The sequence below is a fragment of the Tasmannia lanceolata genome, unplaced genomic scaffold, assembly GCF_043159265.1.
Source record: "Tasmannia lanceolata isolate RefF3 unplaced genomic scaffold, GAP_Taslan_0.1 ptg000020l, whole genome shotgun sequence".
Classification (NCBI taxonomy): Eukaryota; Viridiplantae; Streptophyta; class Magnoliopsida; order Canellales; family Winteraceae; genus Tasmannia; species Tasmannia lanceolata.
In genome coordinates this window covers 15247309-15308256 of record NW_027518697.1, presented here as the reverse complement: position 1 = coordinate 15308256, position 60948 = coordinate 15247309, and the positions used below count along the sequence as shown (strand labels likewise).

At 44.8% G+C, this 60948-nt stretch overlaps 1 protein-coding gene across 1 annotated transcript; it reads left to right on the top strand.

Annotated features, from left to right (window-relative positions):
• The first annotated feature begins 4717 nt into the window (after nt 1–4717).
• LOC143855045 (expansin-like A2) lies at nt 4718–8188 on the top strand. Its single transcript, XM_077365214.1, has 5 exons — nt 4718–5087; nt 5537–5646; nt 6563–6741; nt 7403–7535; nt 7812–8188. The coding sequence occupies exons 1-5, from the start codon at nt 4976–4978 to the stop codon at nt 8055–8057; spliced, it is 780 nt and encodes a 259-aa protein (XP_077221329.1). The 5' UTR covers nt 4718–4975; the 3' UTR covers nt 8058–8188.
• Nucleotides 8189–60948: the final 52760 nt, after the last annotated feature.

Genomic DNA, 60948 nt, shown 5'->3' with positions numbered 1-60948 from the left:
AACTAAAAACCTGGATTCTAAAATCCGCGTATCCAAACGGCCCCTAAAGCAATCACCAGTCCAAGCATTTTCCAATTTAGAATATAGAGATGTTGGTGATTTTATTTCTACAATTGGATGAGTTTAAAACATCCATCTACATGCATTTTATTCAGGAAGAGTCCTCTCAAAGCATCATGAATCATAAAATTGAAAATAATATGCGGACACCAAGGATGGCGCGGGTCCAGGAAGACCACTACCGTGTGCACCTGTTTGTGGGCTAGATTGGGCAGATGATTTGTCCTACATACAAGGCGTGCAGGGATTCGTTGTCCCGTCCCATGTCCTCCTTAAACATCCTGCTGGCACTCCACTGAAGATTTAGCACTTCTCACAGCACGTATACACTTGCACTTATATTATTTCTTTATCCATTGTAGCATATGCATTTTCTGAACTATCAAAGGGTCCCAGTTGGCTTTTCCATTTCTTACCACCATGTCAAGAGGTTGGCAAACAGTGAAACAAATAGACTAGTCATATCAAGAGTGTCAAGGAAATCTTATAACTGTTCGATTTTCTCACTCTTGACTACTCGCTATTAGTGTTTGTGTGTGTGGGCTGTATAGAAAACGATTGTAATGCAGAGAAGATTTGGAAATCGGTGTCCACAACCTTGGCCACTCTCTTAAGTCATGTTTTGATGGTAACAAACAAAGTATGATGTTTGGTATACTAATGTTCGAATGCCTTGAAAGAATATTCTTCTAGTAGTCGGTCTCCACAAAAAATATTATTGTTTATGGTTTTGATTAGGGTTTTTTTATATGTTACAAAGATATGAATGTCTCATGAATGGACATAAATGAATGAAAATGCGATGGGTATGATGGGTATTTTCTTACATCAGCGTCCTCCATTTGGATCTAGGACACCCCACCTGATTTTGAGGCTATGTCTCAGTCACAATGTGACGAAATAATTTCGAACCATAGGATATAGATCCAATGGACACAATCAGATCCAGGTGTCGTGTCCATTAATGTTTGAATCCTTTGGATCTATCAGACCGACCGAGTCAATTAGCACACATGTTGAAAATCATTTCTACCAATTTTCCTAACCATTTGATCAGAAGACTTGAAAATGGACAGTTAAGGATTCATATGTTTGTTGAAGTATAAAAGATAAATAACGTCTTTCTCCAACAGCTTAAGCTATTGGAGAAGTTGGTTAGTTAGCATGGTATCAGAGCCAAAGGTCTCGAGTTCAAACCTCCCGGATAGCAAAAATCCACATGCTATGGTCAGCCCAAAGTGGGACCACATGTGCCACGTGTTTGCCAAGTGGGCCACACGTGCGGGGGAGTGTTGAAGTATAAAAGATAAATAACGCCTTTCTCCAACAGCTTAAGCTATTGGAGAAGTTGGTTAGTTAACAATGTTCAGATCTTCTGATTGAATATTTTGGAATCTATAATCAAGTCATGTCACCTCCACAGAAGGGGCCTCATGAATGAAGGGTTGAGATCATATTTATCAATACAGCCTTGCTAGCTTTGGCTTCTCAGGCTCTTCTCATAGTAAGAACTTCTTATAGGATCATTCCCCATTTAACCTATTTTTTTACAAACATTTTAATCTAAACTTCATTAATTTCTTAACCAAACTTTTTATTCTTGGTTTATATTTTATATTACTTCGAAGCAGGAGAGGGAATCTGAAATTAAAATACAAGATCTTTCTTCGTCAGCTTAGCACAATTGTGACTAGAAGGCACGTCATCATATTATCCAAAAACATTTATTAGTGCTGCTAAGAAGACACTAGGAGCCAGCGCCCCTTCCCATTATGTCACTTACCAAAACCACTTTAGTGACCATTTTTTTCCACTAGAGGACTACCCCAAGATTACCCACAAAACTTTGTTCTATTCTTGAGGGATTATGTAGGCAATGTCGCACCAAAGCCCTTTCGTGGCTCCTCTTTTTACCGAGAGAAGCCAGCTCATAGCTGAATTTGTCTTATTCATTTAATTCATATGAGGTGACATTTCTCTACTGAAAAGATGTGCTGAAAAATTGCTTTTGCAAAATTGCCTAGACATTCCCAGTTTTGGGAGCTAAGTGGGGCCTGAATAAGACACCATGGTTGCAAAGCAAGGCACCATTCAATTGAGCCAATGGCTCCACCAAAGAATATCATTGTAGGGGTGCAAAGAATCAAGATCTTTTCTTCTACGAGCTGTTTTTCTTGGCATCATTCTTGATTGGCCAACTAGGAAATGTAGACTTTGTTCTTATCTCTCCATTTATAACAAGCCATCCAAATGATCACCAACAAGCACCAAACCTAAGCAAACCACCCTGCCCTTTCTATGCCCCACCATGTAGACTAAACATCCAAATGCCCACAACCCACAAGCAAACCACAAGTACATTCAAACATGACACAGCAATCTGGTCCATGATCATTAAAGGCCCTGGTTTTCAAGGATAGTAAAGTCATTCTAACATGCCCCATAGTATACACTCTTATCTTAGAGTCTTTAACAATGTTTCAAAATATGGATGTGGGCCAAAGCAAATACTAATAGACTCAGCACAACACAATAAAGTACTTGGCTGGCACAACTGAGTACTTAGTTGGCACGGTCATAACTAGGGAAGATCAATTGAGTTTTAATTGACTTTGTAGGGCAAATTAGACTCTGACAAGTACGCAACTCAAGTTAAAGGGAGTCTACTCAGGCGAGTTGATGATGGTAATGGAGAGTTTTGAAAACACGGTCTATACACACAACTCAAAAGCAAATAGGGGTGCAACTGGGGTCGGGTTCAATCCGAACCCAATTTTGGCTTAGGTTGGGTTGGCATTTCCTTTGGTTGAGTTGGGTTGGGTTAGGGTTGGGAAAGCCAACCTGATTTAATTTTGGGTTGCCTTAGGGTTGAGGCATTGGCAACATGACCCAACCTGAATCTAACCTCAGCCCATCTCAATTTCGGGTTAGATGGGTTGGGTTAGGGTTGACCATTTTCATCTCGAGGCTCAAGCTGAGTCAGGTTAGGGTTGAGGGAATGCTATCTCAGGTTGGGTTAAGGTTGGCCTCAACCCAATCCAACCCCGACCCAAGTTGCAACCCTAAAAGCAAACCAAGATAATAGAAGTCTACCACGACAAAAATGTCCTTTTCTTTGATCATTAGTTACTAGGTGCAACTCAGGCCGGGCGGGTCAAGTTTTCTAGAACCCTACCCTACCCGAGAAACTATCTCGGGTCGGGTCGAGTTTTTTTGGGGAAAACCCATGATTCCTAAACCCGGCCCCACCCAAGATAGTTCTCGGGTCGGGTCGGGTTTTTCCACTTTGTCGCCCCGAGCTATAATTTCCCTATAAATCATGAAAAGGAAAAAAATTAGAAAATATTTTTAGTCAAAAAAAAAAGTTTTTCTTGCAATCCAAACAAGCCTAAGAGAACACAATCTACTGGAAATGAAGGTAGCAGATGCATTCTCATATCAATAGACATCAAGGGCACTGATATCCGTATTCGTCAAGATGCACAATGTCATTTGAAGTGGAACATGGAGATGAAACTGTGGAGGAAGTCAAAGCATCACTCCATAAACTACTTAACAACGGTTGCACTCCAAAAGATGAAATGCAAAACATTCGGCACCAATGTCATCATGAACATAACCTACTATATTATAAGCTTCTTGAATAAACTTAGGGTGATGATATTTTCACCCCCTGCAGTACTTGCACACCCCCTTATAACGTGATTTGACATAAAGTTGCCCACTTTTCATGTCAAATCAGGTTATAAGGGGGGCATGCACGTAATGCAGGGGGGTGAAAATATCATCTCCCTGAACTTATTACCACATGGCTTTCGAACTTTTGTAATTCCTTCTGTGTAATAGAGATTATTGGGATACGAAGGGGAGATTGAAAAGTTCCTGATTAAAAAAAAAAGAAAAAAAAAGAAGGGAATGGAAGGGGGATTTTGTATGCTGAGATTTTAAGATCCAAAAAATATGAACAAAAGTTCTTTGCTCATTGCCTTCTCCATTTTATCCTCCCTCACCCTTTTCCTCTTCTTACCCTTTTTTATAGGATGGGATGCATTGATCTAAGGACAAGAAAATAGAAAATAGAAACTTACCAACTTCCTCAGTAGAGGACAAAAATAAAAGAAAAGAAAAGTGCAATCAATGCTACAAAGAGAAAAAGAAACCAAATTTGTCTAGCTAGGAATGGGGTGTGCGCTACAAAAGTAAATCGCACATTAGATTAGTGAGTCAGGCCACTAAGTGGCCACGTATCCCGGGAATTCCTATTATGTATTATAAAAAAGATAAAAACGAAGAAAGTGACTCGGGTTTTTCACCTTAAAACCAGGACCGACCCGACAATGGCGTGGGTTTTTTAATCTTAAACCCGACCCAGCCCAAGGACCGAGTTATTTGAACCCGACCCATCAGTTTTTCGGGTCGGTTTTACCCGGCCCAAGTTGCAACCCTAACACAATCAGATCCAGGTGTCGTGTCCATTAAAATAGTTACCCTAGTTTTCAATAACATGTAAGTCATTTTACTAGGCCACATGGACTTTCTAAAACTCTTCAAACACTTCCACATTACAACTAAGATCAAATGGAAGTTTCCTCGACATGTACCCACACTCGTCTCTTTTCCCATTACCCATTAATAAAAAGGGATAGTTCCAAAAGCCAAAGCCTCGGCAAAACGGGTCTGCCTCTCATACCACAGCTGTTGCGCGCGCAACAGAGTCGGTGAGAGAAATTGTCATTTTCTTTGCCCTGCCGCGTACGCGCTGTATCATTTTCCTTTTCCACTCACAGATCAATTACAGAAACGCATTAAATATATAAATATTCTCTTATGCATTCAAGCTTTCACAACCTGTATTCCACTCCCCACTCAATCTATATATTACAGAGCTCTTCTTCTTTTCTTCTCACACAAAACCATGGCTTTCTTTCTGGGTTTTCTCTTCCTATTCATTTCCCCTGCTTTTGCTTGTGATCGATGTGTTCATCAATCAAAAGCTGCCTACTTCTCTTCAAAATCTGCACTGTCTGGTTAGTAATTAATTCCACTTCTTTTTTTTTTGGTAGTTTGTAATCACCATTCAGCCAATTAAGATTTCCTTTAGAAAACCCATGTCAAAAGAGCAGAGAGAGAGACAAAGAGAGAGAGAGATTGCAATCCCCTGTTTTCCCACGTTGTTTTCTATCTGCACCCATCTGTTTATGTCTGTATTTACACCATTTTCTTCTCGATAAATCTGATGGGTGTTCTTTTATTTTGTATCTTTTTATTGCTTTATTCCTTTAGAAACCCCATATCTAAAAGAGCCAAAAAAAAAAAGAAAAAAAAAATAAGAAAGAATGCAAGATTGCAATCCCCTGTTTTCCCCTGTTTTTTTATATCTGCACCCATCTGTTCATGTCAGTATTTACACCATTTTCTACTCAATAAATCTGATGGGTGTTTTTTATTTTGCATCTTTTTGTTGATTTACATACAGCGGGTGCGTGTGGTTATGGTTCCATGGCTCTGGGTTTCAATGGAGGACATGTTGCAGCAGGAAGCTCTGCCCTGTTTAGGGAAGGAATTGGTTGTGGAGGATGTTTTCAGGTCTCTTTCTTTTTTTCCCCTATTCATCCTGTTCTCTGAGTTGAATTCCTCTTATCCTTCTGCTCGAAGCTCTTCCCTGTTTAACGAAGAAATTGTTTGGTTGCAAAAAATCTTGGAAACAGGATTTTGTTTGGATTTGGGATGTCACCCCTTTTTTGTTGCTAAGTATTGCATTAGGCACTATTGCTCCACAATATGTCTCCCACGTAATTATTTTAAGTCTGCTTAGGTAGCATTCTTATCCCTGAAAATGATATCAGCACAACCTTGTTTTAATAATTGCACTAACCCATGTCTTTTATTAATTTCCCAAAAAGCTCTCACAAGCCAATTACAAAAGGAAGGACAAACGGAGTTTGTGCAATTATTAAAACATGGTTGTGCTGATATCATCTCCCCTTTTTATATTATGTAAGCCCACATAGTCCATTATTTACGCAGGGCTTACACCAAAGGATGAATCAAACGGTCCATTTGATGTGCCACAACATAAATAGGTTGTGCCCAAAAAATCATTTCCATAGGATGATCCTAGTCCTCCAATCTAGAGAGGGAATGATTTTTGGGCACAACTTATCTAGAGAGGAAATGATTTTGGGCACAACTTATTTATGTTGTGGCCCATCAAATGGTTTGGATCATCCTATCGTGTAAGCCATACAAAAATGGTACTACACGGGCTTACACCATATAAAAAACTCAACTGTAAAATCAAATTTAACAAAAATAAAATGGAATTCTGCTTTAAAAAATCTTAGAAACTGTAATTTTTTTAAGTTTTTCTCCCTTTCTCTCTCCTCCCCTTTCTCTCATATCTCTATACTTGTAATGACACACCTACTTATTCCCTACTCTTCTAGTCTATGCAGTGCAACCAAACACTAATTTAAGTTTATCTGTTGGGGGATTTGGGCAGATAAGGTGCAAGAACACTGCCATTTGCAGCAGGGGAGGAGTGAAGGTGATTTTAACAGATCTAAATAAAAGCAACAAAACAGATTTTGTTCTCAGCAGCAGGACTTTCATGGCGATGGGTCGTAAGGGATTGGAACAACAAGTTATGAAGCTTGGGGTGGTGGACGTGGAATACAAGAGGTAAACGAGCCTCATGAATCCTCTGCCATGCTTTGTTTTTGTTCTTTACACCTAATAAGACAATGGGATTTGGTTGGGTGGGTGGGGCCCATCTTTCATTTTCGTGTTTGAATGCTTCAATCACGACAATACTTGGGAAATGTTTAAAGAAATTGATTTTGAGTCCGAAACTGATTGTTGGACTTACTTGGCATTTAATTTTGAGCCGAATAATCAGTTTCAGATTCAAAAATCAATTCTCAAAATCCAAAGGCCATGTTCGCTTTGGATTTTGAGTATTGATTTTATGTCCCAAAACTGATTATTGGACTCAAAATTTAATACAAATTTTCTTTGTGAATTTTGGGAATTGATTTTAAGTCCAAAAACTTATTGTTGGACTCAAAATTGAACATAATTTTTAGTCCTCTAATTCCCAAAATCAACTGCAACATGCTTTTGTTCCTAGTCAAGATCAACTACGACATATAAACGATCGCAACTGGCCAACTGGCAAAGACTAGGTGGGCCGTAGTGTGAGATCACGTCGATTATGACAACCAATTGTGACTCCAAGACCAATTATCGTAATTTTAAGTCCAATAATTGGTTTTGGACTCGCAAACAGGGTTAAATGATTATCAAATTAACTGATGTTGATTTTCTTGAAATTTTGGAGCAGGATCCCGTGTGATTATAAGAACCAAAACTTGTCAGTGAGAGTGGAAGAGAACAGCCAAAATCCACATTACTTGGCAATCATGTTTCTCTATCAAGGTGGCCAGACCGACATTGTTGCCGTCGAAGTAGCTCAAGTAAGAAGGATTGAACTATTAATCTAATGAAAGAATGTTGCAAAAGAAACAAAATTGTTATTTTGTATACATGTAGGCTGTTGAGAATTGATTTTTGAGTCCAAAACATATTCTTAGATGCGGAATTCGCATTTAATTTTGGGTTCAATAATCGGTTTTGGTCTCAAAATCAATTGGGTCTTCTGATCATTCCTAATACTTGAGAATTACTTGTGTTAAGAGATCATCAAAGATTATTGGGTTATTTATTTATAGATGAACATTTCGAATTTACAGGTTGGTTCTTCGATTTGGCATTTCATGAGCCGGAATCATGGAGCCATTTGGGATACAGATCGATTTCCGGCTGGGCCGTTGCAGTTCCGATTGGTGGTGACGGGCGGGTTTGATGGGAAGTGGGTGTGGGCGAAAAGAGTTCTTCCAGCGGATTGGAAGGCGGGGTTAATCTACGATTCTGGTGTTCAGATCGATGACATTGCTCAAGAGGGTTGTTTTCCTTGTGATGGAGAAGATTGGAAGTGATACCTCATTAACATAGACTCATTTCATTAATTCATAAATGATATCTTACATGTTCCCTTCTCAATGTTAATGAAATTTTTTCGTCTTTGAGACATTACAATGTTAATAAATTTTGTCCGACATGTCCTCTCTCTCTCTCTCTCTGTCCAGCCACCCGCCCACCGATCTCGGTGGTCGCGAATTACAATTTGTTTGAATCCTTATGGGTCGAATCGAGTTCTTTTCGAATCCTACTTTCAGAGCCTGGTCACATTCCATTTCAAATTTCAAATCCGACCGTCCATGGGAGTATCCCGGGGCATATGTATCTTGTACACGGTTTGGGCTGGGGACTAGTGGAGGGAAGAGAGAAGGAACGCGAGAGAGGATAAACCAAAAGCAAGAATGAAAGGTCCAAAAATCACCCAAAGGATATGATTAGAATGAGTCAAATTAAGTAGATGAATCAGGATAACAAAGCTTATGAAACCCTCGTCCAAGAACTGTATTGCGAGAATCACAGTAGTGATGGATATCAAAAGCCAAAAAGCGGCAAATAAATAACCAGTATATGTCCGGAATGCCTTGTCTCCATATCCAACAGTTGTGATGGACATGATCGAGGCGTACATTGAATCCCCCCAGCTTAGTTCCTCAACAAAATGAAGAACGAAGGAACCGATGACAATACAAACAAGTACAGCCACGGTAACAAAAATAGCCTTCGTCCTTAACGTCAGATTCGGCTCCACAATGTTGAGAACGTACCTTAACTTACTTCTCACTATCTTCACCAGTTGATGCATTAATATCAACCCTAATGACCCAAAAAAGACACAAAACACTCCATGCCCATGGTCTTAGGGGAGATGTCTCCATATCCAACAGTACACATCGTCATAATCCAGAAATAAAGTCCATCAATGATAACATGTGTCCTGTCTTTCGCATCGAAATATTCGGCATAACCCCAGTATGTAGTTATCCCAACACACAGGTAAAACAAAAACAATATGTATGTGTTGATTCTGGATTGTGGCTGACCTTGTGCATTGCGAATAGGAGCTGTTTCTCGCGGCTGGGAAGAATCCAGTAATAGTTCCGGTATTAGTTCGGGCTCAATTTCTTCATTATATTCATCGAGGTTGAGAAGAGCGTCGGTCATCGACATTTCTTTCAGAAGAGAGAGAGAGAGAGAGAGAGAGAGAGAGAGAGAGAGAGAGAGAGAGTGTCTTCGTTTATATACTGAGGAATGCTAGACTCGCAGGAGTCGTTGCGAAAAATCAGGGAAAGGGTGCCTTAATCGGTCAAAACTCATTTATGGCAGTTATAACCGTGATTTTCTGAGCATCCTAAATTTGTTGAGAATAGGACCTGTTTCTTGCCGAGGAGAGGACTGTCGAGTGGGTTCTGGCGAGTGGACATCTAGTTCTTGCTGAGAGAGCAGCTTAGCGGGTTCTGGCCTACGTATTTAGGATGCTCAGAAAATCAAATTCCTGATATCTTGGCGGTTGTAGCGGTAATATTTTAGGATCAAATTCCTGATATCTACCTCTACTGGGGTTGAGAGGAGCGTCTGTCATCGACATTTCTTTCATAAGAGAGCGAGAGAGACTGAGAGTGTCTTCCTTTATATATTGAGGAATGCTAGACTCGCAGGATTCGTTGCAAAAAATCAGGGAAAGGGCGCCTTAATCGGTCAAAACTCCTTTATGGCAGTTATAACCGTGATTTTCCGAGCATCCTAAATTTGTTGAGAATAGGAGCTGTTTCTTGCCAAGGAGAGGACTGCCGAGTGGGTTCTGGCGAGTGGACATCTATTTCTTGATGAGAGAGCAGCTCAGCGGGTTCTGGCCAACGTATTTCGGATGCTCAGAAAATTAAATTCCTAATATCTTGGCAGTTGTAGCGGTAATATTTTGGGATCAAATTCCTGATATCTACCTCTACCGGGGTTGAGAAGAGCGTTTGTCATCGACATTTATTTCAGAAGAGAGCGAGAGAGACTGAGAGTGTCTTCGTTTATATATTGAGGAATGCTAGACTCGCAGGAGTCGTTGCGAAAAATCAGGGAAAGGCGCCTTAATTGGTCAAAACTCCTTTATGGCAGTTATAACCGTGATTTTCCGAGCATCCTATATTTGTTGAGAATTGGACCTATTTCTTGCCGAGGAGAGGACTGCCGAATGGGTTCTGTCGAGTGGACATCTATTTCTTCCTGAGAGAGCAGCTCAGCGGGTTCTGGCCTACGTATTTAGGATGCTCAGAAAATCAAATTCCTGATATCTTGGCGGTTGTAGCGGTAATATTTTGGGATCAAATTCTTGATATCTACCTCTACCGGGGTTGAGAAGAGCGTCTGTCATTGTGGACCCCGATCCGAGATAGGCGGCGAGGGAACGGGTCCCAACACCCTCTGGATCATCCACGTGGGAAGGAGAGCTCTACCAAGGAACTCTCAAAACGGATGCCACCCTCATAGCATAGCACGAGTGGCGATATAAAAAGAAAGAGATATGTCTCGATCCGGAGCCAAGGTTCGAAACCAAGACATACCTGAAATAAACTCAGAGTCGCCATCCATGGATATGCCATGGAACCCTAAAATCAAATCCTCTGTGCAATGGATAACCAGAAATATATATGGGTTCGTGCCTGGTTACGAATGGGGAAGGTCTGAGAGCACCCCCAATTCGTCCGAGTGCAAGCACTTGGTCTCTTATGCCATTTATTATTAACTCCAAAGAAGTTTGGGTAAAAATCATGTGAAATGGGAACAATCCTCAAGAGTCGTCTACCTAAGCATGCATTTCCTGAGGATAAAAAATAATAAACACATATAAAATAAAATGAAAGAATGTGTCACCTAAGCATAGCTAGGTTATGAGTGACATGCCTAATGGGTGTCTAAGTTCTGATGTGCAAACACATGCAAGTTATAGCTAAAAGGTATAGGATCAGCACTAGAAAGTAAGAAAACACATCAAAACATACAATAATTAAACAAAATCCTAAGACTTTAAATTATTAGCCCGAGTCCTCGGATGGTCTGGTATTCATCCAAAGAAGCCTACGTATCCCCGCCTCCACGAGAATCAAGGCAACGTAGTTCTTCGCGCCTATTCTAAGCTAGGATGCCTAAGACATCTAGACCTCTATCCTAGACTCGATCTAAAAGACCGGACTAGTTATTAAAGTTTCTTGTACGATTATTTAGATTTCAGTGAATTGTGGATTTTTAGGACACCCTATATGCCCTAACTAAATGCAGATTAGCCCTAGGCTAATGCAGGTGGTTCCTACAACCTATGTGTAACTAGGCTGTATTTCTTAAGGAAAACCAAAGGTGGACTAGCGTATCCTACTCTAGTCATCACTCGGCGATGTGGATCGCCGACTGACCGGACGGAGGCGCTCCTATAACTCTAGGACAGACCCCTAACTCTAAAACAAGCACACAGCAAACAACCAATCAAACAATCTATCAAAAGAAAAACCCTAACTCTAAAACTCTCTATCTAGGAGAAACTCCTAACTCTAGAGGAAGATCTTTTGAAAACAAGATTTTGAAGGTTTTTGAAGAAGGTTTAAAACGTTTATTTACAAAAAAAGTTTGGCTGGACTTGGGATGTAAATCCCAAGCTGCACTACGTACCTCGTGGAAGAGGATCAAGCCAACGTAGTTCGAAACGAACTCTCCAACTAACAAACACTTACAGCAAATCAACTATTTTTTTATGTTTTAAGTTTCTAATGTTTTTTGAGATTTTTTAATGATTTCAATGTTTATGGATTTTAAAATTTCTGATGTTTTCACCCTTTTGGCCAAAGACCGGAGAGAATATACAAGCAAAACCCTAGGGAAACTATGCTCTAATAACACCGTTATAAGAGCAAATGAGTCAAAGACTCTCTAATAAGAGTAACTGATAACACTGAAAAAGAGATAACGGAGTCAAAGACTCCCCAATGACTGCAAAAGGAAAGGCGAGTCAAAGACTCTCTAATAAATCCAACTGAAAGTACAAATGAGTCAAAGACTCTCTAAGAAAGCTGCGAAAGAGATAAATGAGTCAAAGACTCTCTAATAACATCACCAAAGGAATAAATGAACCAAAGATTCTCTGAAAAAAAAGGAAACACGATTCAAAGACTCTCTAAGAGAGATGAAAACACGAGTCAAAGACTCCACTGACAACAACTAAAGGATATACGAGTCAAAGACTCTCTAAGAGATGGAAACACGAGTCAAAGACTCCAAAAACACCGACTAAAGGATATACGAGTCAAAGACTCTCTAAAAGAGAAAGATTGAGTCAGAACTCTTTAATAACAACACCTGAAAGACAAATGAATCCAAGACTCTCCTACAACACTACTGAAAAGACAAATGAGTCAAAGACTCTCTAATAACGCCACCTAAAAGGCGAATGAGTCAAAGACTCTCTAATAACACTATCTAAAGGATGAATGAGTCAAAGACTCTCTAATCAAGGCTGACTCATATGCGAATGGACTATCGACTAAGGAGAAGCTTACAAGCAGAAGGAATAAGAGACCTTGTGCATATTTGGCAAAGGTAAAACACCAAACCGGGCCGGACAGCTACCTAGCCCTAGGGTGCAACAAATGTGCAACCCAATACCCATAAGGGTAAGGGTATGAAGTCAAGCCGAGTAGGGTGTTCTTCCAAAACCAAACGGCGCACAAAGAGGAGGTTTAGCAAGAGAATGAGACCGGGCGGGTCTAAAAGGAATAAGAGACCTTGTGCATATTTGGCAAAGGTAAAAACACCCAGCCGGGCCGGGCAGCTACCTAGCCCCAGGGTGCAACAAATGTGCAACCCAATACCCATAAGGGTAGGGGTATGAAGCCAAGCCGAGTAGGGTGTTCTCCCAAAATCAAAAAGCACACAAAGAGGATTAACGAGAGAATGAGACCGGGCGGGTCTCCCAAACACACACAAAGATGGTCTCTAAACAACCTTATCATTGCCCTCAAGGGGTAAGCAAGGCTAAGACAACTAATTGACCAAATTGGTCTCTAATTAACAGAGGAACAAACTGAGGTGCAATATCAGAGAGGATTTTACAAATGAGGCTTGCCTCCAAAGGAGGATTGCCTAACGAGACAGAGTATGTCTCCTAGTACAGGTTCTATTATCTAAAGAAGTCTAGAAGACTACGCTAGTCTATCCAAAGAGAGAAGAAAAAGGTTACTAAGTAAACTCAAATTTCATTCAATTATTATAAAAACAAATCAAATATCCGCAAAGTAAGATCTACAACTAAAGAGTGCACAACATGTAGCAATCATAAAATGATAAACAACATTAATTAGTCCAGACCAGCCGCTGGATAGCCTAATAAAGTAAAAACAATATCAAACACTTCAAAGCCAACCACAAACCACTGCCCCAATATGGGGGTGAAATCAGATGATGCTAAAGTAATCATCTGATATCACAAATACACAGGATAATATTTCTAAGCCCGCCTTGAGATCAGACAGTACTCATGTCGATAATATCGAATAGAGTAGTCATCTGATCTCCTTCTTTCCTAAAACAATTTATTTAAATAAAAGACAAGTTTATGAACCTCAAGAGAGTCTCACCTGAACACCATTTATTACTGTCTTCAAACCCTAACTCAAAGCTTAGTACAAGAGAAGAATATTAAAATTTTTAACAGATTATACAAATGCATGCAATGATATTTCTGATTTTTATAAATTTTGATGCATAACAGGGGGCATATCTGAAAGGTTGGGTGAAGAAATACTTGCAACAACACCATGCCTCATAACTATATCAATTCTCTTCAGACTTTAAAAATAAAAATACAAAATAGTACTGATAGCAAAAGGAGAATTAAGCTAATGTAGCTTTGTAATGCAAACAGTGAAAAAAATTGATATTGTAAAAACTGTAAAATGCCAAGTATTCCGTTTGATCCATCCATTCAACACAATTCAACTCCAAATCAACAAAGAATCGAACTAGTGTACAAGCATATGAATCATTAAAAACTTGCACCAGTGAAGGGCCATACAAATTAATAAAAAAAAAACAGAAACAGTGAAAAACTATATAAATCGGTGAACACTGGACCAGTGCATAAATCTGTGGAACATTAACTGAATCAATCAAAGGTCTCAACTATTAAGCATATACCCTTGTTGGACAGCAGTTATGCGTAGAACAACAACTATGGACTATTTATTACCGAAATAAGAGCCAAATCAAAAACTGTATAGTGACACAGCAGGTGCCCAATTCTTGAACTGAAATATCATGAATTATGGGCCACATCATGGGCCACCTAGTGCTAAAACAAGTTGAAACGTGAACTGAAATTTTGTGTAAAACAGTGCGACAAATGTGTGAAGTTCTGTGCAAAACTGGGTATCCAGTTCTCTTTCAAATTTTACTCCAATGCAAATCAGAACTGAAATCCAGTAAGCAATAGGACCTTGACTGGTCCTGCACAGGAGGTAACACCTCTCCTTTTTAACATAAATGTCATAGCAAGGGTGAAGGACTGCACATGTCAACAAAAGGATTATGGCCGTCACTAACAAAAAGGGTTGAACTGTGCTTAGACATGTGCATTAATATAGGAGGGCATAACAGATCATAGAACTGTGTCAAAACGGGAGCAGCAATGTGCTAAAACTGGGTAATTTTGGAGATCAAATCTGTACAGAAAATGAGCAAGATTTATACAAGGATTGGACATATTTAAGGACAGATTTGTGTATTTGAGCCATACAAAACAGGAGCTAATTTCAGTCATCATACAGAAATCACCTCAATTTGCATCATTCAATGAACTCAAGATTATGAACAGGCTCTAATAAGAATTAGATTCTAGAAATTTCAACTATAACTCCAAAAACCTTGTAATCCATTCAAGTTGAACTTCAAGATGAGCAAGTGAACATAGAGCTAAACCTATGTAAAGAAATAAGACATCTATGATAACCATTTGAAATGTGAGCACAGTTAAGTAACCAAATCAACCACTATTACCTCAATCAAATGAAACTACTTTGGTGTATTAATCAGTCATATCTAATAAAATCTGGGAACATTTTTAACACTAATTCTCGTTCTAATAGAAACTAGAACTACAAAAATTTGATGATTATACCCAAAAGAAATCCAAACAGAGAGCCTGTTTCAACAAAAAATTTCAGATCAAAATAAAAATTATCTTGAACAAAATAACCATCTCTTCTCAGGTATTTACAAAAAATCCACGATGATAAATAAATCAAAGTATCTGAAAATCAGTCCTATTCACATTAAACAACATTATAACACGTAGATTTCCATCCAAAAACTGAATTGAGAGACACACCATAACATCCACAGATTTTCTTTAGATTTCTTATACCATCGGTATATAACATATAACTATGTGAGAGACTAAACTTAAGCTTAAAATAAACACAGAATTAGAAAGGAGGAGAAAAAATAATTAAATAATAAGAAAAAATGGGAGAAATTCATGATAAATACGAACGAGATTATGATCAACAAAATAATCGAAGAACATCTCTCACCTCATGCTTAAGGTTCAGAAAATTATTTTAAACGTGAGATCTGGATTTTCATTTTAGCATTAAACACTATGCTCAAATAAATTGATTTAACCATATTAACAATCACAACATCATTTTAAAGCACTAGTCATGTGACCAGAGAATAAAATCAAGCTCAAAACTCTAAGGAACCTACTATTAAGATCTGATTCAAGAGAAATAAGAAAATGATAAGACCATTACCTTTTTGCTGATTTTCTTCACCTTCCCCTCAGAAATTGGTGATTATTCCTGCTAATCAAGCTACTACTTCTATCTTTGCTCTTCCAGAAATCAGATCAATCGGATAAATGCTGGAGAAAGACAAGCAACAGATTTCCCCCAAATTTCCTTCCCTCTCTCTCTTTCTCTTCTCAGATCTGAGATCTGAGATCTCAGATCTCATTCCCTTTCGAATTTGCAACGAAAATGGAAATAAGGCTTTGAAACCAATAGATCTGAGATTGAAAGTTGCAAACCGAGATTTGTAATCGGAGATCGGAAAATGATCAGAAAATGATTGGAACAGAAATGTAATCGGAGATCGGAAAATCGGCGAGAAGAAGATGAAGGAGATCAGAGAGGAAGAGTGTGGAGATGGAGGAGGTGCTGCCGGCCGGAGACAATCGGACGGAGGAGGATCGTAGATCCGGTCGGATTTGCAGAGAAAAGGTTGGAGGAGAAGGAGGTTGCTAGAGGAGGAGATGGATCGGAGAGGAGGAAGAGGCGGAGGATGCGGCTGCCGGAGAATGATCGGATCCGATCGAAAAATCCGATCGGAGAAGATGATTGGCGAAGGGAGAAACCCGATTCCCTTTCTCTCTCTCTCTCTGTTTTTCAACGAGAGATGAACAGTCCTCTTTGCTTTCTTCTGATTTTTCATATTTATAGAAAACAAAAGGCTACTGATAAAGGCACTCCTATTTTTGATGGGCGCGCGGTTCGCTAAGCGCACCCCGCCGCTTTGTCTTATTAGGAGAAAGACAAAAAGCCATTATTTGATTTTCGAAAATACACCCCCTCTGCAGATTATTTACCCCCTTTACAGGTTTAAACTACGACACTGTTTCGATCCGTTCGCTGATCAAACAAGCTCGGATTCCAACAAAATTTTACAGGGATCTAAGGGGGACCCTAACCTAGCCTAGGGTTGAATTTGGGGTCTTAATGGATTGATTTGGCGAGGTTGCGCACAACCACTCGCGAACCTGGGCCCGGTCAAAATGGGGTGTCTACAGTCATCGACATTTCTTTCAGAACAGAGCGAGAGAGACTGAGAGTGTCTTCATTTATATATTGAGGAATGCTAGACTCGCAGGAGTCGTTGCAAAAAACCAGGGAAGGGCGCCTTAATCTGTCAAAACTCCTTTATGGCAGTTATAACCGTGATTTTCTGAGCATCCTAAATTTGTTGAGAATTGGACCTGTTTCTTGCCGAGGAGAGGACTGCCGAGTGGGTTCTGGCGAGTGGACATCTATTTCTTGCTGAGAGAGCAGCTGAGCGGGTTCTGGCCTACGTATTTAGGATGCTCAGAAAATCAAATTCCTGATATCTTGGCGGTTGTAGCGGTAATATTTTAGGATCAAATTCCTGATATCTACCTCTAACGGGGTTGAGAAGAGCTTCTGTCATCGACATTTCTTTCAGAAGAGAACGAGAGAGACTGAGAGTGTCTTCTTTTATATATTGAGGAATGCTAGACTCGCAGGAGTCGTTGCAAAAAATCAGGGAAAGGGCCCCTTAATCGGTCAAAACTCCTTTATGGCAGTTATAAACGTGATTTTCCGAGCATCCTAAATTTGTTCAGAATAGGACCTGTTTCTTGTCGAGGATAGGACTGCCGAGTGGGTTCTGGCGAGTGGACATCTATTTCTTGCTGAGAGAGCAGCTGAGCGGGTTCTGGCCTACGTATTTAGGATGCTCAGAAAATCAAATTCCTGATATCTTGGCGGTTGTAGCGGTAATATTTTGGGATCAAATTCCTGATATCTACCTCTAACGGGGTTGAGAAGAGCTTCTGTCATCGACATTTCTTTCAGAAGAGAACGAGAGAGACTGAGAGTGTCTTCTTTTATATATTGAGGAATGCTAGACTCGCAGGAGTCGTTGCAAAAAATCAGGGAAAGGGCCCCTTAATCGGTCAAAACTCCTTTATGGCAGTTATAAACGTGATTTTCCGAGCATCCTAAATTTGTTCAGAATAGGACCTGTTTCTTGTCGAGGATAGGACTGCCGAGTGGGTTCTGGCGAGTTGACATCTATTTCTTGCTGAGAGAGCAGCTCAGTGGGTTATGGCCTTCATATTTAGGATGCTCAGAAAATCAAATTCCTGATATCTTGGCGGTTGTAGCGGTAATATTTTGGGATCAAATTCCTGATATCTACCTCTACCGGGGTTGAGAAGAGCGTCTGTCAACGACATTTCTTTCAGAAGAGAGCGAGAGAGACTGAGAGTATCTTCGTTTATATATTGAAGAATGCTAGACTCGCAATAGTCGTTGCAAAAAATTAGGGAAAGTGTGCCTTAATCGATCAAAACTCCTTTATGGCAGTTATAACCGTGATTGTCTGAGCATCCTAAATTTGTTTATAATATCTCCTGTTTTTTGCCGAGTAGAGGACTGCCGTGTGGGTTTTGGCGAGTGGACATCTATTTCTTGCTGAGAGAGCAGCTCAGCGGATTCTGGCCTACGTATTTAGGATGCTCAGAAAATGAAATTCCTGATATCTTGGCGGTTGTAGCGGTAATATTTTGGGATCAAATTCCTGATATCTACCTCTACTGGGGTTGACAAGAGCGTCTGTCTCCGACATTTCTTTCAGAAGAGAGCGAGAGAGACTGAGAGTGTCTTCGTTTATATATTGACGAATGCTAGACTCGCAGGAGTCGTTGCAAAAAATCAGGGAAATGACGCCTTAATCAGTTTAAACTCCTTTATGGCAGTTACAACCGTGATTTTCTGAGGGCGCCTTAATAAGGAAAAGGGCGCCTTAAATTTGTTCAGAATAGGACCTGTTTCGTTCCGAGGAGAGGACTGCCGAGTGGGTTCTGGCGAGTGGACATCTATTTCTTGCTGAGAGAGTAGCTCAGCGGGCTCTGGCCTACGTATTTAGGATGCTCAGAAAATCAAATTCTTTAGATCTTGGCGGTTGTAGCGGTAATATTTTGGGATCAAATTCCTGATATCTACCTCTACCGGGGTTAAGAAGAGCGTCTGTCTTCGACATTTCTTTCAGAACAGAGCGAGAGAGACTGAGAGTGTCTTCGTTTATATATTGAGGAATGCTAGACTCGCAGGAGTCGTTGCAAAAATCAGGGAAATGGCGCCTTAATCGGTCAAAACTCCTTTAACGTAGTTATAACCGTGATTCTCTGAGCATCCTAAATTTGTTAGGAATAGGACCTGTTTCTTGCCGAGGAGACGACTGCCGAGTGGGTTCTGGCGGTGGAGATCTATTTCTTGCTGAGAGAGCAGCTCAGCGGATTCAGACCTACGTGTTCAGGATGCTCTGAAAATCAAATTCCTGATTTCTTTGCGGTTGTAGCGGTAATATTTTGGGATCAAATTCCTAATATATACCTCTACCGGGGTTGAGAAGAGCATCGGTCACCGACATTTCTTTCAGAAAAGAGCGAGAGAGACTGAGAGTGTCTTCGTTTATATATTGAGGAATGCTAGACTTGTAGGAGTCGTTGCAAAAAATCAGGAAAAAGGGCACCTTAATCGGTCAAAACTCATTTATGGTAGTACCGTGATTTTGTGAGCATCCTAAATTTGTTGAGAATTGGACCTGTTTCTTGCCGAGGAGAGTACTGCCGAGTGGGTTCTGACGAGTGGACATCTATTTCTTGTTGGGAGAGTAGCTCAGCGGGTTCTGGCCTACGTATTTAGGATGCTCAGAAAATCAAATTCCTTATATCTTGGCGGTTGTAACGGTAATATTTTGGTATCAAATTCCTGATATTTACCTCTTCCGGGGTTGAGAAGAGCATCTGTCATCGACATTTCTTTCAGAAGAGAGCGAGAGAGACTGAGAGTGTCTTCGTTTATATATTGAGGAATGCTAGACTCGCAGGAGTCTTTGCAAAAAATCAGGGAAAGGGCGCCTTAATCGGTTAAAACTCCTTTATGGCAGTAATAAACGTGATTTTCTGAGCATCCTAAATTTGTTCAGAATAGGACCTGCTTCTTGCCGAGGATAGGACTGCCGAGTGGGTTCTGGCGAGTTGACATCTATTTCTTGTTGAGAGAGCAACTCAGCGGGTTCTGGCCTACGTATTTAGGATGCTCAGAAAATCAATTTCCTGATATCTTGGCGGTTGTAACGGTAATATTTTGGTATCAAATTCCTGATATTTACCTCTTCCGGGGTTGAGAAGAGCGTCTGTCATCGACGTTTCTTTCAGCAGAGAGCGAGAGAGACTGAGAGTGTCTTGTTTATATATTGAGGAATGCTAGACTTGCAGGAGTCGTTGCAAAAAATCAGGGAAAGGGCGCCTTAATCGGTCAAAACTCATTTATGACAATTATAACCGTGATTTTCTGAGCATCCTAAATTTGTTGAGAATAGGACCTGTTTCTTGCCGAGGAGGGGACTGCCGAGTGGGTTCTGGCGAGTGGACATCTATTTCTTGCTGAGAGAGCAGCTCAGCGAGTTCTGGCCTACGTATTTAGGATGCTCAGAAAATCAAATTCCTGATATCTTGGCGGTTGTAGCGGTAATATTTTGGGATCAAATTCCTGATATCTACCTCTACCGGGGTTGAGAAGAGCGTCTATCATCGACATTTCTTTCAGAAGAGAGTGAGAGAGACTGAGAGTATCTTCGTTTATATATTGAGGAATGCTAGACTCACAGGAGTCGTTGCAAAAAATCAGGGAAAGGGCGCCTTGATCAGTGAAAACTCATTTATGGCAGTTATAACTGTGACTTTCTGAGCATCCTAAATTTCTTCAGAATAGGACTTGTTTCTTGCCGAGGAGAGGACTGCCGAGTGGGTTCTGGCGAGTGGACATCTATTTCTTTCTAAGAGAGCAGATGAGCGGGTTCTGGCCTACGTATTTAGGATGCTCAGAAAATCAAATTCTTGATATCTTGGCGTTTGTAGCGGTAATATTTTGGGATCCTGATATCTACCTCTACCTGGGTTGAGAAGAGCGTCTGTCATCGACATTTCTTTCAGAAGAGAGCGAGAGAGACAGAGTTACTTCGTTTATATATTGAGGAATGCTATACTTGCAGGAGTCGTTGCAAAAAATCAGGGAAGGGACGCCTTAATCGGTCAAAACTCCTTTATGGTAGTTATAACTGTGATTTTTTGAGCATCCTAAATTTGTTCAGAATAGGACCTGTTCCTTGCCGAGGAGAGGACTGCCGAGTGGGTTTTGGCGAGTGGACATCTATTTCTTGCTGAGAGAGCAGCTCAGCGGGTTCTGGCCTACGTATTTTGGATGCTCAGAAAATTAAATTCCTGATATCTTGGCGGTTGTAGCGGTAATATTTTGGGATCAAATTCCTGATATCTACCTCTACCGGGGTTGAGAAGAGCGTCTGTCCGTGGCATTTCTTTCAGAAGAGACCGAGAGAGACTAAGAGTGTCTTCGTTTATATATTGAGGAATGCTAGACTCGCAGGAGTCGTTGCAAAAAATCAGGAAAATTGCGCCTTAATCGGTCAAAACTCCTTTATAGCAGTTATAACTGTAATTTTCTGAGCATCCTAAATTTGTTCAGAATAGGACATGTTTCTTGCCGAGGAGAGGACTGCGGAGTGGGTTCTGGAGGGTGGACATCTATTTCTTGCTGAGAGAGCAGCTCAGCGGGTTCTGGCCTACATATTTTGGATGCTCAGAAAATCAAATTCTTGATATCTTGGCGGTTGTAGCGGTAATATTTTGAATTCAAATTCTTGATATCTACCTCTACCGGGGTTGAGAAGAGCGTCTGTCATCCACATTTCTTTCAGAAGAGAGCGAGAGAGACTGAGAGTGTCTTCGGTTAAATATTGAGGAATGATAGTGTGGACCCCGATCCGAGAGAGGCAGGGGGACGATCCCCACACGAGCAGTCTCAGGATCATCCACGTGAATGGAGAGCTCTACCAAGGAACTCTCGAAAGAATAAAATGCTTCTCATAGCTTGAGTGGCGATACAAAGGGAGATACCTCTCGATTCGAGGACTAGCCTAGATTCGAGGCGTACCTTAAACAAAGAAGAGTCGTCATCCAAGGAAGTAGGCCAAGGATCCCATACTATGCTCTGTTGCAACGGATAACCAGAGATATAAAAGAAGGTTCGTGCCTGATTACGAATTCGGAAGGTCTAAAGAGCACCTCATCCGCCCAAGTGCAAACACCTGGTCTCTTATGCCTTTTATTTATTAATTTTGAAGAGTTTTGGGCGAAAGTCATATGAAATGGGAACGAATATCTCCGAGAAGACGTCTATCTAATCATGCATGTCTCGGAGATGAATAAGCACACACAAAAGAAATAAAATAAGTTTCACCTAGAGGTAACTAGATTCTGAGTGACAAGCCTAAAGAGCTAAGTTATGAGTGTCATACCTAATTGGTGTCTGAGTTCTGGTGTGCAAACGCATGCATGCTACAACTAAAGGTATAGGATCTATACATGAAAGTAAGAAAACACAGTAAAACACACAACACAAATCAACTCTATACATGACTGGACAAGACAAATCCTAAAACTCTAATGCAGGACTTGACTCGGACCAAGATGGCTGTCCATCCCAGCTGCTCTACGTATCCCGGCCTCGGGAAGAATCGGAGTCAACGTAGTTCGATGCCCTATTCCAAACTACTATGCCTAACCGTCTAGAACCGCTATCCTAGACTCGATCCACTAGACTCGACTGATTTTTTTAAGCTTTTTGTGCGATTGCTTAAGTTCAGGTGAATTGCAATTTTTAGGACTCTCTATATAACCTAACTAATGCAAGTTGATTAACCTTATGCTAATGCAGGTGGGCCCTACATCCTATGTGTAACTACGCTATGCATCCTAAAGAAAACCATGGGCTGACTATATGCATCTTAGTCTAGCCATCGATTCGACTAAATGTCTAACGGATCAACTTGAGGCCTCCTAACTCTAGGGACACACACGCGACAGGACACACCATATCAATACAAATCAGGACCAGACTCCTAACTCTAAAACACCCCAAATATCTAGGACAAACTCCTAACTCTAGGGGAAGATCTTTTTGAAAAGGTTTTGAAGATTTTTTTGTATTTTTGAAAGGTTTGAAATGTTTATTTTTTTAAAGGTTTGGCTGGACTTGGGATATGGATCCCAAGCTGCACTACGTACCATGTTGAAAGGGATCAAGCTAACGTAGTTCGGAACAGAATTCCTAACTACTCTCATAATGACTCAAGGTTTTTGAGATTTTTGGTTTTTCAGATGTTTTTGTTATTTTTGACACAAGAGGACTGAATCCTATCATCATAAGGGGAGAACAGACTCCTGAATATCCCGCAAAGGTTGGACATCATCCTATGCTTTGCGGGGGGAATGAACAGAATCACGACTCTGCAAGGGTTGGACAGCATCCTATCCTTGCAGGAGCGGATAGAAAAACATATGATTTGATGAGAGGTTAGACAGAATCCTTACCCCTATGATGATAGGACAGACTCCTGAAAGAATGACTGACTCTGAGAAGGGCTCTAATGAGACATGAAATGTCTCCTAAAACAAAATGATAAGTAGGGCCAATGAAACAAAGCCTGTCTCCAAAATGTTTGATTTTCTGCCGAGACATAGCCTGTCTCCTAAAAGAGAAGAATTGATATGAAGAATGAGACTGGTCGAGTCTCTTAAAAGAAAAGGATGAGACTGAGCGAGTCTCCCTAAAAAGAAAGATTATCTAATGAGACAAAGTATGTATCTCTAAAAGATGCGACGAGTAAAACAAAAGAGATAAAGCATGTCTTCCCAAAAGGATGATAACCACTAGGATAAATGAGACACGGCCTGTCTCCTAAGAAGGGCTCTAGATGGCTCTTTCATTGCCCTTGCAATGAAGAACTAAAGGTTTCAGGGTATCTAAAAAACTGAGGATTCTTTACCTAAATAAGAGGAAAGAAAAGGGGAGAGGGTACTATCATGATCCAATAAATCCCTCTAAGGATGGGCTTCGGCTATCGCCTTCATCGCCCTTTGCAATGGTAAGGGCTAATGAATAACAAGGGAAAACATCTAAAAGACTAAATTAGTCTCTATACAGGGGAAGAAAGAAGAGGGAATAGGGGTCATTATTTGGACTAAGCAAATCCCCTAAAAGATGGGCTTGGGATGACTCCTTCATCGCCCTTGCAATGATGGGAACCCAAATACCCTAGCTAACTAAACAACTTATGATTATACTAATCTCTCTTATCTTCTTAAAGACTAGTCACATTTCTAAAATTTATCAAACCTATCCCACTTTTATGTCTAACCTTATAATATAAATGCTATGACATAGATACATAGTAATACAAATAGCAGTTCTAAAAATTCATTTATGAGATTATAGCACAATTCATATTTGTACCCACTATTAAGCTAGAAATATAAAAAGTGAAACAATCAATTTGTATATCTACACAACTATCTTGTGAATTTTTAGAAATATCATCAATTAAATAAAACTAAAAGGAGATCATAACCTACTTACCTCTTGTCCTCATTTTTTTTCTCAATTGATTGGAATCACCAAAAGAAATAGAAAATATAACCTGATCTTACTTCTTTTCCTCCTCCTCTGCTACAAAATTTTCCCTTTGGACGCTTACTGCTTCAAATGACTTCAAACAAGGCGATGACTTGATTCTATAACAATCGAATCTGAATCTCAACTGAACAAGTCAGCCAATAATCAATATGACTTATTTTTTTCTTTCTTCTCTCTCTAGATTATGCTTTGGATCCAAGTTTTGCCAAATAAAATTCAAGGCTCCGATGATCTTTAGAACAAGTTGAGGTCTGATTTGAGGAATATCCTCAATCTTCTTATTCACTTCCGTATTCGCAATCGTAGTTAAAGGATGAAAAAGCAGGATCAACCAGAGCAAAACCGAAGACACCATCTCTTGCTCCATTACAATCATCTGTTCAGCTCTACTCCATCAACATGCACAGATCCACACGAATTCCTTTAGAACAACACATTAGGAAAACCCTAACAACCGAAACCCTAGCATAAACTCATATAACACCAAATCCCCAAGCTCTACTCCATCAACATGCACGGATAAATACAAATTCCTCTAGAACAACACATCATCAAAACCTTAACCATTGAGACCCTAGCTTAAAAGCAGAATCCACCAAATCCTCCACCACTTTCGTCTGCTTTTCCTCTCTCTCCTCTCTGATCTTTTTCTCTCGTTGATTTTTTAGATCTGGAAAATGAGCTCCCCCGGAAATAGTATATCGATCGGAGAAAATAGCCAGAGAAGATCGGAAAAAATGGAAGAAGATAGGGTTTCAGTTTTTGGGGAATTTCTCCTCTCTCTCTCTCTGATTTGTTTTGCACAGATCTAAGATTTTCTGAATTTAAACCACAAGAGATGTCGACCTAGGGTTTCATGGATCCAAGCACTGAAGTGAAAAAAGGTGAAATGATGATTGAGGAAGGTCATGAAAGAACACAGCTAAGGCTTAGAAGAAAAGGAGATTAAGCAATTGAGCGGAAAGTAAGGCCAGCGGAGCTCGGATTCGCCGGAAAATGGCGATCGGAGAAGAAGAAGGGAGTTAGAGATTGAGGGAGGAGATCAGCCGGAGCTCGAATCCGCCGGTGGATTCACCGGAGAAGAAGAAGAAGGGAGTTAGAGATTGAGGGAGGAGATCAGCCGGAGCTCGAATCCGCCAGTGGATTCACCGGAGAAGAAGGAGGAGATGAAACCCTAGTTCTCTCTCTCTCTCTCTCTCTGTGTTTTTCTCTCTTTGCGAATTTTCTCTTCTTTTTTTTTCTCGATGGATTCTTTTTATATTAAAGTGATAAATTCGACCTCTTTTTTCTTATTTGGACAACCACTTTTCGAATAATCCACTCCTCTTTTGCTATACTATACCCTACTAGACTATGAACTATACTCATCTTGATGGGCAAAACTCCACGGATTTCAACGAAATTTTGCGGAGACCTACAGGGAATCCTAACCTACCCTGGGGTGAAATTTGGGATCCTAAAGAATTGGTTTGATAGGGTTTTACTCAATCATGAAGGGTTTAGGGCACGGTCAAAATGGGGTGTCTACAGATAGACTCGTAGGAGTCGTTGCAAAAAATCAGGAAAAGGGCGCCTTAATCAGTCAAAACTCCTTTATGGCAGTTATAACTGTGATTTTCTGAGCATCCTAAATTTGTTGAGAATAGGACCTGTTTCTTGCCGAGGAGAGGACTGCCGAGTGGGTTCTGGCGAGTGGACATCTATTTCTTGGTGAGAGAGCAGCTCAGCAGGTTCTGGCCTACGTATTTTGGATGCTCAGAAAATCAAATTCCTGATATCTTGGCGGTTGTAGCGGTAATATTTTGGGATCAAATTCCTGATATCTACCTCTACCGGGGTTGAGAAGAGCGTCTGTCATCGACATTTCTTTCAGAAGAGAGCGAGAGAGACTGAGAGTGTCTTCGTTTATATATTGAGGAATGCTAGACTCGCAGGAGTCGTTGCAAAAAATCAGGGAAATGGCGCCTTAATCGGTCAAAACTCCTTTATGGCAGTTATAACCGTGATTTTCTGAGCATCCTAAATTTGTTGAGAATAGGACCTGTTTCTTGCCGAGGAGAGGACTGCCGAGTGGGTTCTGGGGAGTGAACATCTATTTCTTGCTGAGAGAGCTGCTCGGCGGGTTCTGGCCTACGTATTTAGGATTCTCAGAAAATCAAATTCCTGATATCTTGGCGGTTGTAGCGGTAATATTTTGGGATCAAATTCCTGATATCTACCTCTACCGGGGTTGAGAAGAGCGTCTGTCATCGACATTTCTTTCAGAAGAGTGCGAGAGAGACTGAGAGTGTCTTCGTTTATATATTGAGGAATGCTAGACTCGCAGGAGTCGTTGCAAAAAATCAGGGAAAGGGCGCCTTAATCGGTCAAAACTCCTTTATGGCAGTTATAACCGTAATTTTCTGAGCATCCTAAATTTGTTCAGAATAGGACCTGTTTCTTGCCGAGGAGAGGACTGCCGAGGAGGGAAAAAAAGAGCTAAGACTGTGGCAATTATTAAAACATGGTTGTGCCGATATCATCCCCCCTCCCCCGCACGCATGAGACACACATAAAAAGAATTGGGAGAATATATCACTTCTCTTTTTAAGTAGTACAAAATTACGCCTTGTGAATAAACAAAAATGAATGAAAAATATGAAGGGTATTTTCATATATTAGTGCCCTTTATTCGGGTTGTATTTTATTTGGATCTTCGATGCTCCATCAGATTTTGTGGCTACATCTAGTTCATTATCTAAAAAAATCTGCTCCTTAAGATATTGATCCAGGGGATAGAGTTCAGATCAAGCTTTTCGCACCCAAATCCTGTCAATTAAGGTTTGGGTCCATCTGGGTCCATTGACACCCCCGTTCTCTGCACTGCAATCATGTTCCATTCAAAGGTGCTGTTTTTTCAAAGGTTTTGCTATTGTTTCCGATATGGTGTGGCAATGAATAAGTGCTGATGGGGTCCGGACTCAGCACTGATGGAATCCGGACTCAGCACTGATGGGTCCGAACTCAGCATCCAATTGGCTGCTGGCACGTGGCCCTCACAAGGACCGTTGGAAGGCCAACACCTGTCCCTACTAGGTATGACACCTGGACCAATCAGGGACTTCCACCTGCCCTCCTTAGGTATGAGACTTGGTCCATACAGAGGCCACCACCTGTCCTGGACAGGTGGCTCAGAACTACCACCTGTCCTAGACAGGTGGCTCAGAATCACTATAAATAGCCTTCACTTGTGCTAAGGTGAGGGATCTGAAAATCAAAACTCTAAGCTTTTGCTCTGACATTGCTCTGCACTCCTGCTCATACTGACTTGAGTGTCGAAGCGCCCGTCCGGAGTACCACTCCGGGTTGGTCCTCTGACCCTTTTCTTTCTTGTCTGTGCCCTTGTGCAGCGCAGGACTCCACCAGCCCTTCAGCCGTGACTTGTTAGCTCGGACCATCCAGCCCTACCATAACCTGTTACCAATTTTAGACCTAACAGATTTGGCGCCATCCGTGGGACGGCCGCAACAAAAAGCTGTTCGACATCTTATTTCAAGAAACAATGGTAGGGCAGACCGGCAAGCGAGCGCCTCCGAATTCTCGGGCGACCCGGGCTACAGCCCCCCGCGAAGGACGAAGTGAGCGACTGGCCTCGCAGGTAGAGGTCGGGGCGGCCGTGGAGCGAACTTCACCTCGCTCGGACCGCTCAGACCCTACCCCGACCCCAAGGGAGATGCGGGCCCTTTTTCAAGAAATGACTGCTGTGGTTGCGCAGTTCAAGAATGCAGCCCCCGCACTCCATCAACACCCAGTCGAAGTTTCTCGACCCGTCCAGAGGGGGGAGAGCTCCCGCAGGGAACGCACGCCTCCGCCCCGGGATCAGACTTGTCACTCCACAAGAAGAGATCACCGCTCGCGGGACAGGCACGTGCGCCCCGAGCCTCGTCAGCATCACCGGTCACGATCTCCCTCCGTGCAGAAGCGTGGCAGCAAGAGAGACCCCACGCACGGAGAGGGATCGCGGCACCGGCGAAGGAGTCCACTCAGCCAGTCCGGTTCTGTAATGAGCCCATCAGCCATAAGGAGCAGACCTGCCCGCCAGGCCGAAAAGAGGGATGATCCAATGTTGCTGAGGATCCAGAAGATCGACAATAGAATCGAAGAGCTGGCCAGAGATCAGGGCCGCCCTGCTTCGAGGATCTTCAGTAGCAATCCTCCTTTCACAGACAGAGTACTCGGTGCGGCAGTCCCCGTGGGCTTCAAGATGCCGCAGATCCCGCAGTACGATGGGACCACCGACCCCGTGGATCATCTGCAGACTTTCAGAACTACAATGCTCCTCCACGGGGCGTCGGATGGATTCCTTTGCAGGGCACTCCCCACCACATTAATTGGAGCCGCGAGAGACTGGTACTCGCGGCTGAAGCCCAAGTCTGTGGACAATTTCGATGACTTCGGGGATGACCTGGCCCGACATTTCATGAGCAGCAGAAGACCTCGAAAGACAACAGCTTCGCTGATGGCCCTGAGACAGGAAGACGGTGAGGCCTTGAAAGCGTTCGTTGGCCGGTTCAACAGGGAGGCTCTGCAGGTACCCAACCTGGATCCCTCTGCGGCAACGAATGCCCTTCTGGCCGGAGCCCGGTCAACTGACTTCAGACGAGCAGTTGCCCGGTGCAATCCGCAGTCCCTGGCAGATCTGATGACCGGGGCGGAAGAGTACATCTCCGTCGAGGAAACTCTCGCCGCCCTGGACTCCGTCAGCAAGAGAAGACCCGAGGAGAAGAACCCTGCCAAGCAACGTAGGGACGAGAGACCTCAGAGGAAGGAGAGCAGTCCGTCCTGGAAGGAGAGGAGCTCCCCCCGGCTCCAGAAGGAGAGGAGCCCCCCGCCGAGGGAGCGCTACACCCCGCTCACCGCATCCAGGGCCCAAATCTTGGCAGCCATTCGGAAGGAAGACTTTATCCGATGGCCGAAGAAGCAGACATCAGAGGAGGGCACGCGAGATATGTCCAGGTATTGCCGGTTCCATAAGAGTCACGGCCATGACACCAATGCGTGCATTCATCTGAAGGAGGAGATCGAGCAGCTGATAAGCAGAGGGTACCTCGGAAGGTACTTAAAAAATAATGACAACAGAAGGGAGCGCCAGGACAACCCGAGGCCCAGAGATAGAAGCCCCCGAGACGCCCAACCTCTGGGCGACCGCATCCAAGCTCCTGCCCCGGCCAGCCCCCCTCCTCAGGTACCTCAACCTCAACCTCATGGTGTTATTGGTACCATTTCAGGAGGGCCGACCGCGGGAGGGACCTCTTCATCGGCCCGCAGGAGTTATGCCCGGCAGGTCAACGCCGTCCATGCCTGCAGCAAGAAGGCCAAGCCAGAGAACGAGATATCCTTTTCAGAAGCAGATCTTGACGGCCTGATCCTCCCGCATGATGATGCCCTGGTCGTCACCATGCTAGTGGCGAACTGGGAAATGAAGAAGATCTTGGTCGACAACGGGAGCTCCGCAGACATCCTCTACTATCACGCCTTCGAGCAGATGCTGATCGGAACTGACCAACTGAAGCCGGCCAACTCTGATCTGTTCGGGTTCTCAGGAGAAGTTGTCAAGGTTGAAGGGCAGATTGAGCTTCCAGTTCTTATCGGGGAGCCGCCCTGCCAGTCCTTCGCCATGGTGACCTTCCTGGTGGTGAAGGCCAAGTCGGCCTATAATGCCATTCTAGGACGCCCTAGCCAGAACCTCCTCCGAGCTATTCCCTCCGCTTATCATCAGAAGATGAAGTTCATTACGCCAGGAGGCGTAGGTGAAGTCAGAGGGGATCAGCCCCAATCAAGACGGTGCTATGCGGCGGCACTGAGAGGGAAGAATGCGTCTGAGTCTTTGCCAATCGAGTTGTATGATCTGAGAGATGAAGCGCAGATCACATTCAACGAGCCAGCCGAGGACCTCATTTATATCCCATTGAACATCGATGACGAACAGAGGGTTGTCCAGATCGGCTCTGCCCTGCCAGAGGCCGCACAGCAGGATCTTGCTCAGTTCCTCAGAGCCAATGCAGATGTCTTTGCCTGGGCTCCTTCAGACATGCCCGGCATCGACCCAGCAATTAGCACCCATGAGCTCGGTGTTGATCAGACCTGCAAGCCCGTGAAACAGAAGCGGAGGTACTTTGCACCAGAGAGGCGGAGAGCCATCAGAGAAGAGGTGGAGAGGCTTTTGAAGGCCGATTTCGTCCGCGAGATCCAGTACCCGGACTGGCTCGCGAATGTGGTGATGGTAAAGAAGTCCAATGGGAAGTGGAGGACCTGTATAGACTTCACAGACCTGAATAAGGCCTGCCCAAAGGACAGCTACCCGCTCCCGAAAATAGATCAGCTCATTGACGCTACTGCAGGTCACGAGCTGCAACATCACTCCGGCTGCTCCACCGAATCATCATCCTCCACCCTTTCCACCTCCTCCAACCACCGAAATTCATTGAAACCCTCTCCTTCACCTCGTTATTTTCCCTAATCGCCATTAAACCCCAAACCTCCACCCCAAATCTGCAAACCCATATCCACCTTCACCACCTCCTCCCCAAAACCGAACCACCCTTACTCCATTCCACCATCACCACTCACCTCCATTTCAGCCCAACTACCATATGAGCTCCACCCTCACCCATTTCTCCAACAGACCTCATCTCTTCCTATCTTTCTCTTCCCCATTTCTCCATTTTCCAAATCTCAACAGCCCCACAACCCATTTTAGGGTCTGTTGAAAGTGTCTTTTAAGATTTGAAAAATTGATTTTAAGAAGAAACTTTTGGGGTCCGGCTGTAATCTCCAATATTCGCCGCCTGCAAATCCAAATTCCGGCGACTCACTCACCCGGAGTGCCATCTCTCTCGCTCTCGCCGACCAAAATCAGAGGAGTGAAAATTCGGAGAAGAGTAAAGGAGAGCTCAATCCGCAGTGGATTTCCGGAGATTAGCGGGTGCCCCACGATTGCGACTATTTGCTCTCAACCCAAGCTTCGATCCGTCAAATCTCAAGCGCAACCGACTCCAGCAAATCATTCGAGCCGTGCCGACCATCTTCAATCTGAGGTAATTGCTACTCTCTCTCTTTTACTAGTTGTTTATAATGTGAGTGGTTTGATTATCGTGGAAATTCAATTTACCTGAACATTGCTAGCCTTGTCTTAACTCCTGGAGTATTTCTGGTCTTTGAAAGCATGATATATCTATATCCCTATTGTTCGATCTCATCTTGGGTTTTCCTATCTGGTTATTACCCTAAGGATGTAAAAGGTTCATGAATTTTGTCTCGTGAGTAATTCCTTTGGTCTGTTAAAAGTTTTGGTGTTTGAATCTAGGACTGAAATCATTATAGGTGGGGTTTGAGATTCATCGTGTTTTTCAATTTGGAAATGAGAACCGTGCTAAGTTGGCCAATGCATGAAAAGTAGAGGTTTGCTCAAATGCATGTTGAGGTGATTTATCCTAAAAAATGTATTTTCCGTGTTTGAATGAGATGTGAATGTTTCGTGGGGGGGGGGGCTATGAGAGCTCCGTCGGTTAATGTTAGAGCAAGTTATCTTAAACATGTACTCAATTTTGTTTGCGTGCTAGCTGATCCAGTTTCATTTGCTTAGTTTAACTTCCAGCATATTGACTTTAGTCAGGAGGGGTGGGAATAGTAAAAGATGCTTCTATTCTTGTATTTGCATGTGCCAGGTGCTATTCAATTCTCTTTTCAGTCAACCAAAGGGGAAGTAATGTCCATAAAATGAAAAATTCCTAATAGGTCGAATAAATAAGCAGATGTTGGAGATGTTCAATCTAGCTCGTTCGATTCAATTCTTGTACGTTAAGAGTGGCAATTCGAGCGCCCTTTGTGTATAGGATCAAACCTCTAATAGTTCATCCATACCCAACAGTTGATATCATTGTGGGGACGTCTATATGATCGGCATTTGTCCTATTCTTTCCCTTTAGAGAATGTGTATTGTATGAGTCCCGCAATTTCATTCATAATTGGACCCTATTTCTTGTCTCTTTCCCCTTCTAGGATCCTTATAGAGATCGGGGTTCCTTTTGTTTTTCTGGTTCCCCTTTATTATCATATTTCCATAGGGCTCGGGCTATGAAGGAGTCATCCCAAGCCCATTATTTTAGAGGGCTTGCATAGTCCTAGTAGTGTTTTCCTTTCTAATCTTTTCTTCATTTTATGAGACTGTTTAAGTCTTTCAGGTTTCTTTCCTTTGTCATTTCAAGCCCATCTCTAGGGGGACTTGCATAGTCCAAATAGCATTCCATTTTCTCGAAAGACTTGCCTAGTCTTTTAGATCCAAATCTTTGGAGACAAGCACTGTCTCATTAATGAATCAACCTGAGTCAACCCCTAGGAGACTACCTCTAGTCTCACGGGTCTTAAACCCTCTTCTAGTCGAAGACCAACTTGGTCTGTCAGTTATCTCATTTTCTTATCATTGTTTAGGCAACGGTAAGGTTACTTGGAGCCCATCCTGGTGCTTATGAGCCTTGCCCAGTCTTGCTAGCATTTCTCTCTATCCTACCTCTGTGTCTAAGAGACTTACCCAGTCTCATTCTCTTGCTAAACCTCCCTTTTGTGCATTGTTTGGTTTTGGGAGAACACCCTACTCGGCTTGACAGCATACCCCTACCCTTATGGGTATTGGGTTGCACATTTGTTGCACCCTAGGGCTAGGTAGCTGTCCGGCCCGGCTGGGTGTTTTACCTTTGCCAAATATGCACAGGGTCTCTTTTTCCTTATTACTTGTGAGCTTTATCTTGGTTTGATAGTCCACTAGCATAGGAATCCGTCCTTAGTCTAGAGAGTCAGTCATCTTGTTCAGGAATCCAATTCTATCATCATAGGGGTTAGGATTTCATCCAACCTTTCATCAGATCATGTTCTTCTATCCGCTCTTGCAAGGTATAGGATGCTGTCCAACCCTTGCAGAGTCGTGTTTCTGTCTTTTTCCCCCGCAAAGCATAGGATGCTGTCCGACCTTTGCGGGATATTCAGGAGTCTGTCCTCCCTTTATGATGATAGGATTTTGTTCCTCTTATGTCAAAAATTCCAAAAAACACTAAAACATTTCAAAAAACGCCTGAAAATTCAAAAAATATCTAAAAAATCAAAGATCCCAAAATCTCGAGTCATTAGGAGTAGTCAAGTCCGAACTACGGATGGCTTGATCCCTAGCTGAGGGGTACGTAGGCAGCTCAGGCGTGCTGCTGGCATCCTGAGTTCAGTCACCATTTTTGTAAATATTTCTCACAATTTTCACAACTTCAAAACCTTCCAAAACTACAAAAATTCTTCAAAATGACCTTGCAAATCGGTTTCAAAAGATCTTCCCATAGAGTTAGGAGTCAGTCCTAGACTTTTGGGGTGTCTTAGAGTTAGGAGTCTGTCCTGATCTTGTGGATTTGTCATGTCTGGTCGTGTGAGTGTCCCTAGAGTTAGGAGGCCTCAGGTCGTGGTCGGTTAGACACTTAGTCGAGCCGATGGCTAGACTAGAACGCGCTTAGAGAGCCCATGGTTTTCCTTAGGACGCACAACCTAGTCACACATAGGGTGTAGGGTCCACTTGCATTAGTTAGGGCATATAGGGAGTCCTAAAAATTACCATTCACTCGAACTTAAGTAATGGTGCAAGAAGCTATAAAAACTAGTCAGGTCTAGTTGATCGAGTCTAGGATAGCGGTCCTAGAAGGTTAGGCATTGTAGTTTAGCATAGGTCGTCGAACTACGTTGGCTCTGATTCTTTCCGAGGCCGGGATACGTAGTGCAGCTAAGATGGATGGCCATCTTGGTCCGAGTCAATTATCGCATTAGAGTTTAGTGTTTGTCGTGTGGAGTCGTGTTGTGTTGTGTGTTTTGCTGTGTTTTCTTACTTTCATGTACAGATCCTATACTCTTAGCTGTAGCATGCATGTGTTTGTCCACCAGAACTTAGACACCAATCAGGCATGACACTCATAACCTAGCTATTCTTAGGTGGCATGCCATTCATCTTTTTTTGTGTGTGCTTCTTATTCATCTCCGAGACATGCATGATTAGCTAGACGTTATCTCGGGGATCTTCGTTCCCATTTCACATGATTTTCGCCCAAAATTCTTCAAAGTTAATAATAAATGGCATAAGAGACCAGGTGCTCGCACTTGGACGAATTGGGGGCGCCTAACCCCTTCCCCATTCGTCATCAGGCACGGACCTTTTATATCTCTGGTTATCTGTTGCGACAGAGCACAGCATGGGGTCCAGGGCCTACTTCCTTGGATGGCGACTCTTTCTTTGTTTAAGGTGCGTCTCGAATCCGGGCTGGTCCCCGAATCGAGAGGTATCTCACTTGACATCGCCGCTCATGCTGTGAGGGGCACTCTTTCGAGAGTTCCTTGGTGGAGCTCTCCTTCACGTGGATGATCCCGAGACTCGCGTGGGGGCGCGTCACCCCGCCTCTCTCGGATCGGGGTCCACAGATTGGCGACTCTGCTGGGGATTTTTTGAAACATTGCCTAACTCTGTAAAAATGCCATTTTAATTAATTCTGAAGAAATTTGGGTCAAAACCAAGCTAAATGGGAACTTTATCGTTAGAATCCAGGGGCACCAAGTAGGTGCGTAATTAAAACGAGGGATTCACACACTACACATCATGCATTATCATATCGTTTATTCTTTACTTCTTTCATTGTTTTTCATCATTATTGGCTCCACGGGATAGATTCAGTGCGTGCCCGACTGGGATGTTGTTACACCCTAATGGTACTGTTGAATCTATTTCCAAGCTATGCGCCGGTGCTGCAGCCGTAGACATTGGGCGTACTTTTGTCTACAGCAGCCGATGGGCAATGAAGCATACTATGTATAACATTGGGCGTACTTTTGTTTTACATATTAAGTATGTTTCATACGCATAGTACCCGATAGATTGAGTCCGGAGCCCTACTTTGTTTTATATATTATGTATATACTTACTGACTTAGTGAAACCCAACTAGGAAGTACCTATGTTTATATAAGTATATTGCATTCATATAAGGGTCGGACATGTGTTGCTTACACATGTCAAGCCTAGAGTTAGGAGCTTCGTCCCCTTTGTAGACTAGGGTAGTTCATTTTACATGGCTACAGCACGGTCCTAATACACTCATCACTCTGTCTTGAGTCGAGACTTCCTTGACTCCGCTAGATTAGGATTAGGGCTGGTGCCCCTGGTTAGGATATGCGTATGTGTATATTTGTATACTGATTATATAGGGTTCTCTTCTTAGTTAGAGTCCCTCATTCTTTTCAATCAGTTATACCCATTCATTATTCAGATCTGGATCTGATCAGTGGCCTTTTGCTTGCCATTACCTTGGCCATGCTTTGTCCTTGATCTGTTGATTAGGAGATTTGACCCGTTGTCATGTGTTCTCACCTATGGTCAGTCCTTCATTTGCTCACCTTTCTTTGGCAGCCATATTTCGTTTTCCGATTAGGAGTTGTTTTTACCACCGTTATTCATATACCTTGGGTTGAGTTGTGGGAATCCTTTCTAGCGTCGTCATGCTGCCGGATTTTACCCAGAATATTTCGAGCATGACCGCTACTCTTCGGAGTTAGTTAAACCATGAGTTTACCTTATCCTTCTTGTCTAGCCGTTATGCTGTTGAATTTTTCGCAGCACATTTTGAGCATGACGACTGTTCTTTAGAGTCAGTTTTCCTTCTCCTGATTCCCAAGTATAGCCTTCATTTAGCTTAGAACCCATTTTGGTGATATATGTTCGTCTGTATACTTGTTTCACCCCGAGATCTAGCCGATAGCTTATCGCTGTCCCCATGGCCATGGTCTACCTTTTTGATCCTCTTGATCGTAAAGTTATTGGTATTCAACGCCAGACTTAGATCCGGTTTATGACCTACTTCTGTCATCTTATGGCCGTGGTCTATTTTTCTGATCTATTGTTTACCTCTCATCTTGGATGAAAAATTCATTGTCTCAGACGGTATCCTTTTCATAAAACTGATTGCCGAGTCAGCCTTGTCATTTGTCTGCGCACAGTTATTCCTATTCCTTCCTGATCTTTGTCCTATTTGAATGATAGGTCTGATCATGGCGAATAATTTGTTAGATAAATGGATAGCGGAGACTGTTAAATCTTTTCCGTTAAGATGTGAAGAAAGGAGTGCGGCTGAGCATTTCATCGGTTCATTTACTCATCTGAACAGTCGCGGTATAGATTGGAAGTTTCTTCAAGCAGCTGCTGAATGTTGGGACACTGTCTTCCATGTCTTTCGATTTGGGTCTTTTGAACTTTGTCCTATATTCGAAGATTGGTGTGCCTTGTTAGAGCTTCCTCCTGGGGGACTTTGGATCCGACCTTCAAGCATAGGCTCCCCTCATGACCTTTTTTGCAGATTATTCGAAAATAAGATTGTGAAAACCCTGCATTGTCTAGCAGAGAAAAATGTGCAATTTCAGACCCTCATTGAGTTGTTTTCCAAAAACGTCGATCCAACTGACTCCCGTTTTCAGGAATGTCGACGTAATGCTCTAGTGTTTGCTGTCTTTGCACGCCATGTCCTTCGCAGAGACTCTAGTGCTGCCCCTTTCACTTTGTTGACAATAGTAGATCAGATAAATGAGGGGAGGAATCCTGTCCCTACAATGCTAGCCGAAACCTTTTATGGCTTAGACCTTATTGCTAGTAAAAAGGTGCAGGATAATTTCTTCGGATGTGCTAAGCTGTTATATGTGTGGCTATGTGAGAAACTCACTATCCTTCAGCCACAAAACAGCATTGAGTACACTCTTAAGGGTTTTCATTCTTGGAAGACAAAGATTAAGCACCCCCAGCTTAATGAGTGGCACCATTGGCTGCAGAATGTAGGGGTAGACCAATTTCATTGGGTGAGTCAATCTTGCCCAAAAATTATCACCAGCACCTACCCATACTCATTTGTCTATCTTATGGGTTTAGAAAAATCATCTTTCTATGCACCTTTGTGTTTCCCTTGCCAGATTAATGCGAGCTCTTGTGCTCCTAAGCTTATCACACCACCTCACTGTGAAGACCTTACTCCTGATCTCATTACATCCATAGTAGCTGCTTGGAGAGACAAAATCATGGAGAGGAGATCTGCTTTCGTGTCTAAACTTCGGAAGGAAGGAATGTCTGGAGGGCCTGCAAGCCGAAAAGCTCGGATTGGTGAACCATGAGTATTTTCGGCATGAGATTATCATTTCTTTACTGTCTTCACCTGTTTTACTTGGACATAATCAAAGTCAAAGATTGTAATCACGGTCTCATTATAGATGAAAATATAGAGAAAAGAGTTTTACTTGATACATGTTATAAGCAGTTGGCGATTCAAAGTTTCATCAATTTTTATGTTGCCAATCGTTGTCATTGTAACCTGTCTCGATATAATCAATGCAAAGTGTGTTTCTTTTCTTTTCTCTCTATTTGTGGAAGCTACCTGATTTCAATTATCAAATGTGCAATCTAACTTATTAACTTCCATTCAGGAGTCTTAGCGGGGCATCATCGCTCCCAAGAAAGTCAATTCAAAATCGGCCTTGTCCCGTCAGTCTTCAGATTTCAGGCTGAATAGACTTTCTTTTTCCCCAGAATCCTTCACCTCTCCTGCGCCGCTTCTCCTTGGTCGTCCAGAAATTCTTTCATCCTCTCCACTTGCATCTGAATCAATGGAAGGAACCGGAAACAACAGTCCTGATACGAATGAAATGATGAAGGCTATTCTCCTTCAGTTGAGTGCCATGAAGGATGATATAGCCCTCCTGAAGAATGATTGTCTTTCTACCTCTAAAGACCCGGCCAATCAGCAATCCCCAGTTATACCTTCCATTCCTCTTGTTTCTCCCAGGCCAGCTGTATTGCCTGAAGTCGAAGACTTTGATGAGTGCCAATACGCAGCAGAGAACTGTCTTCCTAACCTAGGAAATCCTGATAAAGCACAGGAATTGGTCGACCAAATTGAGAAGCTGACCCGGGATATGGAAACCATGAAGTGCCAAGGTCCAAAAAATTTGGATATGTCTGAATTCATGATAGCTCCAGGGGTCGTACTTCCGCCCAAGTTCAAAATGCCAGACTTTGACAAATACGACGGAATGGGGTGCCCTCGTAGCCATCTCAAGTCAGTCATTCCTCTGTTGCAGCAGCACGGTTTATCCCCAGAGCAGATTGCTTTAGTGTTCCCTAGGACTTTGACTGGGACAGCCAAGAAGTGGTTTTTGCATCTGAAACCAGAAGAAAGCAGGACCCTCGAAGGTGTGGCTAACAAATTCGTCCAGCAATTCTCCATGGAAGAGGGGATTGACGTGACAAAAAGGGACCTGAAATCGCTGAAGCAGGGACCCAATGAGACCTTTACTTCCTTCATTCGGCGATGGAGGAGAAAGGCAGCCCAAATGACCCACAAGTTACCGGATGACGATCTTATCAAGATTACCGTCAAGAATCTTTCCCCCTTTTACTTTCCTCATATGTCCATCCAGTACTTCAATGACTTTGATCACTTGATCAAGACCGGGACTAGAATCGAAGACATATTGGCTAAGGGCGGCCTGAGAACTAGGGCCTCCTCATCAGATGTCAGAGAGGGGAAAAGGCCTATGGCGCCTCCGAAGGAAGTTAACAATGTGAATACTGCTCGTCCAGTTAGGAGAGAAGGTCCCGGAGGAGTTCGTCAGGAAAGAACCGAGCCCAGACAATTCACCCCTTTACCCTATTCTCTATCTGTGGCTCTCAAAAAGTTGTTGAGGGACAAGAAGATCACTTTACTAGAACCCCGGGAAGCCCCAAATCCTCTCCCGAAATATTGGAGAAGAGATCAGTACTGTGAATATCACCAGGGTGTTGGGCATTTGACTGACAGATGTATGGCACTAAGGCATAGGATCCAGGATAAGATCGAGGCAAAAGAAATTTCGGTGGAAGCTCTCCCTAACGTCACCAGGAATCCATTGCCAACGCATACTATGCCTCCTCCAAATGTCTATGCTATTCTCACTGAAGAGGTTGTCCTGGATCATTCCCGTATATGTGCCGTTATTTCTGATGAGCCGTATATCCTGAGATGGGAATCCGATGATGAGGAAGTTAAACGTGAAGAGCCTTATGTCTTGTCTTCTGCGCAAGAAGTTGGGGAATCCTCTGGATGCCCTTATGTCCTCAGATTCGAGAGGGAGGAAGAGAAAGGCGAAGTCCCGTATGTCCTTAAGCTTGAGGATGATGATTTGCTTCTGTTGAACGATCCCTGTGATGAGGTTCGCCATGTTACTCGTGGTGGACGCGTCTTTAAGCCTCCCGAGCTGAGAGCAGAGAATCCCGCTGAGATTGCCAGAGCTGTTGAAAATCAGAATCAGAGGTTGCGTCCTGAAGAAGATGAAGACGTTCTGTTGAAGCAGCTTAGAAAGACCCAAGCTAATGTTTTTATCTGGGGTCTGTTGATGTCATCACCTAAGCATCGTCAGGTTATACTTCGCGAACTGAATACAGCACAGGTGTCTGTGAATATAACCCCTGACGAGCTGGTTGGGCTCGTATCTATGTCCAGAGCAGCTATGACCGTGTCTTTTTCTGATGAAGATCTGACTCCAGAGGGTAAGAACCATACGAAATCTCTCAGAATTACCGTCGTGTGCAATAAGAAGAAAGTGCCGGAGGTTTTGGTTGACAACGGGTCAGCTTTGAATGTGTGTCCTTTGAGCACCGCTACTGCCTTGGGGTTTGGGCCAGATGACTACATTCCGTCAGAGCAGGGGATATTGGCTTACGATGGGACCAGAAGGGATGTCATTGGAACTTTGGTCACCGAAATCGAGATTGGAGGTGAAATGTTTGACATAGAATTCCAAGTTCTGGATATCAAGACCTCCTTCTTTCTCCTTCTCGGCCGACCTTGGCTTCACAAAGTCAGAGTGGTTCCTTCCACTGTCCATCAGAAGCTCAAGTTCATCAAGAATAACAGAATTATCACAGTTAGAGGGGACCCAGAACCAGAGGTTGGACAGATATCCGAAGAGCAGATTGGTTCAAGCACCATAGATGTCAGTCTGACTGGGTTTTCACTCGAAGCTTCGACCATTACTATGGAAGAAGCTATGAGCGAAGAAATTCTGTTTATGTCCAGTGCAAATGCGCAGGTAGCCCGAATAATGCGCAAATATGGGTATATTCCTGGAACTGGTCTGGGGAGAAATCTGCAGGGTTTAACTGAGTGGCCGGAGCTGAAGGTCGCGAACAACCTGTTTGGGTTAGGATATGAACCCACCAAGAAAGAGATCAGGGAAAGAAAGCAGTACATGCTGAAGTGGGCAGAGCTGCGTCGTCGGGGCCTAGAGCTGCCTATGGGACCATTCAGTCTGTTGATGAATGGTAGGTACAGGAAAGAAGGAGCTGATCGCCCGTTCTGTGGTTTCCCCGAGCCGTGGTTGGATGAGTCTGGGAAAGAGCTGCCAGGTTTTGAAATCTTTTTCGCTGATGAATTGCCGGATGAGTACTTCCATGGGCAGATTACAGCTGTCGAAAAACAGAAATCTGATTGGACGGAGAACTTAGAGCCGCGCCTTCTAGACTCCCTCTTCGAGGTTGAGGCACCGGTCATTGCCATGATCGGAGAAGATGCGCACATCCTGAACCCTAAGGGCCGAATTACCCCAGCTGAGGTACCCCTTGATAACTGGACCTCTCAGGTCATTCCTCAATTAGTCCTTCAGCATAGTCACGTTCCTCCAAAAGAGTCTAAAGTTTCTAAGTATGTGTCTGTTTCCGAGTCAAATATAAAGTCTGTTATTTCTAACAATTCTTTGGATGCAGGTACCTTAGGAAGCTTAGACATTCCTGGTGTGGGTGGCGAGTCCTCCGGTATAGATGCTGTCTATGAAGATGAGTCTGTTATAGAATATACCACAAAGTTCATACATAGTCCAGTTGAGTCCGGTGTCAACATTTCAGTTGACGATACAAACTTTTCTTTTGAGCATACTGTAAAGCCTGCTGTGGGCCAATTGATCAATGATGTAAATTTTGATTCTATGAATGAAATGAAAGACTCGTTTCAGTATCTTCCTGTCTCTGTTTCTGCTTCTCAAATTGATAAAACTAATAACAATGATCAAGACTCCCCCTCTTATGAGGACGCCGACGAAACTCCCCCTGAGATCAAACACATGATCACTCAGGAGGAGCAGCGTCGGGCTAAACCACTTGAAGAAGAAATTGAAACCGTCAACATTGGTGATGAAACCTTAATCCGGGAAATACGGATTGGCAAAACGTTATCCCCGGAGGAGCGTGAAGAATTAATCACTTTGCTTAAGGAATATAAAGAAGTTTTTGCTTGGTCCTATGATGACATGCCGGGATTAAGCGAAGAGATTGTCCAGCATCGTCTTCCCCTAATCCCAGGTGCCAAGCCGAAAAAGCAAAAACTTCAAAAATTAAAACCAGAATGGGAATTGAAAGTCCATGATGAAGTCAAGAAGCTGTTAGACGCGGGCTTCATTCAAGTGGTCGAATACCGAAATGGCTGGCTAACATAGTACCGGTGCCCAAGAAGGACGGAAAAGTCAGAATGTGCGTGGATTTCAGAGATTTAAACAAGGCGAGTCCCAAAGATGACTTTCCTTTGCCGAGCATCGATCTCCTGGTGGATAATACAGCTGGTCATGCTTTGCTATCCTTTATGGATGGGTTTTCCGGATATAATCAGATCAAGATGGCCCCTGAGGACATGATAAAAACTGCGTTCACCACTCCATGGGGAACATATTGCTACAAAGTGATGTCGTTTGGGCTGAAGAATGCAGGGGCAACCTATCAAAGGGCGGCTACCACCTTATTGCATGACATGATTCATAAAGAGGTCGAAGTTTACGTCGATGACATGATCGTTAAATCCAAGACTCGACCAGAGCACGCCATAGTCCTGGGGAAGTTTTTTGAAAGGATCCGGAAGTATAAGCTTCGCTTGAACCCGAGCAAGTGTGTATTCGGGGTCACTTCAGGGAAGTTGTTGGGATTCATGGTCAGCAAAAGAGGGATCGAGGTAGATCCTCAAAAGATCAAAGCAATCCAAGAGATGGAGCCACCGAGGACCGAGAGGCAGATCCGTGGTTTCCTGGGAAAGGTTCAGTACCTCAGAAGGTTCATAAATCAGTTGACAATGACGTGCGAACCCATCTTCAAGCTGCTGAAGAAAAATTCTCCAAAGAAGTGGAATGATGAGTGTCAGGAAGCATTTGAGAAAGTCAAGCAGTGTCTAACTTTGCCTCCTGTCCTGTCACCAGTTATTCCGGACCAGCCACTGTTGCTGTACCTATCTGTCACCGACACAGCTATGGGTTGCATGTTAGCCCAGCAAGACCCTGAGTCGAAAAAAGAAAAGCCTATCTACTACATCAGCAAGAAGATGCTGGAGTACGAAATCAAATATTCTATCTTGGAAAAGACTTGTCTGGCACTGGTTTGGGCAACTCAGAGGCTCAGGCATTACCTGTTATCGAACAAGGTTCTCTTACTCTCACGTATGGATCCGTTGAAGTACTTGTTCGAGAAGCCCGCCCTCACCGGGAGAACATCCAGATGGTTGCTGCTATTGTCTGAATTTGATATTGCCTATGTAACCCAGAAATCAGTTAAAGGGCGTGTGATAGCTGAGGAGTTGGCTGATGCGCCTGTGGATGAGAATGCAGTTCTGACGGCAGATTTCCCTGATGAAGAGATCATGACTATAGAAGATGAGGCCCCAAGCACCAGGTGGTTGATGTATTTCGATGGTGCTGTGAACAACCGAGGTCAAGGGGTTGGGGCCGTGTTGATATCTCCGAAGAAAGAGTACATCCCCGTATCCATCAAATTGCAGTTCAAGTGTACCAACAATGAGGCCGAATATGAGGCGTGCATTGCTGGTCTCGAAGCAGCTTTGGCTTTGCATATTCAAGAGATAGATGTTTTCGGAGACTCAATCTTGATCATTTGTCAGATCAATGGTCAATGGAAAACAAAGGAGGATAGATTGATCCCGTATCACACGCATCTGGATTCCCTGGTCAAGAGATTCAAGAATGTTACATTCACTCATATGTCGAGGACAAGAAATCATTTCGCGGACGCTTTGGCTACACTGGCCTCAATGTTAGATATCTCTGCATCAATGGAAGTTCAGCCTCTAGCAGTGCGGTTACAATGGGCTCCAGCGCATGTGAACGCTATAGAGATAGCAGCTCGATGTCCAGATGGAAAGCCATGGTACACTGATATAAAGAATCTCATTCTAGGCCAAGGGCACCCCCCTGAAGCGTCAGGAAAAGAGCGGAGGTCTCTCCAGAAGTTGGCGGCTAGCTTCATTATCTGCGGCAATGAGCTCTTCAGGAGGTCATTTGATGGAATCCAGCTTCTTTGCGTAGATGAAGATCGAGCAGCTAATCTCGTAGAACAGACGCATGAAGGAGTCTGTGGGCCTCACATGAACGGGAAGATGCTGTCAAGAAAGATCCTGAGACTTGGGTACTACTGGCCAACCATGGAAGCTGACTGCTTCGCATTCGTGAAGAAGTGTCATAAATGTCAGGTTTACGCCAACCTCATTCATGTGCCGCCTTCTGAGTTACATTCTCTGACTTCGCCGTGGCCGTTTTCAGTCTGGGGAATCGATATTATCGGAAAGGTGTTTCCGAAATCTTCAAGTGGGCATGAGTACATCCTGGTAGCCATCGATTACTTCACTAAGTGGATCGAAGCCGCATCGTTCGCATCGCTGACTTCAGCCTCAGTTGCCAAATTCATTCGAACGAACATCATCTGCAGATATGGGGTACCGCATGAGCTGATCTCAGACAAAGGATCGCACTTCAAGAAAGAATTGGTACGCCTATGTGAGGAGTTCAAGATTAAGCATCACAAGTCCTCACCATACAGGCCCCAGACAAATAGAGCCGTCGAAGCTGCAAACAAGAACATCAAAACCATCATCAGCAAGATGACAGAGACGTACAGGGACTGGTCAAATAAGCTACCATATGCTTTGTGGGCTTACAGAACGTCGATCAGGGCCTCTACGGGAGCTATGCCATATTCACTAGTGTATGGGATGGAAGCGGTCCTACCAGTTGAGCTGAGAATTCCTTCGTTAAGGGTAATGATGGAAGCTGGTTTGCCAGAATCAGAATGGGCAAGGGCCCGGTATCAGGAGTTGCAGATGATTGATGAGAAGAGGCTCAGAGCTCTGTATCATGTCCAGGGATATCAGCGTCGAGTTGAGAAAGCCTTTAACAAGAAGGTGAAGATCAGAGATCTCCAGAAAGGTGACCTCGTTTTGAAATCCTACAGGGCACCGGTCCATGATCCCCGAGGGAAGTTCAGACCAAACTGGTCGGGTCCTTACATTGTCGATGAAGTCCTGCCTGGAAAACCCGTCAGACTCCTTGATCAAAATGGTGAAAAACTTAAAAAGTATTATGCCTAAGACACCAGGAGGCCGTCCTTGGTCGATCTGAGCTTCAAATCCAAAAATCCAATTGAAAAACAAAAGAGAAAAGTCAAATACCGTTTGCAAACCCTTTGAGCCAATAAGCAAAATCAAAATTTCTTTGTCACCCTCAAACCAGGGGCATCTTTTATGACTTACGCCATAAAAGATGCAAAGCCTGAACTACGCCATGACCTGATCCCTTTCCACAGGGTACGTAGGCAACTTGACAACGTCGGGTTCGGTCAAATCTTTCAAAATTGCTGAAAGGAAAGAAAAGAAAAGAAGAAAGCAAATCTTTCAAAGCTATTGAAAAAAAAAGAAAAAAGAGAGAACTTTCAAAAAGAAAAAAAAGAAGTCAAATCAAAACAATCTCAACCCAAAGTCCCCAATGGGCGAACTACGCGGACCTGATCCTCACTCTTTGGAGGTACGTAGGCTATCTGGAAGGGTCCAGATTCGGTCCAGTCAATGCAAACACCCTGATCCAGTTCTTTCAAACCCTAACCCACCTAGAAGTCCTCTTGGTGTGATAAGGCAAAGTTTTGTGGAGAAACAGAAAAAGAAAAAATAATAATGGAGTCTTAGACCTGTTAGACTGAAAACCCGAAAGGGCGGTCTAGGCAAAAGTTAGGGTCATTCGCCCGCTAAGTTGAAAACCCGAAAGGGCGGCTTAGGCAAAAATCAGGGTGCGGAGCCTGCTGGACGGAAAACCTGCAAGGGCAGGCAGTCCAGGCAAAAATTAAGGCAAGCGGTCCGCCAGATTGAAAACCCAAAGGGGCAGTCTGGTCATGGCAGTGACTTCTCGTAAAGGACTAAATTTCAGAAGCTAGCAAGACTTTCATACCTGTATCGGCATCACTTCAAGGTCTGAATAGTGCCGGCAAGGCTTCCTTTGATATTCCTCTAAGCTAGGGGTTAAAACCGAGCAACCCAAAGGGTATAATGACCATGACTAAATACCAGAAAGAGGCGAAATCACCTTAAAACGCGGTATTCAAAGAGTTCCGAGAGTGGTAAGCTGTACCCTCTTAAAACAATTATCAAATTAAGAAGCAGATTCGGTCTTTCCTGAAAGTCAGTCTTGTAACTCGGTTGTGTACTCACCAAAAGTCCTTCGTCAAGCAGTTGTCAAGGTCATTCTTGTCAAGTCAAAGTCATGTACTCAGTCGGGTCAGGTGTGTCCCAAAATGACCTGTTTGGGTCCAGTATCCTTTCAAACGCTGGGGTAACAGGTGGTCGCATCTCCAGAAGGCGAAATGACATATACATGGTCTAGAAGCGCGGCAAGCTCTCAGGCCCATTTGAAATTTCTGCAGCAGGCAGGAGGTTGAAGATGTGTCAGGCAGAATCAGTCTGCTTGGAAGTTGAAAACCATTGCAACCTGAAGTTCTGACAGTTGGTGGAAAATTGAAAGTGTTTCAGACAAAATTAGTCTCTTGTACCTTCAAAATCTTTGTAATCCAAGTTTCATAAAAGAAAGCTTGAATCTGTTTGAGTTTTGTTAAGACTCCTGAACTGGAAGCGAAATTATACTAGGGGCATCTTTTATGTCCTGATGAAAGTCAGACCATAAAAGATACCCAGCATGCATTGAGGTTTGAGATATCAGCTTTAACAAATCAAGATTTGAGAAACTTGAACACGTCTTTCAAATCAAATTTTCAAATTGGGAATGATCCTGATCATTCTGCCCTGTTGATCTGTCAAGATGCTGTCTTCTCGGATCCTAAATTCAGGATTGATCATGATGCTGTCTAATCATTCCGCCCTGTTCATCTGTCAAGATGCTGTCTTCTCAGATCCCAATTCAGGTTTGATCATGACGCTGTCTAATCATTCCGCTTTGTTAATCTGTCAAGATGCTGTCTTTTCAGACTCTAATTTAGGTTTGATCATGATGCTGTCTAATCATTCCGCCATTTTGATCTGTCAAGATGCTGTCTTCTCAGATCCTAAATTCAGGTTTGATCATGATGCTGTCTAATCATTCCGCTCTGTTGATCTGTCAAGATGCTGTCTTCTCAGATCCTAAATTCAGGTTTGATCACGATGCTGTCTAATCATTCCGCTTTGTTGATCTGTCAAGATGCTGTCTTCTCAGATCCTAAATTCAGGTTTGATCATGATGCTGTCTAATCATTCCGCTTTGTTAATCTGTCAAGATGCTGTCTTTTCAGACTCTAATTTAGGTTTGATCATGATGCTGTCTAATCATTCCGCCCTTTTGATCTGTCAAGATGTTGTCTTCTCAGATCCTAAATTCAGGTTTGATCATGATACTGTCTAATCATTCCGCTTTGTTCATTTGTCAAGATGCTGTCTTCTCAGATCCTAATTCAGGTTTGATCATGATGTTGTCTAATCATTCCGCTTTGTTCATCTGTCAAGACGCTGTCTTCTCAGATCCTAATTCAGGTTTGATCATGATGCCGTCTAATCATTCCGCTTTGTTCGTCTGTCAAGATGCTGTCTTCTCAGATCCTAATTCAGGTTTGATCATGATGCTGTCTAATCATTCCGCTTTGTTCATCTGTCAAGATGCTGTCTTCTCATATCATAATTCAGGTTTGATCATGATGCTGTCTAATCATTCCGATTTGTTCATCTGTCAAGATGCTGTCTTCTCAGATCCTAATTCAGGTTTGATCATGATGTTGTCTAATCATTCCGCTTTATAATCTCCAAATCCCTGAGTGGCTTAATTAGAGGCTGTCTAATTATTCCATTCTGCAATTTGTGAGAGTCTGTCTCACTACCCCTTGAGAGTCCATCTCAGTTTTCTTTTCGAGAATCTGTCTCGTCAATTCATCTTATCCCTCTCGATGAGAATCTGTCTCGTCGATCCATCTCGTCCCCCCCTTGCATCCCTTCCGTTTGAAATCTTGGCCCAGTCAAAATATGCTGTCTGCTCGGCTTTGGCTTTCGTGCGACAAGCGCACTCTGCCAAAGAGGGGCATCTGTAGACACCCCATTTTGACAAGGCCCTAAAGTCCCCAAAATTGAAAATCCAATAGAATTCCCGAATTTTGAGTCCCCGGACGTCCCGAAATTAGTCTCGAAATTTCTGAGGGGTGGCCCCAAAATGAGAAGAAGGCTCATGCTCTGGGCATCGGGTTGTGCACATTTATGGGTACAAATCCCCCAAGAGGTTGTTAGTATTCTCGAGAATCCCTCTACAAAATTTCAGGGCAATCGGGCGAAAAATGGAGAACAAGACGGGCGAGTGTGTGCCATCATCAAAACTGGCTGTGCTCATATCATTCCCCTCGTTCGATGCAAAATGAGGGTGCGCCCATGTCGGCCCATTGGTCAATCGGTGTAAAAATTCGGAACAGGTTAGCGCGGCTATCGAAGCAGGGTAGTATTGGTGTTATCTCTCTTTATTACGAAAGAGGGGGTTGAAAACAACCAAGTGAGGGTGCTCATTGATGGAAATAAAAGCAAGTAGGGCATAATGGCAATAGGGTAAAATCGCTTTATCTTGGGGGCATTTAATAAGGATGGGCATTACTTCCTTTGCAAGCAACATACTTAGGCCATTGGATTAAAGAGATGAGGTGTAGGGCTTAGATCAACTAGGCACTCTATGTTTTTAGGGTTTCTAGGATAGAATTAGGGCAAGGGAGAGGATCAAGGGTTGAGAACAACCAAGGGAAGCAAGATGCCACATAGAGGGTGAGGATTAGAGCTAGGTCCCTAACCCTAGTTATAAAAAACAAAAAAAAGAGAAGAGAGGAGGGGCTGTTTTTTTTCGTTCAAGCAGAGGGAGAGAAACAGAGAAGGGAGAAAGCCCACCCTCATCACCTTCTTCTCCGGCAAGCTTGCCGGAATCCGGCAAGCCTATCAATCCCCCCACCTTCTTCTTCTTCTTCCCTTCTTCCATTGCCAGCCACCACCATCAGCCACCCACAACCTCCACCGCCAGCAAGCTCCCCCATCCTCCACCCACCTCCACCATCCTCCACCTCCAGTACCAGCCACCACCACCACTTCGAAAATCCTCCTCTATCTCCACCCTCACCTCCCTCCAAACCCAAAACCCAAACCACCCTCCTCCACAGCCACCACAGCAAAACCCATTTCAAAAACAAACAAAAAAAAAAGAAAAAAAATAATAATATACCAAACACCATCTTCTCCGGCAAGCCTACCCCCCCCCCACCTTCTTCTTCTTCCCCTCTCTACACCTCCCAAACCCAAAACCCATTTCTGTCGAAAAACCCCTTTCTCTGCAACCACCTCCTCCTCCCTCCTCAGCTCCACCGCCACCATCCTCACCACCATCACCCAACCCTTCGAAAACCCTCCTCTGTCTCCACCTTCACCTCCTCCAAACCCAAAAGACAAAACCCCATTTTCCTGTACCTCCGAAAATCGAAACCCATCCTACCCACAGCCACTCTCCACCGCACCGCCATCCTCCACCATCCTCAACCTCATACCCCCAACAGCATCCCCCACCCACCTCCGGCCGAACCCCCTCTGCAACTCCTCCACCACCCCAAAACCAAAAAAAAAAGGGGGAGGTCACGGCAGCAGAGAAAGAGAGAGAGAGAGAGAGAGAGAGAGAGAGAGAGAGGAGGGAGTGCTCCGGCAACCTACCTTGCCGGAATCCGGCAACATCACTCCGGCTGCTCCACCGAATCATCATCCTCCACCCTTTCCACCTCCTCCAACCACCGAAATTCATTGAAACCCTCTCCTTCACCTCGTTATTTTCCCTAATCGCCATTAAACCCCAAACCTCCACCCCAAATCTGCAAACCCATATCCACCTTCACCACCTCCTCCCCAAAACCGAACCACCCTTACTCCATTCCACCATCACCACTCACCTCCATTTCAGCCCAACTACCATATGAGCTCCACCCTCACCCATTTCTCCAACAGACCTCATCTCTTCCTATCTTTCTCTTCCCCATTTCTCCATTTTCCAAATCTCAACAGCCCCACAACCCATTTTAGGGTCTGTTGAAAGTGTCTTTTAAGATTTGAAAAATTGATTTTAAGAAGAAACTTTTGGGGTCCGGCTGTAATCTCCAATATTCGCCGCCTGCAAATCCAAATTCCGGCGACTCACTCACCCGGAGTGCCATCTCTCTCGCTCTCGCCGACCAAAATCAGAGGAGTGAAAATTCGGAGAAGAGTAAAGGAGAGCTCAATCCGCAGTGGATTTCCGGAGATTAGCGGGTGCCCCACGATTGCGACTATTTGCTCTCAACCCAAGCTTCGATCCGTCAAATCTCAAGCGCAACCGACTCCAGCAAATCATTCGAGCCGTGCCGACCATCTTCAATCTGAGGTAATTGCTACTCTCTCTCTTTTACTAGTTGTTTATAATGTGAGTGGTTTGATTATCGTGGAAATTCAATTTACCTGAACATTGCTAGCCTTGTTTTAACTCCTGGAGTATTTCTGGTCTTTGAAAGCATGATATATTTATATCCCTATTGTTCGATCTCATCTTGGGTTTTCCTATCTGGTTATTACCCTAAGGATGTAAAAGGTTCATGAATTTTGTCTCGTGAGTAATTCCTTTGGTCTGTTAAAAGTTTTGGTGTTTGAATCTAGGACTGAAATCATTATAGGTGGGGTTTGAGATTCATCGTGTTTTTCAATTTGGAAATGAGAACCGTGCTAAGTTGGCCAATGCATGAAAAGTAGAGGTTTGCTCAAATGCATGTTGAGGTGATTTATCCTAAAAAATGTATTTTCCGTGTTTGAATGAGATGTGAATGTTTCGTGGGGGGGGGGGGGGCTATGAGAGCTCCGTCGGTTAATGTTAGAGCAAGTTATCTTAAACATGTACTCAATTTTGTTTGCGTGCTAGCTGATCCAGTTTCATTTGCTTAGTTTAACTTCCAGCATATTGACTTTAGTCAGGAGGGGTGGGAATAGTAAAAGATGCTTCTATTCTTGTATTTGCATGTGCCAGGTGCTATTCAATTCTCTTTTCAGTCAACCAAAGGGGAAGTAATGTCCATAAAATGAAAAATTCCTAATAGGTCGAATAAATAAGCAGATGTTGGAGATGTTCAATCTAGCTCGTTCGATTCAATTCTTGTACGTTAAGAGTGGCAATTCGAGCGCCCTTTGTGTATAGGATCAAACCTCTAATAGTTCATCCATACCCAACAGTTGATATCATTGTGGGGACGTCTATATGATCGGCATTTGTCCTATTCTTTCCCTTTAGAGAATGTGTATTGTATGAGTCCCGCAATTTCATTCATAATTGGACCCTATTTCTTGTCTCTTTCCCCTTCTAGGATCCTTATAGAGATCGGGGTTCCTTTTGTTTTTCTGGTTCCCCTTTATTATCATATTTCCATAGGGCTCGGGCTATGAAGGAGTCATCCCAAGCCCATTATTTTAGAGGGCTTACATAGTCCTAGTAGTGTTTTCCTTTCTAATCTTTTCTTCATTTTATGAGACTGTTTAAGTCTTTCAGGTTTCTTTCCTTTGTCATTTCAAGCCCATCTCTAGGGGGACTTGCATAGTCCAAATAGCATTCCATTTTCTCGAAAGACTTGCCTAGCCTTTTAGATCCAAATCTTTGGAGACAAGCACTGTCTCATTAATGAATCAACCTGAGTCAACCCCTAGGAGACTACCTCTAGTCTCACGGGTCTTAAACCCTCTTCTAGTCGAAGACCAACTTGGTCTGTCAGTTATCTCATTTTCTTATCATTGTTTAGGCAACGGTAAGGTTACTTGGAGCCCATCCTGGTGCTTAGGAGCCTTGCCCAGTCTTGCTAGCATTTCTCTCTATCCTACCTCTGTGTCTAAGAGACTTACCCAGTCTCATTCTCTTGCTAAACCTCCCTTTTGTGCATTGTTTGGTTTTGGGAGAACACCCTACTCGGCTTGACAGCATACCCCTACCCTTATGGGTATTGGGTTGCACATTTGTTGCACCCTAGGGCTAGGTAGCTGTCCGGCCCGGCTGGGTGTTTTACCTTTGCCAAATATGCACAGGGTCTCTTTTTCCTTATTACTTGTGAGCTTTATCTTGGTTTGATAGTCCACTAGCATAGGAATCCGTCCTTAGTCTAGAGAGTCAGTCATCTTGTTCAGGAATCCAATTCTATCATCATAGGGGTTAGGATTTCATCCAACCTTTCATCAGATCATGTTCTTCTATCCGCTCTTGCAAGGTATAGGATGCTGTCCAACCCTTGCAGAGTCGTGTTTCTGTCTTTTTCCCCCGCAAAGCATAGGATGCTGTCCGACCTTTGCGGGATATTCAGGAGTCTGTCCTCCCTTTATGATGATAGGATTTTGTTCCTCTTATGTCAAAAATTCCAAAAAACACTAAAACATTTCAAAAAACGCCTGAAAATTCAAAAAATATCTAAAAAATCAAAGATCTCAAAATCTCGAGTCATTAGGAGTAGTCAAGTCCGAACTACGGATGGCTTGATCCCTAGCTGAGGGGTACGTAGGCAGCTCAGGCGTGCTGCTGGCATCCTGAGTTCAGTCACCATTTTTGTAAATATTTCTCACAATTTTCACAACTTCAAAACCTTCCAAAACTACAAAAATTCTTCAAAATGACCTTGCAAATCGGTTTCAAAAGATCTTCCCATAGAGTTAGAAGTCAGTCCTAGACTTTTGGGGTGTCTTAGAGTTAGGAGTCTGTCCTGATCTTGTGGATTTGTCATGTCTGGTCGTGTGAGTGTCCCTAGAGTTAGGAGGCCTCAGGTCGTGGTCGGTTAGACACTTAGTCGAGCCGATGGCTAGACTAGAACGCGCTTAGAGAGCCCATGGTTTTCCTTAGGACGCACAACCTAGTCACACATAGGGTGTAGGGTCCACTTGCATTAGTTAGGGCATATAGGGAGTCCTAAAAATTACCATTCACTCGAACTTAAGTAATGGCGCAAGAAGCTATAAAAACTAGTCAGGTCTAGTTGATCGAGTCTAGGATAGCGGTCCTAGAAGGTTAGGCATTGTAGTTTAGCATAGGTCGTCGAACTACGTTGGCTCTGATTCTTTCCGAGGCCGGGATACGTAGTGCAGCTAAGATGGATGGCCATCTTGGTCCGAGTCAATTATCGCATTAGAGTTTAGTGTTTGTCGTGTGGAGTCGTGTTGTGTTGTGTGTTTTGCTGTATTTTCTTACTTTCATGTACAGATCCTATACTCTTAGCTGTAGCATGCATGTGTTTGTCCACCAGAACTTAGACACCAATCAGGCATGACACTCATAACCTAGCTATTCTTAGGTGGCATGCCATTCATCTTTTTTTGTGTGTGCTTCTTATTCATCTCCGAGACATGCATGATTAGCTAGACGTTATCTCGGGGATCTTCGTTCCCATTTCACATGATTTTCGCCCAAAATTCTTCAAAGTTAATAATAAATGGCATAAGAGACCAGGTGCTCGCACTTGGGCGAATTGGGGGCGCCTAACCCCTTCCCCATTCGTCATCAGGCACGGACCTTTTATATCTCTGGTTATCTGTTGCGACAGAGCACAGCATGGGGTCCAGGGCCTACTTCCTTGGATGGCGACTCTTTCTTTGTTTAAGGTGCGTCTCGAATCCGGGCTGGTCCCCGAATCGAGAGGTATCTCACTTGACATCGCCGCTCATGCTGTGAGGGGCACTCTTTCGAGAGTTCCTTGGTGGAGCTCTCCTTCACGTGGATGATCCCGAGACTCGCGTGGGGGCGCGTCCCCCGCCTCTCTCGGATCGGGGTCCACAACTCCTCCCAATACTATCAGAGAAGTGCAGCGGCTGACCGGGCTGGTGGGTTTATTTCCAAGTCCGCCGAAAGATGCCTCCCGTTCTTCAACGCGGTCAAAGAGCCAGGAGAAGAGCTGATTCTGTATCTCTCAGCGGGACCCTTGGCAGTTGCAGCAGTACTGATCAGAGAAGAGTCTAACCAGCAAAAGCCGATCTACTATGTCAGCAAGGTCCTCCACGATGCAGAGACCAGATATCAGCGAGTAGAGAAGCTCGTGTACGCCCTCATTATGGCGGCCAGGAAGCTAAGGCTGTACTTCCAGGCGCACACGATCAGGGTCTTGACAGGACAGCCCCTCAGACAGATCCTCCACCGGCCAGACACTTCAGGCCGACTTGTCAAGTGGGCCGTGGAGCTCAGCGAGTATGATATCAAGTATCTGCCCAGACCGGCAATCAAAGCTCAGATTCTCGCAGACTTCATAGCTGAGTGTACAGTTCCAGATCCAGACCCCAGGTTGGTAGCAGTTCCTTCTCCAGAAGCAGAGCTGGCTGTACCCGAGCCGCGAATCAAGTCCAGAGCAGCCCTGCCCCCCGGGACTGAGTCCGTCAGCGCGCATCCGGATTTGGAAGAGCCGCTCTGGGAAGTGTATGTGGACGGGTCATCGAACAAGACAGGGTGTGGTGCAGGACTAGTTCTCACTGGACCAGAGGACTTCGTCCTGAATTATGCCCTGAGGTTTGGTTTCCGTGCGTCCAACAATGAAGCAGAATATGAAGCGCTCATACCCGGAATGAATCTCGCTGTGCAGACCCGTGCTCAGAGGTTGAAGGCGTACTGCGATTCACAGCTGGTCGTCTGTCAGATCCAGGGGGTATATGAAGCCCGTGAAGAACGGATGATCAAGTACTTGGGAAGGGTTCGCAGTCTGGCTGATAAGTTCAAGAGCTTTGAGGTCGTCAGAGTCCCCAGAACAGAGAATGCAAAGGCGGATGTGCTATCGAAGCTTGCAGCATCAGGTTACACCGCTCTTAGAGAAATTCGCATGGAGTTTCTGAAGAAGTCCAGTATCGATGGCCAGTCCGTCGTAGTGATGCAGATCGACGATGAGCCGTGCTGGATGGATAAGATCATCAGATATCTGCGCAGCGGAGAGCTCCCGGGAGAGAAAAAAGAGGCCCGTAAAGTCATGCAGCGAGCAGCAAGGTTTTCACTGGACGGCGAGACTCTGTATAAGAGGTCGTATACCCTCCCGTATCTAAAGTGTCTCCGCCCCAGTGATGCCTTGTTAGCCCTGCAGGAAACCCATGAAGGAATCTGCGGAGAGCACCTCGGGGGCAAGGCCCTCGCCATTAAAGTCCTCCTGAGAGGTCTGTACTGGCCTACATTGAGGAAGGATGCTCTGAGCCTTGTGAAAAAGTGTGAGAAGTGCCAGAAGTTCTCTCTGGCCGTCCACCAGCCCCCCGTTCCGATGGCCCCGATCATCAGTCCTCTTCCCTTTGCAGTCTGGGGAATGGATATTCTGGGCCCCTTCCCGCCGGCCTCTGGAGGCCGTGAGTTCGTCGTTGTCACCATCGATTATTTCACCAAGTGGGTAGAAGCCGAGCCTCTGGCCAAGATTACAGAGCAGAATGTACAGAACTTCTTCTGGAAATCAGTAGTGTGCAGATTCGGAATCCCCCGGGTCCTCATAACGGACAATGGCAAGCAGTTCGACTCAAGGAACTTCTGAAAGTTTTGTTCAGACATGCAGATAGAGCAGAGGTTCACATATGTGGCACATCCTCAGACGAATGGGCAGACAGAGGTGACGAACAGGACCCTGTTGCAGGGGATAAAGAAGAGACTGGATGGCAAGGCCGGGCGTTGGGCTGACGAACTGTATCATGTGCTCTGGGCGTATCGGACCACTCCGCGCACTGCTACAGGTGAGTCGCCCTTCAATCTTTCCTTTGGAACGGAAGCAGTGATCCCTGTTGACATCGGCGTCCCCTCCCCAAGGATCGTCCATTTCAATGAGCAGCTCAACGGGGACGGACTCCGTGCCAACCTTGACTTGCTTGAAGAAGTTCGTGAGGAATCTCAGATCAGGGCTGCAGCCTATAAGCAGAAAGTGTCTAGATATCATGACGTCAAGATCCGACCAAGAGAATTCCGGGCCGGCCACCTAGTCCTGAGGAAGGCCTCCGTCTCCCAACCAAGAAGAGTAGGCAAGCTCTCTCCGACCTGGGAAGGGCCGTACCGAGTCAAAGAGGTCGTCCGTCCGGGAAGCTACCGGCTAGAGTCCCTTGACGAACAGATGCTACCGCACGCCTGGAATTCTAGAAATCTTCGGATCTACTATCAGTAATTTTGTTTGCCTTTGTAGACTTGTAAAGAACTGCTGTAATTATTCAAGTTCCGAAATGAATAAAATAAGCTTCCCAAACAAGTGTCCCTCTTTGAGTCACTTATAAATGCCAACATACAGCACTGGACCACTCCGGCTCATCCTAGTGGCTTGGAGATCAGTTCCAGCCGAGGACGCCCGCAGTGGAAACCACCTTCAAAGATTCTAAGTGTTTGCATACTGAGCTCCCAGCTCGGTTCTCGCAGACTTAGGACGAGCAGTAGTGGTGCGCTCCGGCTCATCCTAGTGGCTTGGAGATCAGTTCCAGCCGAGGACGCCCGCAGTGGAAACCACCTTCAAAGATTCTAAGTGTTTGCATACTGAGCTCCCAGCTCGGTTCTCGCAGACTTAGGACGAGCAGTAGTGGTGCGCTCCGGCTCATCCTAGTGGCTTGGAGATCAGTTCCAGCCGAGGACGCCCGCAGTGGAAACCACCTTCAAAGATTCTAAGTGTTTGCATACTGAGCTCCCAGCTCGGTTCTCGCAGACTTAGGACGAGCAGTAGTGGTGCACTCCGGCTCATCCTAGTGGCTTGGAGATCAGTTCCAGCCGAGGACGCCCGCAGTGGAAACCACCTTCAAAGATTCTAAGTGTTTGCATACTGAGCTCCCAGCTCGGTGCTTGCAGACTTAGAAGGTTGGAGTGGTTCACTCCGGCTCGTTGTAAATGGCTCACAGACCCTCTCGGTCAACGACGGACAACCACTCCGGCTCGACAGAAAGAGAAGGAAGCAGCACAGAAATTATGCGTACAAAAAACAAGAAGGCCGTACAGACAGTTGAACAAAAGTGTATCTGTATTCATAGTATTCATATTACAAAATTGCTCTCTTCGCCGAGCTGGCTTACAAAGAATAGGCCTTACGGACCGTACAAAAAGCATACCACCAAAAAGAAAGATAGGAGCAAGAGGGCTGCTACTCAGGCCTCCTCGTCGGCCACTCCCTCGGTGACGACCTCTGTAGGAGTGAGGGTTGCAAGCCCGCCGACCTCAGTAGAGGATACTGCGGCCACAGTCACCTCCGCATCCATCTCAACAGGCCGGGAGGAGTCCGGTTCGTCTTCCTCTTCATCATCCTCCCCCTCCGGAGGTGCATACGGAACGGTTAGTCCGTCCAGGGAAACGCCGGGGTGAATCCTCTTCACCTGCTCGGAGCAGAGAAGGAAACCCGCCCTATAGGCCTGGAGGCCCAAGTCGAAGTGCTGAGCGTCCTTCCTCTCCTCGGTCTCCTTCACGGCCTTCTCCACGGCCACCTTCTCCTTCTTTCCGGCCCTCTCCGTCAAAATTAGGAGATCCTGCACGGCCTGGTTCTTGACCCTCTGCAGTTCGTCCTGCAAGCTGTTGAGTTCGGCTTCTTTGATTTGGACGGCTTCGGTAAGCTCGTTGTTCTCTTTCTGGAGCTGGGCCTTCTCGGACTCGATCTTTGTGATCGTCTCAGAGAAGAGATATCGTTTCTTAGCCATGTCCCTCGAGTAGACTTGGAGTTGATAGAGGGCGGAGCTGATTGCCGCTTCGCAGGTCTCCGGCACCTCTTTCTCGACTTCTAACCGGTCGCGTGGGAGGACGCCCTTGTACATCAATTCCGTGGCCACCCGGGTATCCCCCAGACCGGTGTCCATTTTCTGCACGGCCCAGTTCGGGCGAAAGACGTTGTCGCCTCCAACCGTCGTGGCGGCAGCAATGCCCAGAACTGCCCTGCCGTGTTGCGGCCCTGTCATCCCTCCGGACCTGAAGCTCTGTCCCGCGGTATCTGCCCGGCTCGATAGGGCAAGCTTATGTGTCGCCCGGCTGCTTTTCAGAGGCTTAGCCAGTGCGACCATCGGCGGAGTCGACTCCGGCGCCTTCCTCTTCTTGCCCTTGGCTTGGGGCTGCTCCTGCGCTGAGGACGCTTGGGAGGTCTGCTTGATTTTGTCCAGCAGGGACATCTGCTTCACCATTTCTGAGAGAGAGAACAGAACGCAGTCAGAACTATGAAAAATTGAAGAGCAGTTCAAAAAAAATAAATAAAATGCTGGCCTAAAAAGTCTACGTACGTGCCAGCGTCGCACGACTGACCCCGAGCGCTACCAGCTCGGCCTCCTCTTCGAATTCTGAGCAGTGTATTTGACCTCTCTTGAGCTCTTCTTTGATCAGAGCGAAGGTCATGTGGTCGTAGTCCTCAAGGGCTGGTTTCTTACTAAGGAGAAGAGTGTCCGGCGTTCTCCATTCCAATGAGAACGGCCAGTGGGAGCCCGGCTCGGTGTCCTTTACGTAGAAAAACCTGTTCTTCCATGTGTGAATGGAAGTAGGTATGCCAGTGATCATTCTCACTTCGGGCCTCTGGCTGATGTAGATCCAGCCGCCGTCCTTATGCCTCTTCAGGTGCGCACACATCCTGAAGACGGGCACGGTGGGGTTCCTACGGAGCCGAACTCCCAAAAGGTACAGGAAGCCGACCAGCGTTCTCCAAGAGTTCGGCACGACCTGTGTAACCGCCAGCCAGTAATAATTCAGTACATCGACAAAAAATGGGTGGAATGGGAGCCTAAGCCCGGCCCGTAAGGCCTCTTCATATAGGCAGAGATCTGCACTATCGTTGCTGGCCCGGTCCCCTTCAACGGCCGCCCTCAAAAGGTACCGATCAGGAATGCAGTATTTGTCCCTGACGGCCTGAAGTTTGCCCGGCCACAGATGATTCACCTCGTACAGGGCCCCGATGTTGTACTGTGGGTTGGCCTCCATCCGTGCCTCCGCTATCACCTCGACAGGCATGCGCGGCGAGCGAGGAACTACCGTTTCAACGTCTTCTTCATCGTCGCTGGTTTCTACCCGGTCCGGTCCGTCCCCACGGACCGGGATTGTGTCTAAGTCCACAATCACTTCCTCTCCGCTCTCCTCGTCTAGTACGATTACTATCTCTTCGTCCTCAACACCGGCCTCCATAGGTGAGGCCGGCATCGCCCTCTCTGACACCCCGGAACCCGTAGTGGTACTGGTCGAACCGGACTCCTTTGAGCTAGAGTCCGAGTCCGAACTAGTGCTAGACATTAAAAGGGAAGAAAAGAAAAGCTAAAAGAGATTACCGAACTGAAGTGTTGGACGAAGATCTCCGGGCTCACTGATCCGAAGCGGGCAGAAACTTGAATAGCCGAGCAGAAGAGGAGGAGAGTAAAAGATGAAAAGTAAAAAATGAAGAGTAAACTTCAGTATATATAGAGAGGCTGGGAAGAGCGGGAAAAATCCCGCTCTTTTCCCGCCAGCCGGGGTGCGCCACGTCACCTGCCGCATTAAATGCGCCGTTCGCATTAAATGCGCCGACCGCATTAAATACGAGGCACAGGTTCCAAGACATTAGACGACAAAAGACCTGCCCGGCTGGCCGTCCACAGCCTTGGCCGGACAGGATATGGCGCAATCGCTAGACGACAAAAGACCTGCCCGGCTGGCCGTCCACAGCCTTGGCCGGACAGGATATGGCGCAATCGCTAGACGACAAAGCGCTAGACGACAAAAGACCTGCCCGGCTGGCCGTCCACAGCCTTGGCCGGACAGGATATGGCGCAATCGCTAGACGACAAAGCGCTAGACGACAAAAGACCTGCCCGGCTGGCCGTCCACAGCCTTAGCCGGACAGGATATGGCACAATCGCCACACGACAAAAGACCTGCCCGGCTAGCCGTCCACAGCCTTAGCCGGACAGGATATGGCGCAATCGCTAGACGACAAAGCGCTAGAAGACAAAAGACCTGCCCGGCTAGCCGTCCACAGCCTTGGCCGGACAGGATATGGCGCAATCGCTAGACGACAAAGCACTAGACGACAAAAGACCTGCCCGGCTGGCCGTCCACAGCCTTAGCCGGACAGGATATGGCGCAAGCGCTAGACGACAAAAGACCTGCCCGGCTGGTCGTCCACAGCCTTAGCCGGACAGGATATGGCGCAAGCGCTAGACGACAAAAGACCTGCCCGGCTGGTCGTCCACAGCCTTAGCCGGACAGGATATGGCGCAATCGCCACACGACAAAAGACCTGCCCGGCTGGCCGTCCACAGCCTTGGCCGGACAGGATATGGCGCAATCGCTAGACGACAAAGCGCTAGACGACAAAAGACCTGCCCGGCTGGCCGTCCACAGCCTTGGCCGGACAGGATATGGCGCAATCGCTAGACGACAAAAGACCTGCCCGGCTGGCCATCCACAGCCTTAGCCGGACAGGATATGGCGCAATCGCCACACGACAAAAGACCTGCCCGGCTGGCCGTCCACAGCCTTGGCCGGACAGGATATGGCGCAATCGCTAGACGACAAAGCGCTAGACGACAAAAGACCTGCCCGGCTGGCCGGACAGGATATGGCGCAATCGCTAGACGACAAAGCGCTAGACGACAAAAGACCTGCCCGGCTGGCCGTCCACAGCCTTGGCCGGACAGGATATGGCGCAATCGCTAGACGACAAAGCGCTAGACGACAAAAGGTCTGTCCGGCTGGCCGTCCAGCGCCATTGCCGGACAGGATCGCATGAACCGCATGAACCAATTACGCCCGGCTATGACGCTCAGGAAGCCTGGCCGGCCAGACTTCTGGTCCAAAATTTGGCCGTACTGGATAACCGAGAGCCTTCTGCCCGGCCGTGCTCCTTCAGGCCAAACTCCAAGGCCAGACCAGGGCGCCCGAAGGCTCCTGCCCAGCCACGATTCCTTCTAGCTGAATCCTGAGTCCGGCCTGAGCTGCCCAGTAAGACCGGTCAGATGCTGTTTTTACCTTCTCTTTGCTTCTTCCAGCCACTCTCATGGCTCGAAGAACCAGGGGGCAACTGATGGGGTCCGGACTCAGCACTGATGGAATCCGGACTCAGCACTGATGGGTCCGAACTCAGCATCCAATTGGCTGCTGGCACGTGGCCCTCACAAGGACCGTTGGAAGGCCAACACCTGTCCCTACTAGGTATGACACCTGGACCAATCAGGGACTTCCACCTGCCCTCCTTAGGTATGAGACCTGGTCCATACAGAGGCCACCACCTGTCCTGGACA

Bases quoted from the DNA above. Each gene is read 5' to 3' on its own strand.
- LOC143855045 (XM_077365214.1), top strand. From the start codon at position 4,976: ATGGCTTTCTTTCTGGGTTTTCTCTTCCTATTCATTTCCCCTGCTTTT. The intron at 5,088-5,536 runs GTTAGTAATTAA...ATTTACATACAG, and splicing joins TTCAAAATCTGCACTGTCTG to CGGGTGCGTGTGGTTATGGT. The intron at 5,647-6,562 runs GTCTCTTTCTTT...GGATTTGGGCAG, and splicing joins GTTGTGGAGGATGTTTTCAG to ATAAGGTGCAAGAACACTGC.